Source organism: Apium graveolens, chromosome 1 (genome assembly GCF_009905375.1).
Source record: "Apium graveolens cultivar Ventura chromosome 1, ASM990537v1, whole genome shotgun sequence".
NCBI lineage: Eukaryota > Viridiplantae > Streptophyta > Magnoliopsida > Apiales > Apiaceae > Apium > Apium graveolens.
In genome coordinates this window covers 115,892,811-115,964,899 of record NC_133647.1, presented here as the reverse complement: position 1 = coordinate 115,964,899, position 72,089 = coordinate 115,892,811, and the positions used below count along the sequence as shown (strand labels likewise).

The following is a 72,089-nucleotide window of genomic DNA, read 5'->3' as shown; positions in this document are numbered from 1 at the left end:
TATATGCCTATGTTTACCATGCGATGATAGATTTAGGTGAACTTAAATCAATATAAGGCGTGCTCTAGAAAATCTAGAATAAGAATCGTTTCTTGCCTTAACAATAAATATTATGAATACGATCATGAGATTCTTGTGTTTATGAAACACGTAATTGAATATGAATTTTCAATATTGAGAGAAAGGATGATTCTGTCAACAACAGATTTCTATCTGTAAGAAAGGGTTATTAAGTGACGCCTCTTGACAATGCTCCACCCGATCTGGGAATCATCTGATTATCGATTATTGATTTGAAATATTTAATTTAAAAGGAAGAATCTCTTTATAATATGATTATTATTGTAACATAATATAATCCCTCTAAAATTAAATAATATCAAATAGTAATTGGTCAATGACACAACGGGCTTGTGTCGGTCATAGCCTTCCAATATGGTAGAAATTGGTTCTTATTTTTAAATCATTGTCGTTTCGTGCTACAGCCGAGGGCTTTGATTTCGAAATAAGAAATACTTGTCTATTACATAGAGATGTGTATATTGAATTAGAATCTAAAGGTCGGTACGTGCTACAGCCGTGGGTCGTTGGAGACTGATTCAATTGTACGAAATGTTGGGTTAGACTTGACTTAGAATATTGAGTTTGTCGTACCACAGCCGTGACTCAATAATTTAAGAGGCTAAACTTATATTAGGGAATAACATAAGATGTAATTGACAAGAGTTGTCTGCTTATTGAACATCACATGACGTTTCGTGCCACAGCCGAGGTTGTGTGATGGAATGTAGGATCCCTATTCCCACTAGCATTATGAATGCTTAATTTTTACTTAGGGGGTTGAAAAAATTAGATAAACTAGTGGGAGACACTTATGAATAAAGACCCGATTCACATAGTGTTTTGAAATGAAATTGAATATTTGCTAAGTGTTGTTATGTGTTTATCATTTACAGATTTACTATATTCGTCATGTCTTCTGCACTATCACTCTGGAGCATACTAGATGCTCACAAGTTGACTGGTCCTAATTTAGCTATTTGTTTTCACTGTAACAAGTTGGGGAACTGGAAGAGGAACTGCAAGGTTTACCTTGCAGAATTCAAAAAGAAGGGTAGTGAGACTACCGCTTCTGATTCAGGCATGTTCATGATCGAAGTTAATATATCACTAGGTCAAATTTCTACTTGGGCATTAGATACCGCATGTGGTTCTCATATTTGCAGTTCGTTGCAAGGACTAAAGGGAAGTAGGATTGTTGAAAAAGATGAGGTGATTCTATGTATGGGCAATGGGGCAAGGGTTGCGGCCATATCTGTAGGATCATTTAGTCTACATATGCCTACGGGCAAGACTATTATTTTGAATAATTGTTATTACGTTCCCTCTATTATGAGGAATATTGTTTCTATTCCTATGTTGGATTTGGATGGTTTTTCATTTATTATTAAGAATAATGAATGTTATATCCTTAGAGATAATGTTCTTTATGGACGTGGTATTTTAAATAATGGTCTGTATGTATGTGACGTAGAGCATGATTTTCTTCAGATTGAACAAACTAATAAAAGAAAACGAGATGATGAAAATCTGACCTATTTATGGCACTGTAGGCTATGTCATATTAGTGAAAATAGACTGCGGACATTGCATAAGAAAGGGTTACTTGACCCCTTTGATTTTGAATCATATCCTACATGAGAGTCTTGTCTATTGGCTAAAATGACCAAATCTCCATTTAGTGGACATGGAGAGAGGGCTGCAGATTTGCTAGGATTGGTACACATAGATGTATGTGGACCAATGTCTACGCAAGCCATGGGTGGATTTTCATACTTCATTACTTTCATAGATGATAGATCTAGATTCGGATATGTGTATTTGATGAAACACAAGTCTGAAGCCTTTGAAAAGTTCAAAGAATATAAACATGAAGTGGAGAAACAAACCAAACACAGTATTATAACTCTTCGATCAGATCGAGGTGGTGAATACTTGAATGGAGAGTTTCTAGATTATCTCAAAGAAAATGTTATAGTCTCCCAGTGGACTCCTCCATATACTCCACAGTTAAATGGGGTATATGAAAGGAGAAATCAAACTTTGTTAGACATGGTTCGGTCCATCATGAGCTATGCGAATCTTCCAATATTCCTATGGGGTTATGCATTGGAAACCTCAGCATATTTATTGAATAAGGTGCCTTCCAAATCTGTTCCTCAAACACCATATGAGGTATGGAAAGAAAGAAAACCGAGTCTTAAACACGTTAAGATTTGGGGATGTCCAGCTTATGTCAAGAAAGTTGACCCGGATAAGCTGGAATCTCGATCCGTAAAATGTAATTTTGTGGGATATCCTAAAGAGACTTTGGGGTATTACTTTTACCCCGGTCATCGGGTGTTTGTCTCCAGACATGCTACCTTCTTGGAAAAGGAGTTTATCCTTGAAGGAAACAGTGGGAGCAAAATTAAACTTGATGAAGTTCAAGAAGCACAAACTACTACGGATCAAGTGGAAACACATGTTCAGACTGAACAACCTTCTGTGGAACATCCCATTCGTAGGACAGGGAGAGTGTCTCGCCAACTTGAGAGGTATTATGGCCTTGTCATTGAGAATGACAATGAGTTGTCAATCATTGATGATGACGACCCTGTGACCTATAATGAGGCTGTTAGGTCACACACACACTGTAGAGGGGGTGAATACATTATATAGTACAATCAAATCGAACTTTAATAACTCAAGTAACAGAAAACAAACTTTATTGAAACAATAAACTCTGTTACAGTATGGAACTGTTACCTCTCAGTGATGAACAAATATCACGAGAGCTGCTAGGGTTACAATGAATAATCTTCTTGAATATGATAACACCTTTAGTGTAAACCCTATGTCTGTGTTTATATACTACACAGTTACAAGATAATCGCTAATTGATATGGAATATAATTCTGCTTCCTAAAATATATCAATCAGATATCTTTTCTTCCAAGTATTCTATTCTTCATAGAATTCCTTCTTCATGCATATCTCTTCTTATGTTTGTCTCGATCTTCTTTCCTTTAATCAGCTGTTGTCCTTATCTGAACGTCCTTCAATACTTAAGTTCTGATATCCATCTTCTGATGATTATCTCCTGATAATATAAGTACTGATATCCTTAAGTTCTGACTTCCAGCAAGTACTAATTTATCCTGTTTAAGTAAGATCTGAAAACTAAACATAAATCATATTAGCCATGACATTATCAAATATATCTAACAATCTCCCCCAACTTGTAAATTAGCATAATATACAAGTTTAACAGATATTTGATGATGTCAAAAACATTAAGTACAAATGCATGAGAACTAGACTAGATAACTACAACTTACAGTCCTTAAAGCTTTACCAGTCTTTAACTTCTGATAACAACTTCAGTTTGTATTCACATCAGAATTTAAGCAGTTGTAGATCTTGACTTGGCTTCATCTTCTGATCTCTCTGATGTCAGGAGTTGTTCTGAAATAGTTCTTCAACAAACATCTCTCAGCATATCTAAGTTCATCAATCATCCTCCTTTTAGCATCTTTAAGTTCTGCAGTATCTTCACCAATTTGAAAGTTACAGCCCTGAGATCATTAATTCTAGCTTTTCTTATATCCTGATCCAGTCTGATCAAATATGCCTTATCAGACTCAAGATTGAATTCCACAGCCCTGTAACCTAGAAAGCTAGTTATAATCTTGGCAATGTAGGGCTTCATTTCAAGTATATCACCCTTGTGATCTCTGTACTTTGGAAGATATGTGCTGTCAGACTTAACAGAATAAAGCCTTTTCTGTCTCTGAATCTGATTCTTCAAATAGTTTGTAACACTTTCTGTTATTTTGTCATTCACTTGAAGTAAGAATAATACGTGCTCCAGTTCTTCAAAATACTTCAATGTAATGGCATTTTCCCTTATATGATAAACCCTACCATCTGTCATGAAGTACAACAAGATGTGTTCTTTCAAGTAGGTATGGTAAACCATTTGTACAGATTCCAGTTGATTCAATCTCTCAGGAGTTGCTCCAATACCTGGTCCACTTAAGGAAGTTGGATCATTGGTAGTGTTCTGTATTCTTCTTTCATCAGCACTTCCCAATCCAGTTTTATCTCTTGCTTCCTTTCCAGTAACCACTCTTATTTCAAAACCACTTGCAGCAGTCTTCAAAGGTTGAGTCTGTTTTGCTTTACTGAATCCTGGTAGGAGTGTCTTTGATTTATCTTCTGATATCAAGTTAACTTGAGCTATGTCAGAGGTTACTTGCTTCTTTGAAATATCAAAACTTACTATCTCTTGACTCTGAACAACTTGAGCCATGTCAGAGGTTGTCTTAAAAACTTTTCTTGAAGTCAGAGCAAAATCATCATCTTCATCAGTAATTTCTTCATTCACAGGAGGCACATAAACCTTGATAGGTTCACCAACTTTCTCTTTGCCCTTGGACCTTGGATCTATCTGCAGTTGTGATTTAGCCATGGTTGCTTCAGGATTTATCCTTTCTTTTATCACAATGCCTTTGAGTTTTGGAAGTGTCTTTTTACCAGAAGCTTCAGATTTAGATTTGACTCTTCCTGATTTAAGTCTGGCTTCTTCTTCCATTAAACTCTCCAAGTCCATTCCTGGATTTTCTTGAAGAAATAACTGTCTTGACATTTCTTCATCAAGATCTAAAAGTTCATCAGAACTTATCCTTTTACCAGTAGCAGAAGTGATTCTTTTTCCAGTATCAGAACTTGTCATATGACTTGTGATTTCAGCTTTTCTTGATGAGAAACCTCTACCTTGACTATGACCTCTACCCATTCCAGGGTTTCCATAGTCATCTTTTTCATCATCCTTCCCCTTCAGTGTCTTATCAGTTTTGCATTTGGACTTAATTACTTTCTCCCCCTTTTTGGCATCAGCAGGTAAGAGGGGAGAGACAAGCAATTCCACTGAGGCTTGGATTTCATTAAGTTGAGATTGCTGAGAAGCTTGATTTTTCAGAATATCATCAATCTGAGCTTATTGTTTCTCTTGAGTCTTCTCAATATAAGCAACTCTGTCAAAGGTAGGTTGGAAGAATTTTTTCTTGTCAATCTTCTAAACTTATTCTTGCTTCATTAATTCTTCCTGAATCTTATGTAACTCTGCATGAGTAGTTGAATGGAGACCTTGTAGATGTTTAGTACTCAATGCAGTGACTCTAAGCTGTGTTTTGAAATCATCAGTAATTAACATCTCATCAGCTTTTGTCAAGTGCTCAGCAAGATTCTTTGCAGATGGAACACAGGTAACTGAGTTCCATTCCTTAGTCCACTCATGTCCTGCAGGAGTTTCACTCCAAGGCACTGGTGCTTCTCCGGTAACAAACTTCTTAACGAGTTCAGATTTAAGAATAGTTTGTTGAGGTGCATGTCCTGAAGGACCTGCTTCATCAGCATCTGCATTTGGAGCAGCATCACCAGTATCTCCAGCATTTGCAGCATCAGAACTTACAGAATCAGTATCTTCTGATAAAACAACAGTATGAGAAGCAATTGAGGCTTCAGCATCATCCTCTAATTGCTGATCTGGTTCCAAGTTCTGATCAACAGCCATATCCTGATGCTCACCTATATTCTGATCATCAGCATTTAGATGCAGAGAAGGTGTAGTAGATAGTTCTGGAGTTTGAGCAGCATCAGTAACAGGTGTTGTTGATGGATGAGTTGTTGTTGGAGCTTCTAAGTAAAGCACTTCAGGCACAACCAAGTTCTGGATATCAATTTCAGCACTTGTGCCTGGATCAACAGGAGATACAGTCTTGTGAACAGGAGACACAGATGGTGTGTTAGCCATTTCAGTAGCTGCTTCAGTAGTTGGAGTTAATGGAGAAGCAGGGGCTTGAGCAGATTCCTTTTCTTGTGAGATCAGAGATTCCTGTTCTCCTTCCTTAGGTGCTGCTTCCTCATCATCTGAAACTGGCCTTTTTGCTCTCTGTTTCTTGTATCTCTTTAAAGATAGGGATTCCTTGGGAGGTTCAGCAGAAGTCATTCTTCTAAGCCTTTTGAGAAGCTTAGATCCCCCAATTCCAGAATCCTTCTGAGAAGGAACTTTCTCAGCTTCTTTTACAACAGGGTCTGATGTAGAAACCTGTTCCTCACTATCAGACTCATCTCTCAAAACAATCCTCCTTCTCTTCTGAGGTGTTTGAGGAACAGTCTTTGTCCTCTTGGGCTTGGAAGATGAAGGCTTCACAGTAGGTCCTGAGGATGAAGGTTGGGCTGTCTGTGAAGTTGAGAGATATGATTTGAGATATGTTCTGAGGGTAGGTTGAGTAGTATGAGTGGTATGTTCTGATGGTTGTTGTGGTATTTGGGATGTGGTGGTAGGTTGGACATCAGAATAAACAGATCTATAGGTTTCAGGATCAACATTTACCAAGATCTGTTTTACAGACTGAGGAATCTGTAAAGGTCTAACCACCTTTTTCTTAACAACAGCATTTACCAGGTCATTAAAGGCTCGTTTTGCAATTTTGAAAGGTGGAGTTAAGGTACTGGTAGGTTGGGGTTCATCAGCACAACAGAAACTATATATAAGCTGACAGAATCTAGCAAAGTAAACTACATTCCTATCCTCTATCATCCTATCCCCAATAAAACCTATCACAGCATTTGCAAAATTAAAATGAGTTTGGTTAATGATAGCATACCCGATGTGCTGACTCATTATAGGGATGGCATCAAAGTTGGAACACTTACTACCAAAAGCTTTAGTGATGCAGTCAAAGAAGAAGCTCCATTCCTTTCTGATATGAGCCCGTTTCAACTGCCCAAGCTTATCCAAACTCTGCTCATACCCCAAACTGGCCATTAACTCTTGAAGAGCTGATTCCTCCGGGGTTAAAAAAGTGTATCCTTCTGGTAAATGTAGGGCCTTTGCGAATTGTACCACGAGTTACCACATGTGTAGAATCGTCCACTTCGAAAACAATACTGGGAGTACCATTTGTACCACCATTATCAAAGTGCCCAGTCCGCCAAAACGTCAGAATTTGTTGGCTCGAAAAGACTGAAGGCTGGGTTAATGCATACCCAATTTCACTGTGTGCAAGAAGATCTTGCACAAAATGCAACTCATACGGAGCTTCAGCATTATCAAGAATGGCAGCATAGTTATTTGGAACAAATTTGGCCCCATCGATGATCAAATCCTTAGGTGCCATGAGAATAATTGAGATTTAAGAGTGCCTGTTAGGTGTTTGATAAATTGTCTGTATGAAAAACCAAAGTCAGGAGATGAGAGAGAGTAAAAGCAAAGAAAGAGAGATAAAGTGTAAAAGTAAATAAAAGATTCTATAATCTTCTTTCTCTTTTACTTATACTTGGTAAAAAAAATATAACCGTTGGACACCTGTCAGACATGCAGCAATAATGAATAGTTAATGGGCACGAGAAAACAGTAATCATGACTTACCCACTTGCAGTTTTTCAAGGAAAAACCGTTCCACTTACCCATTAATTCCATTAATCGAGGTAAATCAGTTTTAATTCAAAATTTAAACTGTTCCCACTTATTCAATTATTTTTCACTGCAACACCAATATTCTGAAAAAAAATTCGAGTGAGAATGACCAAAATCAATCAAGTAAACAAGTACTGATATTGTAAAATCAGAACTTAATTTAAATCAAAATAGATATGGACATCAGAATATGAATATTTATCAGGATTTATCAATGCATTACAAAACATCTCAGAGACAAGAACTTGCAAAAAAAAATAGAAATTTCATTAATATATTAAGAGAATACATTCATGAAATTTAAATTACATCAGAACTTTACAAGATTGTCCTAAGCTGCTAAACCTAACATCAACAGCCTTTCTCCTAGCTCAAGAAGCAGGGCAAGGCTGACGATGAAGAAAAATAGGAAGAAGAAAATAAGTTATTTCTTCTTCCTACTCTCGACGAACAGAATAGCGAGTCTGATGATTCGCTCTTGCTGGCGGAGAGCTTCCAGCCTTTCCTCCTCCAATCGCTCCAGATGGTGATGGTAGTCCATGTAGAAGAACAGGAGGTGGGTTAGTACCTCCTGGGGAACTGAGTCCCATATCTCATCAGGAATGGCAGTGACGTGCCATTCCTGCTGCCATGCTTCACAGCTTAACTCCATGTTGAAGGTTTCATAGTTTAAAAACATAGTATAGTTAACCATGATGTTGTGTATATGAGGGAAAAGAGAGTAAGTGTTTGAGGAGAGAATTGATGTATAGGCTGATGTGAAGTGTTGGTTTATATAGGCAAGAGAATGCCAGGAGACGCAAAGACATTTAATGCTGACAAGTAGAATTAATTCTACCTCGTCTCCCTAGACTGGGAAGACGAAAAACAGTCATTGGAAGTGTAAGTAAGGGTTTAATGCACACAAGTAACAAGTAAAAAATTACTGTCCATGTACATATTTTACTAACCCTAATTAGATTGACTGTTAATATTCTACCCATACATATTCTGATTTAAAATAAAACTGTTTTTAGATTTTATCCACAAATAAGTTAAGTAAAGGATCAAAGTTTAATACCAGAACTTAGACTTATATCAGAACTTAACAGTTATCAAAACATGATTTCTTAACTCGAAAAATGAATGCCTATCTTTGTAAGTCCTCACACAAATTCTGAAGAACTTAATCATCAGAACGTTCAATCAGAACTTGTCCTCAGAAATTGTGCAATATGACACATAAACTGTTCATCTAAAATAACATAGATCACCACAATAATTTTCATCATTTATATGGAGTGTGAAGTGTGTGCATTAAGCTAAATATCAGATAAAGAGTAAAGTCTGATTCACTTCAGTACATCTTAGAAATAAGGCATAACTAAAACTTTACTAAAAACCTGTCATTATTCTGAAGCCTACTATTGAATGAGTTCATACTTGAGTCCACCTCAACTGTTTTGTGCTAATTTTGTGCATCTTTTCAAATTCCATTGTACAGTGGCTTCTCAGTGTAAGTGAGTCACGACTGTTTATCAGAATTTATGCTATTATTAGAGTATTTCTCCAGTAATCATAGAGTGTGAAAAGTCACCAATAAAATATTTTATTTTTCTGATGCATATTTACTTAATACCAGCAATGCACTTGGGTCGTCCCTTCCACATTTTTACTCTATATCTCAAAGGAGTACCTGATTTTAATCCTTGATTCTTTTTCTTTTTTTCTTTTGATAAGTAAGGTTTTATCAATACTTAGTACATTCAACAGATTTACTCGCATCAGAACTTAACAGATGAGAAGCATTATTCTAGTTTTTGACCTAGTAATAAGATAAACAAAGTAAACTTAACTAAGCTCAATATCAGAATTTGCTTGTGTCAATAGATTTCCATAATAATAATTACTTCTAACATGGGATTTCTAGTTTATTGAAGACTACTGGGTCATCATCTAGCACAGGTATCCTTAAAGGATAGAATAGTTACATAAACAGTCATATCACTATCAGAGTTTAGAAAGTCACACCAGACAACATTCAGTACTTAAGCAGTTTTCAATTAAGCACATAATACACAAAGAGAGTAATTTCTGTAAATACTGATCATAAAGTCTGATGCATCAGAACAAAACTAAGCAGATTTAAAAAAAAACCTAAAACCATTCCAAGTTCATTTACCAATCTTGTAAAAGTAGCTTCACACAGTGGTTTTGTGAAGATATCTGATAGTTGTTAATCTGTTGGAACAAAGTGCAATTCCACTGTACCTTCATCCACATGTTCCCTTATGAAGTGGTACCTAATGCTGATGTGCTTTGTCATTGAGTGTTGAACTGGATTACCTGTCATAGCAATAGCACTTTGATTATCACAGTAAATAGGGATTTTGAAATATGTTAACCCATAATCCAGTAACTGATTCTTCATCCAAAGAATCTGTACACAACAGCTTCCTGCAGAAATGTACTCTACTTCTGCAGTTGATGTGGAAATTGACTTTTATTTCTTGCTAAACCAAGAAACCAATCCGCCTCCAAGAAATTGGCAGCTTCCACTTGTGCTTTTCCTTGTCAATTTTGCAACCTGCAAAATATGCATCTGAGTAACCTATTAGTTTAAAATCTGATTCTCTGGGATACCACAATCCCAGATCAGCTGTTCCTTTAAGATACTTGAATATTATTTTCACAGCTGTTAAGTGAGGTTCTCTTGGATCTGCTTGAAATCTTGCACAAAGACAGGTCGCATACATGATATCAGGTCTACTAGCTGTTAGATAGAGTAGAGAGCCAATCATACCTCTGTAATCAGTAATATCTACTGATTTACCAGTATCCTTGTCCAGTTTTGTTGCAGTGGCCATGGGAGTGGATGCACTTGAACAATCTTGCTAACAATCTTGCATTCCAAATTTCTTCAGCAAGTTTCTGGTGTACTTAGTTTGACAAATAAAAGTGCCTTCTTCATTCTGCTTGACTTGAAGGCCCAGAAAATAGCTAAGTTCCCCCATCATACTCATCTGATACCTTGACTGCATTAGTTTGGCAAACTTCTTGCAAAGTCTGTCATTTATAGAACCAAAAATGATATCATCAACATAAATCTGGACCAGAAGTATGTCCTTTCCATGGTTGAGGTAGAACAGTGTTTTGTCTATAGTTCCTCTGTTAAATCCACTTTCCAGAAGAAACTGAGCTAAAGTCTCATACCATGCTCTTGGAGCTTGCTTAAGTCCATAAAGTGTTTTATCAAGCCTGTAGACATAATCTGGATATTTTGAATCTACAAAGCCTGGAGGTTGTTCAACATATACTTCTTCCTCCAATTCTCCTTTGAGAAAAGCACTTTTCACATACATTTGAAAGACAGTAAACTTTTTGTGAGCAGCATAAGCCAAAAATATCCTTATGGCTTCTAATCTAGTAACTGGTGCAAATGTTTCATTATAATCAATTCCCTCATGTTGAGAATATTCTTTTGCAACCAGCCTTGCCTTATTCCTTGTAATTATGCCATCACTATCAGTTTTGTTTCTGAATACCCATTTTGTACCAACAACAGATCTGTTCTTTGGGCTTGGTACTAGGGTCCAGACTTTATTTCTTTCAAATTCATTTAACTCTTCCTGCATTGCTTGCACCTAATCGGCATCTTGAAGAGCTTCTTCCACTTTCTTTGGCTCAGTCTGAGAAAGAAAAGAATTGTAAAGACATTCATTTGAAGTACCTGTTCTAGTTTTGACACCTGCATCAGGATTTCCAATTATCAAATCAGGTGTATGTGATTTAGTCCACTTCCTTGCAGATGGAAGGTTTTCTCTAGAACTGGATGCTCCCCCATGATCCATGTTGTCTTCATTTTCATTTTCTGATCCTCCCCCTGAAACTATGCTCTCTGAGTTGGATTCTTCAGAATTTAGATTTTCAGACCTATCAGAATTTGGCTTATCAGAACTTGACGAATCAGAACTTGAAGAGCCAGATGTATGTTCTGATGCTTTTTGAGATGTGGTAAGATCTTGAGTATGCTCCCCCTGCATAGGTGCATCTTCCTTTGGCGTAGTCACCACAGTTTCAATAACATCAGAGTTTAATCCATCAGAGTTTGCAGTATCAGGACTTAGATTGTCAGGATTATCACTATCAGAATTTGAGTCTTCATTTTCAAATCTCAGCTGATAATGATCAATAAAATCTTCAAGTCCAGTAATCTTCTTGTCATCAAAAGAGACATTGATAGATTCCATGACCACTCTTGTTCTCAAGTTATAGACTCTGAAGGCTTTTGTGGAAAGTGGATATCCAACAAAAATTCCTTCATCAGCTTTTAAATCAAATTTAGATAGCTGTTCAGGATGAGACTTAAGAACAAAACACTTGCATCCAAATACATGAAAATACTTCAGATTTGGCTTCTTTTTCTTCACCATCTCATATTGTGTCTTTCCTTGCTTGTTAAATAGTGTTGCATTTTAAGTAAAACAAGCAGTCTGCACAGCTTCAGCCCAGAAATAGGTTGGAAGCTTTGCTTCATCAAGCATTGTACATGCAGCTTCAATGAGAGTTCTATTCTTCCTTTCAACAACTCCATTTTGCTGTGGAGTTCCAGGAGCAGAAATTTCCTGCTTGATTCCATGGTTTTTGCAGAACTCTTCCATTATCAAATTCTTGAACTCAGTACCATTATCACTCTTTATTATCTTTACTGAGTCTTTGACCAATTTATCCAGAACATGATCAATCAAGATAGATGTAGTTTCACTTTTTGTGTGCAAGAAATACACCCATGTGTACTGGTAAACTCATCCACTATGACCAAAGCATATTTCTTCTTTGCAATAGACATGACATTTACTGGGCCAAATAGATCAACATGTAGTAGGTGATAAGGCTCAAGAATTGATGATTCAGTCTTGCTCTTGAATGAGGATTTTCTTTGTTTAGCCTTCTGACCAGAATCACAAAGGCCATCAGGAGCAAATACTAACTTTGGCATTCTTCTCACAAGATCTTTCTTGACTAGTTTATTTATATTGTTGAAATTTAAATGAGAGAGTTTCTTGTGCCAATTCCAGCTTTCTTTAATTGATGCTCTACTCATCAGACAGATTGCAGAACCATCAGTACTTTTTGAAAGCTTAGCTTCATAAATGTTACCACGCCCGTATCCTTTCAGAACAATTTTGCCTATAGATTTACTTACAACTTCATAGTGTTCTTCAAAGAAATCAACATGATAACCTCTGTCACAGATTTGACTTATACTCAGCAGATTGTGTTTAAGTCCTGAGACCAGAGCTACTTCTTTAATGATGACATTCCCAAGATTGATATTGCCATATCCCAATATTTTTCCAATGTTGCCATCTCTATAAGAAACACTTGGGCCAGCTTTCTCCACAAAGTCTGATAGCAGGGCTTTATTTCCAGTCATATGTCCTGAACATCCACTGTCCAGAACTAGGATGTTTTTCTGTTGCCCTGCAATCACAAAGACCACTAATGATTAGTTTTAAGGACCCAGACTTGCTTGGATCCTTTGGCCTTATTAAGTTTGTTAACATTTGCAGCGGATTTAGCATCAGAGTTTATGTTAACATTTTTCTTATCAGAATTTACACTATCAGACTTTGAATCAGAACTTACACTAGAAGGAACAATGGAAACTTTCTTTAAATAAGGTTTTATTTGATAATAATCATAGTACAAACTATGATATTCCTTACAAGTATAAATGGAATGCCATAAACTACCACAATGAAAACAAGGATTTTGTGGCTTATATCTAACAGACTGACTCTTAACTCCTGACCTTGAAGGTAAGGAGGTTATGTTCTTATTCTTCCTGCAAAAAGAAGCCAGATGGTTAGAACTTCCACAATTATGACACATTTTCCTAGGAGCTTCAGGAACAGGCTTATAATCATTGCTTTTATTCACACCTTCCTTTCCATTCCTATTTTTCCTAGGTGATTTTACCTTGTTTGCATTCTTAACATCTTTCAGCTTATGCTTAAGCTACTTCTTAGTCATTAAGCCTATATTTACTTCAGCTGTCTTTTCCTGTTTTAGTTTATCAGAAGTTAATTCCTTTTTAACTTCTGATTTCTCATTATCAGACTTTACAGCTACAAACTTGACAGGTTTTAACTTTGGCTTTTGTTTAACAACTACAGGCTTAATACCTTCAGTTCCTTTATCATTCTTATCCTCTCCATAACCTAAGCCCTCTTTCCAGTTTTCACTACTTAACAAATTCTGAGTTGTTCTGCCAGAGTTAGTCCAAGTCCTGATAACCTCTCTTTCCTTTTCTAACTCAGTTTTTAGAGATTCATTCATTTTTAGCACTTCATCCCTAACATAAAAAGCATCATCTCTATCTTTCTGAGTTTGATGGAACATAACTAACTCCTTTTCTAAGAAATCATTTCTTTTCTTAAAAACAAGATTTTCAGAAGTTAATCTTTCACATGTTAAAGTTTGATCTCTATAACTAACAAACATGGTTTTAAGATATCTTCTCAACTCATTTATATCATCAGTATGAATGGCATAAGTAGTTTGAGGTACCTTTGATTCAGCAGCTTCAGAACTGCTTTCAGCACTTGCCTTATCAGCATTTGCCATCAAGGCATAATTCTCCTCACTTTCAGAATCTGAGGTGTCTGTTCAACTTTTCTTCTTTGTGACAAGAGCCTTGCCTTTGTCACTCTTCACTTTCTTGCAATCAGGAGATATGTGGCATTTCTCACCATAGTTGTAGCATTTGACATTGGTATAATCTCCTCTGTCAGACTTTCCTCCTCTGCTCTCAGATCTTCTGAAATTCTTCTTATCAGAACTTGTGCCTTTCCTGGAAAACTTCTTTCCCTTCCTGAACTTCCTGTATGCAATCTTTGTGATCCCTTTCACCATAAGAGCACACAGCTTCATCATCTCCTCATCAGCATCCGTCTCAGGCAAGCTTTCAGATTCTGAGTCATCATCACTTTCAGAACTTGATGACTCAGTATCAGACTTTGTGAAAAGAGCTTTACCCTTGTCTTTCCTTGAGGTAGCTGCCTTGGGGGATTCTTCTTCAGCCTTTAGAGCAACTGTCCTTGACTTTCCACCTTTCCTCTTGCTTCTTTGTTCCATCTCAAGTTCATGAGTCTTGAGCATTCCATAAATTTCATCAAGAGTTGTTTCATCAAGATTATAGTTGTCTCTTATTGTTGTTGCCTTCAAATCCCAGCATTCAGGAAGAGCTAACAGGAATTTAAGGTTTGAATCTTCAAGATTATACTCCTTATCAACCAGTGACGGATCATTCAAGAGTTTGACAAATCTATCATATAAATCAGTCAATGACTCATTAGCCTTTGAGTCAAAGTGTTCATACTCTTGAGTGAGTATTGTCTTCATGTTCTTCTTAATCGTATCAGTTCCCTGACACCTTTTTTCCAGGGCATCCCATATCTCCTTTGCAGTCTTGCAGTTTATTAACCTGTTTGACATTACATTATCAATGGCACTATGCAGTAAGTGTCGTACCTTAGCATCCTTAGCAATTGATGCGATATCTTCAGCAGTGTAATCACTCTTCTCCTTTGGTATAGTCTTTGCTGCTTCACCTGCAACTGCAACCGCGAGCTTGGTTGATTTGTGAGCCCCTTCCTTGATTCTATCAAGATATTCTGGATTTGTTGCTTCCAGAAACATGGTCATCCTCACCTTCCATATGGGATATTCAGATGGTCTCAATATGGGAACTCTGATGGTCTCATATCGGCTTTGAATTTGTGTCTTAGGAGGTTCTTCAGTTTTGGTGGGCTTAGTTGGAGTTTCTTTTTCAGACATGATTGTGTTTGGATCTTAAACTGTTTGTGCGTTAACATATAGGCTCTGATACCACTTGTTAGGTCACACACACACTGTAGAGGGGGTGAATACAGTATATAGTACAATCATATCGAACTTTAATAACTCAAGTAACAGAAAACAAACTTTATTGAAACAATAAACTCTGTTACAGTATGGAACTGTTACCTCTCAGTGATGAACAAATATCACGAGAGCTGCTAGGGTTACAATGAATAATCTTCTTGAATATGATAACACCTTTAGTGTAAACCCTATGTCTGTGTTTATATACTACACAGTTACAAGATAATCGCTAATTGATATGGAATATAATTCTGCTTCCTAAAATATATCAATCAGATATCTTTTCTTCCAAGTATTCTATTCTTCATAGAATTCCTTCTTCATGCATATCTCTTCTTATGTTTGTCTCGATCTTCTTTCCTTTAATCAGCTGTTGTCCTTATCTGAACGTCCTTTAGTACTTAAGTTCTGATATCCATCTTCTGATGATTATCTCCTGATAATATAAGTACTGATATCCTTAAGTTCTGACTTCCAGTAAGTACTGATTTATCCTGTTTAAGTAAGATTTGAAAACTAAACATAAATCATATTAGCCATGACATTATCAAATATATCTAACAGAGGCTATGAGTAGTGTTGACTCAGAGAAATGACATAGTGCCATGAAATCCGAAATGGAATCTATGTATACCAACCAAATATGGACTCTGGTTGAGGCGCCTGATGGTGTTAAGCCTATTGGGTGCAAGTGGGTATACAAAATAAAGATTGGAGCAGATGGCCAGGTGGAGACCTATAAGGCCATGCTCGTGGCAAAAGGATTCAAACAAAGGCAAGGGATTGACTTTGATGAAACTTTTTCACCTGTAGCCCTGTTAAAATCAATTCGGATTTTGCTTGCGATTGCTGCTTACTACGACTATGAGATCTGGCAAATGGACGTGAAAATGACCTTCCTCGATGGGGAACTTGAGGAGGAAGTGTATATGACACAGCCAGAGGGTTTTCTTTCCAAGGGAAATGAACACCTAGTGTGTAAGCTGCTGCGAACCATATATGGTTTAAGGCAAGCTTCTCGTAGATGGAACATCCGTTTTGATGAGACAATCAAAGAGTTTGGTTTTATCAAAAACATTAATGAACCATGTGTCTACAAGAAGGTTAGTGGGAGCGCGGTAACATTTCTTGTATTGTATGTGGATGACATACTTCTTATAGGAAATGATATACCGATGCTACAATCAGTCAAAATATGGCTATCAAAGAACTTTACCATGAAGGACTTGGGAGAAGCATCCTAAATTCTCGGTATGAAGATCTATAGAGATAGATTTAGAAGAATGATAGGTCTTACCCAGGGTACATACATCCATAAAGTGCTTAAAAGGTTTAGCATGGAAAACTCCAAAAGAGGTCTCATACCGATGAGCCATGGAGTGTCCCTTTCCGAAAAAATGTCTCATAAGACACCTGAGGAAAGAGAGCGTATGAGTAAGATTCCTTATGCTTCAGCAATAGGATCTATCATGTACGCGATGTTGTGTACAAGGCCTGATGTTGCTTATTCAATTAGTGTGACGAGCAGATATCAGTGCAATCCAGGTGAAGACCACTGGAAAGCAGTGAAAAACATCCTTAAGTACTTGCGAAGGACTCGGGACATTTTTCTTGTTTTTGGTGGTGAATCTGAGTTGAAAATAGAGGAGATGTCAACGTCGAGAGAGTTGACACACATAACAACGTAGCGGACCCACTCATAAAGCCACTTTCTCAGATTCACTTTGTTCGTCATAAAGACAAGATGGGTATTAGATACCAGAGTGATTGGCTTTAGTACAAGTGGGAGATTGAAAGAGATATGTCCTAAGTCCAATCATGTATGAGGATTTATGAATAACTTTTATGTAATCTGTTTTGATTTAATTGATATTAATAAAAGACTTGTTTTGTTTTTATTGCAGGCTCTATCTATTTAAATGTTTAAATAAGATATACCACAGTTTAGAGTAAATCTTTTTATGGATTGTGATGACATCATAATAATGAGACCTAAAAGATGATAACTCTAAACTTAAATAGTTCCTGGTCGTAGGATTACTAACTGGTAATTAATAATCCGCAAAGATCGGTACATACTATGCTTGCTTCATTATGAAGGATGTCTGTTCTCATAGACATTTGTGTAGTGACACTATAGCTAGTATGTAGGTGCTTATTATAGAATAAGTTTACTGAACATGACTCACACAGCTGAACAACTGATGGAGTTCACTCACGTGTCAGCAGTTGTTCACATAGTGATAGTTGTACAAGTATCCTTAGACTTGAGGTCATCATAGTCATCTTGTGTACACTGAACTATGTTTTGGTTTAGTTCTTAGTCTCAAGGGATAACTATAAGGGCTCTACTGGGTATAGGAATTTGTACACGAAGATAGTGTATGATCAATAAAGGATCTACCCCTTCCAGTGAAGGAAGAGAATGTTCAATGCTGATCCACTTATGCTAGTTCAGGAATCTCTGGCCAGAGTGAATGAAATTAGAAAGGAGTTTCTAATTTACATTAAATAGAACTAAGTATAGTGAATGGGAAAGCAAGTGATTAAATAAGATAGGCTTGACACAAGTTCCATGCCTTGTATTTTATCGTGACATTGCAGGGTAGAAGGAATTGATTGTACGGTAACTACTCGTTGAATAGGTTCTTGGTATTCTAAGCAGTGAATTCGTATTATCCGGATAGTCGCGATATGATGAGAAGTATCCCTCACGATGTAGAATAAATATGATTAATTAATTAATTAATCATATTTAATGAATTAGAGAATTTATATAAATAATAATAAAATAGTTTTATTATTATTTATTTCTACTACCGGCTTAATATTGAATCTACAGGATCACACCATAAAAGAGAATGATTTAATGGTGGAGGAATTAATTAATAATGGTTGATAATTATTTATTTATGAAATAAATAATTAATTGGCAAATTTAATAATTGATTAAATGAGATTTAATTGATTATAAATTAATTAAGAAAAGGTCTTAATATTATTAATTAAGAATTTAATTTTTGGAAATTAAATCAAGTGAGAGAATTATTTCAAAAGAGTTTAGAAAAAGGATTAATAATTAAAAGGTATTTTAATTATTAGTGAGAATAATAAAAGGTTAATAATAATAATATTTTATGGGAAAATTTTCAGCTGGAAATTTTGCCTATAAATATACTATTATAGACCCTATTTTTGCCTCAACCAAAAAGATTTACAAAACCCTAATTCTCTCCATCTCCTCCTCCTTCATTACATCGTTTTCTTGGTGGATACCGGTGGAGTGCTTCACACTTGAGGAGCAGCTGCTAAGGATCTCCGTTCATCATTCTTGGATCGCTATTAAAGACCTCCATCTTTCCATTAACGTAAAGCTTCTTAAGTTAAACATACTGAACTACGAATTAAATATTATTTTTTGCATGGATCCTGCGGAGGGTTTCGATTTTTTTTAAGATTAAATTTATATTTTCAATGCGTTTATGTGCTAAAAACCCTTCAATACTTCTTATAGGAAATGATATACCGATGCTACAATCAGTCAAAGTATGGCTATCAAAGAACTTCACCATGAAGGACTTGGGAGAAGCATCCTACATTCTCGGTATAAAGATCTATAGAGATAGATCTAGAAGAATGATAAGTCTTACCCAGGGTACATACATCCAGAAAGTGCTTAAAAGGTTTAGCATGGAAAACTCCAAAAGAGGTCTCATACCGATGAGCCATGGAGTGTCCCTTCCGAAAAAATGTCTCCTAAGACACCTGAGGAAAGAGAGCGTATGAGTAAGATTCCTTATGCTTGAGCAATAGGATCTATCATGTACGCGATGTTGTGTACAAGGCCTGATGTTGCTTATTCAATTAGTGTGACGAGCAGATATCAGTCCAATCCAGGTGAAGACCACTAGAAAGCAGTGAAAAACATCCTTATGTACTTGCGAAGGACTCAGGACATTTTTCTTGTTTTTGGTGGTGAATTTGAGTTGAAAATAGAGGAGATGTCAATGTCGAGAGAGTTGACACACATAACAACGTAGCAGACCCACTCACAAAGCCACTTTCTCAGAGTCACTTTGATCGTCATAAAAACAAGATGGGTATTAGATACCAGAGTGATTGGCTTTAGTACAAGTGGGAGATTGAAAGAGATATGTCCTAAGTCCAATAATGTATGAGGATTTATGAATAACTTTTATGTAATCTGTTTTGATTTCATTAATATTAATAAAAGACTTGTTTTATTTTTTATTGCGGGCTCTATCTATTTTAAGTGTTTAAATAAGATATACCACAGTTTAGAGTAAAGCTTTTTATGGATTGTGATGAGATCATAATAATGAGACCTAAAAGATGATAACTCTAAACTTAAATAGTTCCTGGTCGTAGGATTACTAACTGATAATTAATAATCCGCAAAGTACATACTATGCTTGCTTCATTATGAAGGATGTCTGTTCACATAGACATTTGTGTAGTGACACTATAGCTAGTATGTAGGTGCTTATTATATAATAAGTTTAGTGAACATGACTCACACAGCTGAACAACTGATGGAGTTCACTCACGTGTCAGCAGTTGTTCACATAATGATAGTTGTACAAGTATCCTTAGACTTGAGGTCATCATAGTCATCTTGTATACACTGAACTATGCTTTGGTTTAGTTCTTAGTCTCCAGGGACAATTATAAGGGCTCTACTGGGTATAGGAATTTGTACACGAAGATAGTGTATGATCAATAGAGGATCTACCCCTTCCAGTGAAGGAAGAGAATGTTCAATGTTGATCCACTTATGCTAGTTCAGGAGTCTCTGGCCAGAGTGAATGAAATTAGAAAGGAGTTTCTAATTTACAGAACTAAGCATAGTGAATGGGAAAGCAAGTGATTAAATAAGATAGGCTTGACACAAGTTCCATGCCTTGTATTTAATCGTGACATTGCAGGGTAGAAGGAATTAATTATACGGTAACTATTCACTGAATAGGTTCTTGGTATTTTAAGCAGTGAATTCGTATTATCCGGATAGTCGCGATATGCTGGGAAGTATCCCTCACGATGTAGAATAAATATGATTAATTAATTAATCATATTTAATGAATTAGAGAATTTATATAAATAATGATAAAATAGTTTTATTATTATTTATTTCTACTACCGACTTAATATTGAACCTACAGGGTCACACCATAAAAGTGAATGATTTAATGGTGGAGAAATTAATTAATAATGGCTGATAATTATTTATTTATGAAATAAATAATTAATTGGAAAATTTAATAATTGATTAAATGAGATTTAATTGATTATAAATTAATTAAGAAAAAGTTCTTAATATTATTAATTAAGAATTTAATTTTTGGAAATTAAATCAAGTGAGAGAATTATTTCTAAAGTGTTTAGAAAAAAGATTAATAATTAAAAGGTGTTTTAATTATTAGTGAGAATAATAAAGGGTTAATAATAATAATATTTTATGGGAAAATTTTCAGCTGAAAATTTTGCCTATAAATATACTATTATAGACCCTATTTTTGCCTCAACCCAAAAGATTTACAAAACCCTAATTCTCTCCACCTCCTCCTCCTTCATTACATCGTTTTCTTGGTGGATACCGGTGGAGTGCTTCACACTTGAGGAGCAGCTGCTAAGGATCTCCGTTCATCATTTTTGGATCGCCATTAAAGACCTCCATCTTTCCATTAACGTAAAGTTTCTTAAGGTAAACATACTGAACTACGAATTAAATATTATTTTTTGCATGGATCCTGCGGAGGGTTTCGTTTTTTTTAAGATTTAAATTTACGTTTTCGTTGCGTTTATGTGCTAAAAACCCTTCAGAAGCTAGACTGAAAGCTGCAATTGATAAGTCACAATCTAAGTCTAAAGCTTCTGCAACAGCAAAGAAACCTCCACAGGCTAAAGGCATTGTGATTAAAGAAAGAACAAGTGATGAGGCATCTAAAGCCAAATCACAAATGGAGTATGATCCAAAGTTTAAGGGCAAAGGTAAAGTTGATGAACCTGTTAGTGTTTACATGCCAACTATGGATGAACAAATAGATGCTGATGAATATACTGATTTGATTTTGAAGAACAAGAAAGATTCTCAAACAACCTCTGACAGAGCTCAAGTTGTTCAAGGTCAGGAGTTAGTAAATTCAGATGCTACAAGGAAGCAAGCAACCTCTGACACAGCTCAAGTTAGCTTGACATCAGGAGATAAGGGAATAACCTCTGACATTGCTCATGTTAAACCTTCAACTACTCTACCAGGATTCACCCAAGCTAAACAATCTGCTCAAACTCTGAAGAGTACATCAAGAGGTTTTCAGAGTAGATTGCTTCTAGGAAAGGAGGCAAGAGATAAAACTGGTTTGGGAAATGCTGATGAAAGAAGAGTAAGCAACACAATTCTATATCCTACATCTCTGTTTGAACCAGGAATAGGCACAACTCCTGAAAGATTGGATCAATTGGAGTCTGTACAGATGGTTTACCACTCTGCACTGAATGAACAGGTTATATTATATTTCATGACAGATGGGAGGGTATTCCAGATTAGGCAGAATGCTATTAACTTGAAGTACTATGAAGAATTGGAACATGTGCTATATTTGCTTCAAGTAAAGAACAAGTCTACAGATGATGCTGCCAAATTCTTAAGGTCTAATATTGAGAGACAGAAGAAACTTTACAGGATAAAGTCTGACAGCTTATACTATCCGAAGTACAGAGCTCATGATGGAAAAATTGTTGAAATGAAGCCTAACACTGCAAAGATTGTTACTACCTTTCTGGGTTATAGGGCTGTTGAATTCAACATAGAATCAGACAAAGCCTATTATATCAGACTTAATGAGGATATAAGAAAGGAAAATATCAATGATCTCAGAGCTGCTATCTTTCAGATAAGTGAAGATACAGCTGAGCTAAAAGAAGCCAAAAGGAGGATGTTGAATGAACTTGCATATTCTGAGAGATGTCTTTTGAAGAATTATCTCAGGACAACTCCTGATATTTAAGAAATCACATAATGAAGCCAAGTCAGGGACTGCAACTGTTAAATTCTGAAGAACATACATGCTAAAGCTGATATCGAACTTTAAGGATGGTAAAAGTTACAAGTACTGTAAGTTGTAGTTTCTTAGTCAAATTCTCATGTGCATTTGTACTTAATGTTTTTGACATCATCAAATATATATTGAACTTGTATATTATGCTAATTTACAAGTTGGGGGAGATTGTTAGATATATTTGAGATGTCATGTCTAATGTGTTTCATGTTTAGTTTTCAGATCTTAACAAACAGGAAATATCAGTACTTACTGAAATCAGCACTTACTGGAAGTCAGAACTTAAGGATATCAGTACTTAAATTATCATGAGATAATTATCAGAAAATGGATATCAGAACTTAAGTGTGGGAGGACGAACAGTTAAGGAAAGGTTGATTGAAAGGAAAGAAGATCAAGACTAAATAAAGAAGAGATATGCATGGAGAAGATTTCTATGGAAAATAGAAGACTTGGAAAAGAAGATATCTAATTGATATATTTTAGGATACATAATCATATTCAAATATCAATTAGAGATTATCTTGTAACTGTGTAGTATATAAATACAGACATATGGTTTACACTATATGTGTTATCATAATCGAAGTTATTATTCATTGTAACCCTAACAGCTCTCGTGATAATTTGTTCATCACTGAGAGAGGACAGTTCCATATTGTAACAGAGTTTATTGTGTTGAATAAAATCTGTTTTCCGTTACTTGTGTTCTTATATTCGATTTGATTGTGATAAACACTGTATTCAACCCCTTCTACAGTGTGTGTGACCTAACAGTGGTCTTCCCACTTTCGATAATATTTTAACAATCAAGTAATCATCATTCAACCCGATTTAACCTTGTTATTCATTCATAATCTCCAATTTAGTATTTCATCATCAAATCACAAAAATCTCAAACTGAGTTGGACTTGACTCATTCTTAAGTCACTGAGTTTGAAAAGAATCACCTCATTTTTTGATTTTGAGAATTGAGCATTAGAAATTGTGAAAAAATGATGTTAATCGAAAGATAATAAAGAGGATATTTTAAATGTATGTTCGAATTTGGAAATAGTGGAAACATCGATTTGAAGGGTAGGGTATCGGTGGATAACGTTTAAGCAACGTTCGACTGGACAGAAGTGCACAACTTGAACCAAGCCAATACTATAGTGGTTATGGTTGGAAGACCAAAATTTTTAATGGTACCATTTGGAAAAATCAAAAGTACAATGGTATCATTTGAGTTTATCCCAAAATAATAAATACTATTCATACTTCAGTCTTCATACACTGATCTTGCTTCTTTTTTTTCCCGAACAAAATCAATGATTTTAATTTATCAACTCAAAATAATAAAGTTTCAAAGCAAAGTGTAAATGTACTCGTATCAAAAATTTATTATGTTCTTATTAAATCATACTAGCTCCTAAACCCGCGTAAGGTACAAACATGTTATATTATAATTATTTTTAAAGTATTATTGGCAATATGAATTATATTTGTAAAATTTTATATTACCGGATATGTATAAATTTATATAAAAAAATAAGTATACGAACATACTACTGTTCACAACGTATAATTTTATGATCATTTTGTGCATTATTTCAAGAGGATTCATTGTTTCTTTATTGTTCGTGCCCTTACCTATATCAATATTCCCGTGTTATCCTTTTGTTGTTTTCCAGTATCGATTACAGTGACTTTTTTGAGTCTTTAATCAATTAATATTATGTAAATATTAAAAATGTATTAAATTAAATACATGATGAACTATAGCACACATATGCGTGTATATATAAGTTAGTATATCAAAATGGTATAATTATCCGAGTCATGAATCATCTTTTTAATATGGATATCAAAACAAATATAAAATTAAATATATGAGCCACTTATGAATATATCTACCGACAATCTATTTAACTCGGACTCTCTCTCAAATGATTTAAATTAAGAATTTTAACCACATGTCATAAGCATGAGAATAGCTATCAAGTTAATATATTATAATGGGCGAAATATTTAAATCTCGAATCAATTTTTTCTTATGAGCATATTACAAAAAATATCAAATTTAAAAAATATTCAAGGTATCGTGTATCAAATATCAAATTTAAAAAGTATCATAAATGTACCATGTATAAATAAGTTAGAATATCAAAATAGGTTAATTATTTAAGTCTCAAGACATTTTTCTTAAATGAATATTAAATTAAATATAAATTGAGCTGATGTTACTGAAATGTAACCAAATGAATCTCTAACTCAATTGGTTGATGCTATTTATTGGAAAATAAGTGTCATGATTTTAATGTTAAATGGTAAATTTGAATTAAATATGTTTACATAAAAGAATTAAGTCGAGCTCTAGCTCAATTTAATATTATTGAAATATAATGAAATGAAGCTCGTACTCACTTGGCTGATTCTATATATCTAAATACATGTGTTATGAGTTCAAATTTCAACGGCAACAATAGTTTTTCATAACATTTCATGATTACGAAGATATAATAGTAAAATGGTAAATTTGAATTAAATGTTTTTTCAAAAAATAATTAACTAGCTACCTTTTTTTTGACAAATGCAGAAAATTTTCATTAAATTGAATATAATACAGCCGGGACAAACCCCCAACTGTCGATACAACCAGGTGATTAAACAAATAACATACTAAAATCAATTAGATGATTTGTTTCCTGATCGTTTAACACATAGAATTTAAAAATTCTTGAAGCTAAAAACGAAATCAAAAACATCTCAAGCGATCCAAATTGCACCAGCATATCTGAAGATAGCAACATCGTAATTGACCATATCACGTAAAAACTATGGTTAGCCCAATGTTCAGAAACAACAATCGCATACAATGAGATTGGAGAAGCAGCAGCCCAGCTATCTACATGCCGGATACCAGCTATAGACATGCCGAAGGCACCCCAGCTATCTACATGCCGGATACCAGCTATAGACATGCCGAAAGTGTAAACCCATAAAACATGAACAATCTTTGGTTGTGAAAGGTGAGCTCTTGCAATAATCATCACCGTCCCAGATTCGATACAAGTTTTGCAGATCACCAAAAATATCAGCAATTTCGTCCTCAACAGAAACAATACCAGATTAACCCAAGTATGACTAAACAAAAAGATAACAAACACTCCAAAAGGAGAGACAAACACACACTCCAAGAGGAGAGACACACAAATATCCAAAAAAATTGTGTTTTATTGAAAAGAAATCAACCAGAATAAAAGAAAATGAAGGGATCGGGGCTTTCCACCGGAGAAAACCAGTGGAAGCCCCTCGATTTACTTGAAAATGGACAAACCCTAGGACAGGGGAGAGATGAGGGAGACGGCGGCTCAACTTTTTTTTTCTCTCTTGTAATTAATTAACTAGCTAACTTAATATTTAATGTTATTGAAATATAAAAAAATGGGTCTCTAGCTCAATTGATAAATACTATTTATCTGAATATATGTGTTATGGGTATAAATCTACGTGACAACAATAATTTTTTATAATTATCAAAATACGGGGTAAAAATGGTAATTTTGAATAAAATATTTCCCTAAAAAGATCATGTTTCTAATAAATAGTATTAATAATTATGATCCAAGAAGTAAACATCATGTTCTGCTTATTATACAAGATCTCATACAGTTAATAATGTATTATGATAATGGTCATTACTTAGTAAAAAATCCTGTTATATAAAAAATCATTATAATGGCCGTTACTCAATAAAGAACTCTTTTATATGAAGAATTATGGTAATCCTTAATTTTATTCTGAAATTTTATCACAAATTATAAAATTTATATTTAATTATAAAATTGATTAAATAAAGTTTAATATTTTTATCAAAAAAATTATTAAGTTAAAACTGTAATTTTATTAAATTGACATCATTCAGACTTTTATAAAATTTATTTATGAAACATTACTTATTCTGAATTCAGGTATCTTTATCTTTTTCATTCAGAATTGCCGAATCAGCCTGAAACTACATAGAGTCAGCCCAGTTAATTCTGAACAAGGCCCAAACTCTTCTCTGAACTGTTGTAACTTGTAAGCATCTCCATACGTATACATACAAAAACTCTGTACGTATAACACACTCAAAAATGGCACCGAAGAAGAAACAACAGCAGAAACACAAGTCATCATCACAATCTACAAAATCATCTAATTCTTCTTCTTCTTCAGGTCCCAAACTTCAAATCTCCTCCGAGAACGAGACTCGTCTCCGGCGTCTGCTCCTCAATTCCGGCCGCTCCACTCCTTCTCAGGCTGACGATTCTCTCTCTAAAGCTCAGAAAGCGAAGAAGCTTCGAACAATTTACGAGAAGTTGTCGTGCGAAGGTTTCACTGATCACCAGATTGAACAAGCTCTCTCTGCTCTTAAGGTCACTTTTTACTCATTCTTTGTATGTGTAATTGTTTGTTGTGGATTGATTAAATGAAATGTTATTTAGGTTTCGAGTTTATTAATTTGTCCGAATTGTATTCACTATTTAGTTTGTGTTATAAGTTGTTGTCGTTTTCCGAATGAAGCAGTTCGATGAGCAATTTATGTGTTAAGTTAATTACAGAGCAACTTAAAGAATAAAAATTATTGTAGCTATATTCTATCAAGCTCGAGGTATTACCAGTATTGAACTGTTATTTAAGTAATTACTGGGCAACGAGAGGGACTTTACTAATTTGATTTAGAGAATGGCATATTACTAGGTTTGATAGGAACGTTAAAGGAATAAACTGGAAATGCTATCGATTTTCTTCTGGGATGTTATTTTTCCAAATTTTTGTTTGTTTACAGTAATGTAGTATTCGAAAATATAACCTGTATTAAGTTTTTAATTGTTTGTGTTGAGAAGGAAAACACTACGTTCGAGGCTGCTTTAGATTGGTTATGCTTGAATTTGGATGGCAGTGAGCTTCCTTCCAAATTTTCCAGTGGCACTTCTTTACACGCGAATGAAGGTATTTTTTTTATTGTATGTGCTGGACATTTGAGTATTTAGATGGAATTTTTCCTTTTAAGTAGAAGTTAGATATCTATATAATGTTGTATCCAATTAAAAATGCAGGTTCTGTTGGCATACTATCGATTGCACAGGAAGACTGGAAACCTTCCGTGGACTCATCACTTGATACTAAAGATGAAATGTCAAAGGTTTCTATCCAAGTTAAGGCCAATCGGGAGACTGACGCTTTAGATACATTACAACCGTCTCAAGCAGATTGGATCCGTCAATATGTTCAGCAACAAGAGGAGGTTCTGTAAAAAAATTAAAATGTCTTATTTCTAAACTCAAAAAGTTGATTTTCCTAGTTGTTAATTGTTTATAAAACTCTCATCCCTAAAGTCTATATTTGTAATGCATCTAAACTAATATTCTTCTTCAAAGATACCTACAGTCATCTTTAGATGCTAAAAAAGTATCTATAGGCCTAGTTACTGTGTACCGTAGATGGAAGGTTATAATGATATCAAGTCTGCTAAAGGCAGGATATTATGACCATTTTTATAAAGAGCAGAGAAACCAAGCCTTGATTTTTTTTAGATCTTATTGATTAAACACATTAACACATCATTATGCATATAACATAGATGTTTAGTTGTGTTATTAGACGGAAAAGTGGATGTATTTTAAAGTTTTTGGTTAAATTAATTAATTCCCCGCCTCAACCTGTCATTGTATGTGTATTCTAGGCAACCATGATGTCTATTTTGCAGTTAAATTTTAGTAGCTTGTTGAAGTAATAAATCATAATTTGGTTTAGGTGCTGTTCAGAGTTCTTATTTTACCAACTGCAGGATGAATATGAAACCTGGGAAGCTGGGGAGATTGACAAGGTTTCCACGGATCAGGTACTGACTGATGTTCACTTTTTGGTAAATTTTTCATCCCAGAACACCTTCCGACACAGTGACATCACTTTGTGCACATGTTTGCCGCTGTCCCGAATTAGTGATATCACCTACAATTTCATCACTTTGTGCACATGTAAGTGACTTCACTTCATGGTTGTCATGTCGGTCGACTAGTCGGTCAACTAGTCGCGACTAGTCGACTAAGCGGTGATTGGATGTCGACTGGCTGAATGTCGATATTTCGGTCACCTGGTCGACTAAACATATGCGTGTGTGTGTATATATATATATTGTATTTTTAATTTATAAAATATTATTTTTTTGTCGACTAATCTACGACTAGTCAACAACTAGTCGACTAGTGGGAGGTCCGTCGACTCGCCTCGACTCATTGACATGACAACCATGCTTCACTTACAATTTCATCCTTTTACATTCCAGTGATTTCCGACCAAATTTAGTGATAAAATATATCCTCATAAGCAAGGCTGTTGAACTTGAATAACTTGAATCATTCCTCTTTTTTATTTTTCACTATAGCTCTCATTTTTGTTTAATGTATGATGAGTCTATAAATGCCATTTTCTTCTTCGGTCTTAGTATGTTTTGCATATCTATGCTGACAGGTTTCAAAATCAAGGTCTGATCCTGATTCTATTGTCAAAGAATATCACAATGCACGGTTAGAGGCTCTATACGCCAAACAAAGAGGAGACAAAAAAGGCCAGGAAGAAGCAGGCCAAATTATTCGCAAGCTCAAGCAAGAAATATCTGCTTTAGGTAAAAACTAGGTTAAATTGCATGCATTTCTATTCTTGTACTTTGCTGATTCATAACACTAACATATTGAGTATATTGCAATGAGCAGGACTATCTGATGATCTCTTGTCCTCTGTGTATGAAACTACTTACCACCAGGAGTCTGAACACACTAGCGATTTACCGACTTACGAGCATCTTCATGATAACAATCCATGCAACGCAGAAGATGTAGCGGAGTCAAGTGCTGTTCAGAGTGTTGATAAGAGCAATATATCAAAAGTGTTTTCTGAAGACAGTCTTAGTCATGGTAAAGGTGCTTTGGAAGATGAATCAGGAGATGTAGAGCTAGGTAATTTTCTCTTTGAAGATGCCTCATCAAACGATGTGATTCCTTCAGAAGTAGTGAAACTCCAAAAAAAAGAAAAGTTGAAAGAACTATCCTCTGGGAAGAATTTGGAGAAATTAGAGGGCATCTGGAAAAAGGTTGGATTTGTTTGCAATGTGTTTTTCTGATGGTACTTGCATTATTAAAGTTTTGGGGTTGTAGACTCTTAATCGGAGCTTACATGCTGGTTGTCTTCTAGCATTATCATTCTTGATTCCATTTTATTTCATCCATTTTTTAATGGACAATCTTATGCTGGCTGGATGTAAGAGTTATAATTGATCCGATTTGGTCAGGTTTTTAATGGAGTTGGCTAATCCAATTGAAATCTGGGGTCTTGCATGGTCATATCTTACTCGACGTAGCCTTATTTCATTTTTACCATTCTCGCGCTCTTGGGTCTTATTAAGCATTAATCAATGATATATAATGTTCTGTTACTTTGTAGAGTCTTTTGCTTCATTTAACCATATAAGCTATATTCAGTTTTACTGATTTTCGTCAACTTGCTGGTGTGGTCTATCTGTGCAGGGAGACCCACAAAAGATTCCCAAGGCTATTCTGCAACAATTTTGTCAAAAATTAGGGTGGGAAGCACCCAAATACAACAAATTGCTTGGTAAAGGCCATGGACCTAAATACACTGTCAATGTACTGCGCAAAGCTAGTGGCAGAGGTAAGAGCAGAAAGGCTGGAGGACTAGTTACCTATCAGCTACCTACTCAGATGGAAACTTTTGAAACTGCTGAGGTATGACTTGTTTGCTATGTTTCAGTTGACATATACTGAATATTGTCCTATTGCTACTCATAACTCACTGGTGTTATTTTACGTATTGAAGGATGCACAGAATGCAGTTGCAGCGTTTGCTCTTTTTCGCCTGTTTCCTGACCTCCCTATTCACCTAACAATTACGGATCCATATGCTTCATTTGTTTTACAGTGGATTGAAGGTGTGCTATCTCAAAATTTTGACGTTAGGAATTAATTAATGGACATAAAATGAAACTATGTATTCTGACACACTCTATCATTGTTACTTCAGCTACAAAACTATTGCATAATAAGATGTCTGTCTTTATATTTCACTTGTAAATTACTAATATCGAATCTGTTTGCTTAATACTCGTGTTATTCTTCATACCTTCTTAGGGGAATCCTCAGAAATTGTAGATGACAAAGAAGCAGACCGAAGGGCTGGGTTTGTAGATTCATTGTTGAATGTCGACATAACTGATGCCGTTCCAGCTTCTGAACATGTAAATATCCCTCTTGAGGAAATGTGCCAGAAACCTGAGAGAGAAAATGGAAATCCAGTTTCTGTTACTGCTGATCCAAAGGCTAGAAGTACGTTCATTGACCTTTCGACCTTCACTTCAATGATAGAAGAGTGTCTTCTTATATGTTGCATTGGAAGTCGGATTATAAATTTATTCTGAAGGAATTTAATTGACGAGAGGGCTACCAGTACCTTAATATATAATTATCGTTAAGGTATCTCGGTGTCGAGACGAAATTGTCATTTTCTTTGATGCTGATTGTACATAATATTCTTGCATGCTGTTTGGGGAAATTTAAAATTGATACCATGTAGTTACAGTTGTTTACTTTTCGTATCTCTTTTTGTTTTGGGAATGGCGTGGAAGTGTTCTTGCCTAATGAATCTATATTGATGTGTATTTTGCAGGATTCAAACAAATAGAGGCAGAGAGTTCATATCTTACACAGAAACAAGAGAACAAAAAGAAAACAGAAAGATACAAGGTTGGTTTCTTTGTTATCCGGATCCATTTATTAATCAATTTGTCTAGAGGGAAAATACCTGCGTTAGATAGTGGCTTTAACTTCCACCTCTCTTCTTATTGTCAATATCCTATTGAATTTCAGAAATCTTCTCAAGCTATAGAAAATATTGCAGTTATACCTCGTTTCCAGCAGCATAAAATTTCTGGTATAAGTTGTAATAAAAAAAAAAGGGACACCTGTTGTAGAGAAGTAATGTGTTCATATCCATATTTGGACTCTTCCTAAATTTCATGCTAAATTTATCTTGCAAGTACCAAAAATATTTGGACGGTTAATAATTGATGTTTGAATATCTTGGATTTCTTTGGTGAAAGCATACTAGTACTTGTTTGCCCCGACTTCTCCCAGGCTAGTATGTTTTAAAAATTCAATTTTACTACCTAGTCATTTATTTTGCTAAGTAATAATACTTTATATTTTATATATTTGTATTAGTCAAATATTATATTATGATATTTTTAATTTTACTTTTGAAATATCCTTGTTGTCGAGGTAAATATTTTTGGTTGCAAGTAGAAAACATTATTGATTATAAATTAACTGTCATTAATATCGATAAATATGTAGACTAAATAATATATATACTCGACTAGAAAGTTGTTTTCGAATAATATTTTTTTAAATTGTATCTAAATACGTTTTTAAGTAATAATAATTTGGGTATAAAATCTAGCACTTGGAACATTGATCTTTAAAAATATTTTTTTAATGATATTGGATTTGGTTACATGTAAATGGGATTTTAAAATTTTAATTTGTACTACAACCCTAAGACTAATGAAAATGTAATACTTTTAATTTATTACATTTTTTTTTATTTTGCATTAAAGTTAGCAGGTTTAATTGAAAGTTTTAAGGTTTTGGGTGTTAGTAGGTAAACTTTACAAAACACAAAGTTAAAACCTTATGGCAGGAAAATTAATTGTTGAAGGTTCAGTTTTAGAAAAAAACATTTAGTTAATAATAATTGTTGGAAGAAAGTGTTGTATCTCCAACTAAAAAAATGTATAATTCCTATTTGAAAACTATAACTTTTTGTTGAAATATGTTATTTATTCTGATCAGCGTAGATGATGTTGAAAAACTGATGAAAAGTAAAAAAAAATACTTTACTTTGAATTTTATTACAAATATATTTCCTTTGTTCAGTTTTCTATGCACAGTAGTTATTACTTCCAATAAATGTGTCCACAAATTTTTTGGAAATAATGATTATTAAAAGTTTAAATTTTACACAAGATTAAGACGTTCAATATTAGACTTTCCAAAATATAAAGATGTAATAGTTATCAAGTTTAGGTGGACTTTTTAAAATACAAATTTATAATTTCGCAATTTAAGTATGTTGGTAAAACTAAAATGATATAGTAGTGATTGTACAATTATTCATTTATAAAATTTAAAAGGTGCCTGAGCTTACAAATAATTTGTTTTGCATTTCTAACTAAAAAAGGTGTATTATTTTATACAAAATCTTAGTGTGCTAATAAGTTTTGTGTGGAAGTTTAGAGTTACATTCTAAAAACATAATGTCTATGCCATCTGAACTCTTCAATTTTGCCCTCATACCCGTGTGGGTGTGAGTATGGGATCTGAGTCGCTTCATACAGAAATTGGACACTTTGACTTCAAGAAATCTAGTTCAAAATGATTTCCAAAACCTCGCAAAAACTTAATTCGTGAAAAGAATATCGATAGATCACTATTTTCATGTTATCCTTTTGCTATAAATATGACACAAACAATTATGTATATGTTTTCTTTATTTATGCACGTGTATGCGTGTTAGGTTTAAAACTTTATGAAAAAGTGTTTAGTTTAGAGGTAGAAGGTGTCAAGTAGTTTATAGCATGTAGTGTATGTCAGCTTGTGTCTGCAAGTTTGTAGGTATTTAGGTATTTAGGTATAGGTGTGTCCGTTTATAAGAAAGTGTGTGTTAGGTTAAAAGTGTGTTATTGTAAGTGTGTCTGGTTGAATAGTTATCATGTCATAATTAGGCTTCAGAATTAAATATACTAATGATTTGAGATAAAATTTACTTTTTAAGTGGATTCTTCTATTTTTTTCATAGACTCACTATTTGTATGCCCCATTCCATGAATGAATGTGTTTTTTTACATATAGGCCATGTTAGAATCCAGATCTAAACTTCCTATTGCTGAGCTGAAGGATGATATACTGCATCTGTTGAAGGAGAACAATGTTCTTGTTGTTTGCGGGGAGACGGGTTGTGGAAAAACTACACAGGTTAAAACAATCATTCACATTTAATATATGTACTCTGTACTTTATTCTTGTAACTCTTTTCTCTAATTGTTCTATTGCGTCAGTTGACTGAGTTCCATTATTGAAGGACAATATTATTTGCGATTTTGAATGTTATTAAACTGTTAAATCTGAGTTACTCTTATATGCAGGTTCCACAATATATCTTAGATGACATGATTGAAGCTGGACGGGGTGGAATTTGTAACATTATATGCACTCAGCCAAGAAGAATAGCGGTCAGGACAACTATTTATTCTTTATTATGCACACACATAATTAAGCTGTTAGAATACGAAAAAAGACATAGCTATTTGTGTGTTGGTTGCTGATATATGGCTATCAATCTGTTTAGTATCATCAGATCTTCTTGTATGTTTTGTCTGAATTTTTATTTGATCTGCTACAAGTAACCATTTTTTGTGATGAGTGAAGTTTTCTTGGCATGATGCGCATGTATGTACTCACATTTTTTTAATAACTAATGAAGGTGTAGTCCAAATTGATTGTTTGTATTGGCAGTGCAGCTGAAATAAGGTTAAGTTTCTTAAAACACAGTGATGTAAATATAAGTGATCTTTCTACTGACGTGATTTTCTTAGGCTCTTGTTTGGCTAAGCAATTTGAACTCCAGTTGACATCTGTCTGATGAAGAGGCACTTGAAATGTTTTCAGCACCAGACCTCCATTAGTATTCTCCAAGGCCTGAAAGTATCTGGTTGATATGCGTTGCTATTCCTTGAAGAACACATAGTAATTAGTTGCATCAATATTACTCCTTTGCCACTTATCCTTCTGTTACAACTTCATATCATAATGTGTCACATGTTATTGGGATATGATTTGTTATTTCGCCCAATGTCGAGTTAAGTGCAACTACTCTTATGTTTTAAAGACTATGTGACAATTGTTTTTTCGGTCTTGCATGGTTTTTTAAGATAATGATAGTCTTCCTTCTCGTGATTCACTTTTTTCATGACAAGTATATGTTTCCGCTTATTTTCTTGCATTGGATTCTTGTGTTGTAGTTTGAGATAACTTGTAATTGAAACCATAAATTTATGGACTGGATGAGAGGCTATAGAGCTCTTTTCATGCTCTCAGTTTGCAAGCCTGTTTACAAGTGCGTAAGTTGATAGCTATGTTGTGTAGCTAATACGAAATGCTATATTGTTTTGAAGGCTATATCTGTTGCTGAAAGAGTTGCTGATGAGCGATGCGAATCATCTCCTGGTTCTAGTGATTCTTTAGTTGGCTACCAAGTTCGTTTGGATAGTGCTAGGTGGTCACTTACTTTATTTACTGATTAAAGTGATTACTTTAATGAGCATTCATGCACTATGTAAAACTCCCTGTGGCAAGTTCACACTGTTCTCTGTCTAGATGGACTCACTGAATGATTAAAAAATTGCTCATAATTTAATATTTGCTGTGTATGTAGATATTATAAAACTTATGGTTGCTGTTTTATAATAATCTATACTAGGCATCAATCATTAGACTGCCAGGACTTGCAATATTCCAAGGGCATGTTGTCGGGACATACCTTTGATTCAAAAACTGGCAAATGAGGTTTTGGGAAGTTCCTTCAGCAAAAAAATTAGATATATTACTAGGTTATCACTGAATACTGTTGTTGATACAATATTTTTCTTAAACCCAAATCAAAGAAGCTGGATAGCGTTGCTGTTAGATCTAAAAGGTAGTGTTAGTAAGTACACCTAATAATGCACATACTAGGGTTTGCAGTATAATTGGCTAGATTTTGAAATTGATTCAGTGCGGACTTTAGAAAGGCATCAATCTATCTTATTCTCATTATCCTGGTAAGCACTTTGGCAGTTGCCGATGTTTTCTGCCAAAGAATTTAGCGTCATCTAGAGCCTGTATGGTTGAGCTTATAAGCTGGTGGCCAGACAAGCTTATAAGCTAAAAGCTTAGCATAGATAACGTCAATGTTGCAAGTCCACTCCCCTGATTCCCTGGTGATCTAAATAACAGCCATAAGGAATAACATCAATGTTGCATGCTCTATATTTCATACTCTGGGCTCAGTTATTGTAATAAAATATTAGTATTAGTCTTCGTAAATATGTACATATGTTACTACCTGAATGAAATTTAAATTGTCTTATATGTGATTTACTAGTTGCCATTAAAGTTGTCTCTCTCCTGCATTAAGATGGTTCTGGAGTTTTTGTAAGTTTTCCTGTATCCACAATACAAGAGATATGGAAAATATAGGATGCAGGACCAGAAATCAACTTCAACTATTTCTCTATCTTGAATCTATCTATAGTCTATTTTAAGTCTCATTGGGAGTGACTACACTAAGTAATTTAAGCAGTTGAACTGAAAATTGTTCTATCTTTGCTTTAATGCTCAGCCGGTGTATGCTTTCCAGTGGTACTGTTCACAAATGAATTTTTTGAATTAAGGCTGTGAAATAAGAAGCCTATATTGCAAAGTAATCATCTGCCAAGATTCAGTACCACTTAATTTTATTTTAAATTTCTATATACTCTCTTATTCATCATCTAGATATTTATAACATCATTGATTCAGTATATCGTGAATAATTTTATTAGACTTGCATTTAATTTTCTTAATTGTTGTCAGGAATGAGAGGACAAAGCTTCTTTTCTGTACAACTGGCATTCTTCTGAGAAAGTTCGCTGTAGGTTTGATCTGAATTTTATGTTTTTCTTTTATACATATTGCGTAACCTTTAGCAATGGGAATAAATGGAAGTAGAATGTTAGTATATAAGATTTGACCTAGAAAAGAACTTGCATAACCTTTGAACTGTGATTGCTGATATACAGCTATATTTAATTTGCTTATGATTTGAACGTTTTTTTGGGCTAATTATGAATGGACATTTTGTTTATAGAGGAATAAATTTGGACCCTGACTGTTTTTTTGGACTCCATGACTCTGACTTTTTAAGATAAAAGAAACAAGTTTTTTAATCTCGGATGAATACATGCGCCGGGTAGGACCTATGATCAAATTGAGTGAGTAATATAATTTTCTCATACATGATCGTTCGTATCACCAATTGTCTGAATAAAGAGTAAATTGCACATTGTGTACCCATAGTTTGGGAATGGTGCACTTTGTGTACTTATAATTTGGAAACTAGCAGAAAGCATGCTGAAGTTACAGAAACCGTGCAAAGTGTGTACTTCCGTCTATTTGTCTTAACTCTGTCAGGGGCATATTTGTCAAATCAAAAATATGTAGAGTAATTTGCATATTGTGTAACTGAAGTTTTAAAATGATGCACTTTGTGTACCCGAAGTTTTTGAAATTTTACTATCTTATATATGAAGTTGTCTTAGTTTTTTTTTTTTATTATATTTTCTTATAAATAAAAATATGATATTCAAATTTTTATATAAAAAAATTTAAAAACTAAATTATGAAAATATATTTTATAATAATGTTAAAATATGTGGCATGAGAAAAAACTGTAAAGAAATGGGTAATACGGAGATCGAAGAGTGTATAAAATTTGAAAGTATAATGCTAGGGTAATTGCTTTAATGGTCACGTTACTATTTCAGTAAAAAATGTCCAAATTGTCACTTTTCAGAATTATGACCCAAAATGTCACTTTATAACGGGGTATCGTGTAACGTTTTGAAAAATGGCAAAACGGTACACGAAGTACCGTTTTGCTACTTTTTTTAACATTTTAATGGTAAAACGTTAGACGAACTAACGTATATTTTTTTTCTTTTTTTTGAGCTGTTTTTGTTGTATTATTTAGGGGTCCGGAAACATCACCTAATGTTATTTTTTTCAATATTTCTTTTTTATTTAATATTTTTAAAATTTAAGATTATACCAAAATTTAACAATTTTTAACATTTGAGGTTCACCAATCCCCTTTTGGGTTTTAGAAATATTAAAAAAAAATTAATAAATATTATACCGATTTAGGGTTTAGGGCCTAACCCAAAAATGTAAATTTTAAATTTAAAAGTGTAACTTAATTTTAATAATTTTTAAAATTAAGGGGTTGACCAATCCCCTTTTGGGTTTTAGAAACAATTTAAATAATTTTTTTAGTATTTTAGGAATTAATAATTTTTATTTAAGGTTAAAAATAATTTTTATTAAAAAATTATATGTGTAAAATGTTAGATAAAGTGGTGTTTTAGGGTCAAAACGCTACATGATGTAGTGTTTTGGGTGCCAAAACACAACACCATCTCACGTCTAGCTTTTTTAAAAAAAGGAATAGACTTAATGGTGTTTAGTGTACCGTTTTACTTGCTAAAAGTAAAAAAAATGTCAAAAAAAAGCAAAAACGTTATGAAGTAACATTTTGGGCCATTATTTTCAGAAGTGATAACCATTTTTAACCCCAAAATGACATTTAGGGCCACCACCCAGGATTTGACCCATGATCAAGGCAGAAACATGATCAAGGCAGAAACATGATCAAATCCTGATGGCAAGGTCAAATCCTGATGATATCATTAAAATTTAACCCATAATCAAGGCAAAAACATGATAAGGCAGAAACATGATCAAATCCTGATGCCAAGGTCAAATCCTGATGATTGGTCAAATCCTGATGATATCATCAGGATTTGATCCATCATCAAGGCAGAAACATGATCAAATCCTGATGACAAGGTTAAATCCTGATGATTGGTCTAATCCTGATGATATCATGCATCATCAAGGTAGAAACATGATCAAGGCATAAACATGATCAAATCCTGATGACAAGGTCAAATCCTGATGATTGTTTTATGTTATATATAGCTTATAATTTAGAGTTTTTTTGAAAAATATCCAAGATCAAAAATATTCTTGCAAAAATACTATCATTTTTTAAAAAATTGCAAAAAAATGCATCATTTTTTGCATTTAAATGCAACATCAAATGCAACCAAAATGCCCCTTACGGAGTTAAGACAAATAGACGGAAGTACACACTTTGCACGGTTTCTGTAACTTCAACATGCTTTCTGCTAGTTTCCAAACTATAGGTACACAAAGTGCACCATTCCCAAACAATGAGTACACAATGTGCAATTTACTCCTGAATAAATATTGATAACTAATTTGTAGTTCTTTGATTATAATCCAATAAAATGGAGCTTTACTCATTCTCTAGATGCACTAAAAGGGCTTTTGTTTTGATTTCATACTAAAGATCTGAACTTTGTTCTTCTTTTTCCCCTTAAACAAACTTCCTTGAACTGATTGGTCATCTTTTTAGACTAAAAGCTTCAGTTAGAAGAAAGATTTATTATCTTTTCCCTATCTTCAGGATGGAAGAGCTATTCCTTATTTGTTTTTTCTCTCCTTCAAATTTTTAGATGTAATTGTTATTGAAGTCGAATTCATTGTCATAACGTGCTTGTATTCTCTCCAAGTCGACAATTGATCATAAATTTCCTGCAAATATAGTACAGATAAAGATTAAAACATCATAACTATATCCGCTGTCCATCAATTTGATGTTTTGGAACTTCAAGTAATCTATATTTAAAGTAGGCATTTTATTAGTGTCTAATCTACTCAGATACGTTTTACAGGGGGACAAAGACATGGGTGATCTTACTCATGTCATAGTTGATGAAGTGCACGAACGATCTCTATTGGTGAGTAATATTTTGATTCAATATTATGTTCGCAAACCTTTCGAGCCTGATTGCAGCCGTGTCATTGGAATGGACATCAACACTAAGAGTAGTAATGTTTTAACATTTTAACCTCAATATACCCGTGAAAAAGAACATTACATGCTTTTCAGTTTTTGTGGCATTTAATCTCCTTATGCATAGTAAAAGATCTGGACTTTGATATCACCATTAAGAAATTAAATGTATTCATGTTATTGACTTTCTTGAGAATGAATGTAATGTTTGCTAAATCAGCAGAAAGTTGTTTCTCATAAATTATTTATCGACCTTTTGCGTCTTATAAGAGTAGAAATTAAGGTTATGTGGGTTTGTGATTGTCAGCATGATGATCCTTGACCTAGCGATCATGCACATGAAACTTTTCCCAATGCAAATTATTTTGAATCTTCTATGAGTCTTGGGCTTCGATTACGCCTGGACTTTAATTCTGTGACTATTTTACTCATTGACCAAGATGGAAACCCAAAAGAAACTCAAGTTTTTAATACAATTGCCCGGAAAATGAGAGATTAGTAGGGTGGGGTTGAACATAATTCTTAACCACCTCAGATGTGAGGAATAATAATATTTTTGTGGGTGGGAAACATTCAGGAGGTATTAGCATTCATTTATAAAGTAGATATTTAATGGTAAAACTAGGAATGCTAAGCCTTTTCTATCTTCAGAAATAGAGACGGAGATCTGTCAGGGATCTTGGTAGTTGATTTATAAACCTCCTTGTCTTGCGAGATCAAACTGCCATTTAGGCAAGTCTCTTACATCTTGCGAGGTGTCCATCTGTCTCCATTGATGTTTTGCCAGAATTAGTGTAGGAGATCTGTCCAAGTTTTTGGTAATTGTTGATGTATAAACCTCCTTTTGCATCGAATATATTTGTCTCGTCGTTACTTATGCAATTATTTTTGTATCAAAATTACTCCCTCCATTTCAAATTAATAGTCCAGTTTGTCTTTCTCGTGGTGTAATCGACCAAATTTGGACTAAAATATACATTTATTATGTAATTGATAAACATTTAAGAGCTATATCCTCAAATATTAAATGTTATCTACTTTTGAAATATATTTTTAGTTTCTGAGTCATAAAAGTATAATTTTAATATTTAAAAAAAAAATTTGTGAATCTGATCACAAAATAGTCAAACTGGATTACTAATTTGAAACGGAGGGAGTACATATGTTTTGGGTATTGGAGTACAATTGTTATAATAGATCACGTACTGAAGTTGACTTGTTATTTTCTGTGCAACAGGGTGACTTTCTACTGATTGTTTTAAAGAAGCTAATTGAGAAGCAATCAAAGGATAGCATAAAAAAATTGAAAGTAATTCTTATGTATGGTTGCAACATGGATACGTCGGGATATTTCCTGACTTTAATAATTGTTATCTATTATTTATAATATACTTGTGATATATTTTACAAATATGTTTTGTTCACTGTAGGTCTGCAACAGTTGATTCACAGATGTTCTCACGATATTTTGGTAACTGTCCAGTTATCACTGCCGAAGGTCGGACACATCCCGTGTCTGCTTGCTTTTTAGAGGATATCCATGAAAGTCTAGGCTACCGTCTTGCTTCTGATTCTCCAGCCTCCATAAGAAATGACACATCCAAACAGAAGGTGCATATTATTGGTTCAACGGGTTTTAAACTTTTTACTTGCTTTCTTCTCCTTTTTTTAACCTCCGTGCTCAACCCAAATGGCCAAATGTGAAGAATTGAGAGGGACGGAGGGGGTAATATTTACGGGTGGTAGTTCTTTTGAAAGAGCGCCTGTCCTCTAAAAAATTTCTGTCACCATGGGAGTAGTTCAATAGTAAATGAATGAAAGAATTTCTTCAATATAATCTAATTTTGCCATAGTTGCACTGCTCCAAACTGTTGGCACCGTCTAACGTAGACCTCAGGACACTATTGAGAATTTCTCATGGTTTGTGGATTGCACACTAGCCTAGTTATACAATTAATCTCCACTATGGCAAGGATTTATAGATGAACAGGGTCTCGTGGAAAGGGGGCGATGTTACTATGCCAGACAACGTTAATGTCACCATCACAACCTCTAAGCCATATACTAGTAAACTTAAGTGAACCAAAGGAACACAACCTTAGCTATCAAAACTGCAAAGACAAGACCAACATCGTTTGTGGCTATAAACCTCACAAAGATTGAAGAAGACTTTTGCGGTTTTGCCTAAGGATTTCAATATCTGTGTCCTTAACCAATTTCTTCATAGTGGTTATTGCAACTTGCTTATGTTTTCTAGTGTTAAAATATAGTCACATTTGGATAAAATAAGAAGTGAGGGTCCTATGAGTTAACCTGTTATTCCTTCTTATGAAATGGCTATTAAATGACTGCATTGATTTGGTAGTAGCAAGATATTGTTCAATGTACAAGTTGTAGGTATCCATCACTCACTTAACACCACTGTTTGGAGGGTATCGATTATACTAAGCCTCTCATTGATGAAATTATAGTTGGCAGTTCTAGCCAAACCATGTAAGCATGAGCTGTTGTGTTGGTCTTCAGTTGGAGGATTAAAAAAAACCTTCAGTACTTATATGTTGCTACAGCCATACATCTTTTGGTACTTCATAAGAAGTTTGAGAATTAAGAAGGGACTTTACTTTTTTATGGACCGGATTTTAGGGACTTGTTATCCCTTATTCTGCTAAAAAATGACTTCTTTTCGCATCAACTGCAGGGTGCTCCTGTTACTAACCACAGAGGGAAAAAGAACTTGGTATTATCTGGATGGGGTGATGAAGCTTTGCTTTATGAGGATTCTTCAAATCCATATTACGAACCAACACTTTACGGGACATACAGTGAGCAAACTCGGCAGAATTTGGTACATACTTCAGTCTTCTATTTGAATGAAAATATGGTGAATCCATGAACTGATGGAGTTTTTACTTCTCGTGACATCCTTAACAGAAAAGATTAAATGAAGATGTCATTGATTATGATCTTCTTGAAGATATGGTATGTCACATCGATGAAACTTCTCCTGAAGGAGCCATACTCGTGTTTTTACCGGTAAGAAGATTCATTAATGGTTTGTATGTGTGAGCAAGGATAACTGTATTGTTTTAACTAATCTATATATAATTGCTACTGCATCTCCTCTACAGGGAGTTTCAGAAATCAACTTGTTACATGATAAGCTGGCTGTTTCTTACCGCTTCCGTGGACCGGCTGCAGAGTGGATCCTTCCTTTGCATTCGTCTATAGCATCTGAAGACCAAAGAAAGGTGTTTTCACGACCTCCGAATAACATCCGTAAGGTATAGCTCTCTGTCTTGCCCTTGCTTTTGGGAATTTTTTGCGTCAACAGAATTAATAATGTACATGTTAGATTTTAGATATTTGTTTACATCTTGCATTATCTTGAATAACAAAATAATTTTCTATGTTTTTGTTTTACGCTTATTTCCCAATCTTGTTGAATTTTACTGGATGGTGTGTGGAAACTTTACTTGTATTGTGGAAATATCTTATTAGTTTGACCTTTTTTTTTCCTCTTCAAAGAAGAACTATAGAGGTTTTTTTTTGTGTACGTTAGAGTATAATTGTACTTATCTAAATGGTCAACTTGGATTATTTGATTTTCATAATTTTTGAAGCTTACTTGTAGAGAATAATCGTTTTTTCTTTCAATGTTTACACTCCCAGGTTATTATTGCAACAAATATTGCAGAGACTAGTATAACAATTGATGATGTGGTATATGTGGTTGACTGTGGCAAGCACAAGGAGAATCGTTATAATCCACAGAAGGTTGGTTTTAGTTTCTTTTAAAGATTGCAATTAAGCACAAGAATAATCGGTATAATTGATGACGATGTTGTAATGTGTTTCTCCACTCATATGGGTAGATGAACTCTTCCAGTCAATCATGTCAATAAGTTCTTACAAATATAATTCTGTCCTTGGATCTTCGTGTTTTTATTGGTTTTACTAGAAATTGACTAGCATGGTCGAGGATTGGATATCTCAAGCAAATGCAAGACAACGAAGAGGAAGAGCTGGACGTGTGAAACCTGGAAGCTGCTATTGCCTGTATACACGTCACAGATTTGATCATCTTATGCGCCCGTTTCAGGTATTTGTTTTGTTCGGAGAAAATTATTGTAGAGTGTCCAATGTATTTTAGTCGACAGTTTGAACTAATAATTCTTTCCATATGATTATTGTTTGAATTTTTTTCAAGCAACCCGAGATGCTACGAATGCCTTTGGTAGAATTGTGTTTACAGATTAAATTGCTCTCTCTCGGTAACATAAGGTTGTTTTTGTCAGAGGTAATTTAAATTTTCCTGGTGTGGATCTCTGAATTAGAACTTCCTTTTACTTGCATCTTTTCCTGGTCAGTATAACATCTTTCCTGTTCTCTGTAATTTACTTAGGCTTTGGAACCTCCAAAAGAAGAGGCTATTACCTCGGCTATTTCTTTGTTGTATGAGGTACTTTTATTTTAACTTTCTTATATCAAGAAAGCAATACCTCTTCACCATTCATACTGCGGTTTTTAGATTATGTATTGTATAATTTCAGTTTTTTTTTTTAAATTGTTTGTACTTATATACCTTTTCATATATGTATGATTTCTCATATGTCGATGTGTACTTTTCTTGCGCAATGGAGTATATCCCATTCAGTTAAATTACGTGGATAAGTGCACCCTTAGTTTCCTGGGTGCTATGGAAAAGGATTACAGTCTCCAGATAAATCTAATTGATGAGAATTACTTTGGTTGATGTATGCATATTAAACAAAGATGAAAATAAAGGAGCTCCATGTTGTTATGCTCAAAACTTATCCATATGCTGGTTTTACCTATATTTATTATCATATAGTGGTATCCTTTTAAGTCATTCGAATCTTGGTGGATTAGGATACACCGTGATATTTCCCAAGCCATGTAGCAAGCAAAACTTATTTTGAGGCCCTTGTTGTCCTCCCATTCTTCATAGCAGCTCAGAGAGTTACATATTACTGATAACTTGTATGACCCTTTATAGTTCAAAGGTGATATACTCTTCCTTTCTATGCTATAACACATTTCGGTGTTTAAAATTAGAATGCAATGAAGTTTATACTTAAACTAATGAAATGTAGTTGTACGACAATTTTTAAACTCATCTGTTATACACAGTTAGTCCTTGTTTCATTTGATAACACATGGATGTTGCATTCCTTTGATTTTTCTTTAATTTTCTTTAATTTTTTCTTTTAGAATATTTCTATAAAATTATATATAAAGTCTTCTATTTCCATGCGGAATCCAAATCAAATATAGATATTATATTTCATCAGAACTTATCCACTGATTAATGTCTATTACTTGCAGTAAAATATATCTGCATCAATTTTTTGAATTCACCTTTGACAATTCTTTTTTCCTTTTAATCTAATTTAGACATAGATATGAACTGTGCAATCGATTGCTAACTACGATTGAGTTGAATAAATAATGAATTAACAATTTAAGCATGCATATCTTGGCAATCAGGGTTCTTCTAATCTTTGTTATATCTTAATACTCGTTTCCTTAATATAATTTTATGTTATGATTCAGTTGGTTTGATAATGATTAGGTTGGTGCCATTGAAGGAGATGAAGAATTAACACCTCTTGGGCATCATTTGGCTAAACTCCCGGTGGATGTATTGATCGGAAAGGTGTGAATCCTATCATCATAAGTGACAAGTTTGAGTAGTAGGATATTAATGTTTGGTGGAGTTTTTTGGAATGTAAACAGTTTAGAAATATTCATTCCTGAAATTTGTTGACCGCAGTGTTATATGTAGATAGGGCTGACTGGCTGTAAACGAACCGAGCTGTTCGTGAACAGTTTGAGTTCGGCTCGTTAAGGACTTGAACTCGAAATATATTTTTTCATAATACTCAAAATACTTCAAGTTTTTGAAATTAAAATTTCAATCCAGATTTCCAAGTCAAAACCAACAATCTTCGTAACACTTGGTCAAAAACATACGGATGAAAAAAGTACTTAAAAAGTTAAAAGACTTAATGCTTTCACAAATATTACATCTTAAAGCCTTCACATAATGTAGAATTAATTACCTCAGTGAAACATCCCTCAATCAAAGTGAAAGATGCAGGTCATAGTCATACTGAATTATTAGTAGTATATCTATTCTATTCTTGATCATTCTTTGGTATTTTTTCATCAATTATATACTAAGCTCAGTTAATATTCACACTCCCCACTTCTTTTGTACTCTATCCTTGTGCTTTATTCAATATCTTCCGAGTGTTCTCTTTATTTCTAAGCTTACTTAGTTTGGTAATTTTATATTGGTCCTTACTATTTCCCCGTGTTAATGAGGTCTTTCCAACGTTTGCTTGATTACTTGATTTCCCTTCCCAGTTTGTATTTTGCAGTAATTTCTACTTTCTCAAATTGTTCCAGGCATTTGAATATTTTTAAATATTGACATCCGCTTGCAGGTGCTGAATGTTTTAAGGCTGTTTATGGAACCCGATTTTTTTTATATATTATTAGCAGATGTAACATTAAAAACTTCATTTGGCCATTTCACTTTATTGACTTGAGGGATGGTGTTATCTCTCTTGGTATATGTACCATTAACAGGTTAATTAGGTCTCCAACTTGTGGACCTGGACACCGGTTTTTCACAAGCCAGATGTACTTCTAAAATCCCTAATGGCAGAGATACTGAAATATCATATGTAATTCCTAATAGGATTTTAGTATAAATTCCTATAACTTGATATGTTAACATATAAATTCAGTATATCAGATGTTGAAAAGACCTTTTATATACAAGCAGACTCGTACATGCGCACACATGCCCCCACATATATAAAGCCTTACACGTTGCATAAACATAGTTTCTTAAGCTACGTGTGTTACCCGCCGCAAGGTATATGTATGTGAGTGTACTGTGCGTGCTTGCTTTTACACAGTGTTTCTGAATTAAGTGTTATAACTTTCTAGTGCTGTTTGCTTATGGTCTAATACTACAATAAAACTGCAGATGATGTTATATGGAGGGATATTTGGTTGCCTATCGCCAATTCTTTCCATTTCAGCATTTTTGAGCTATAAATCGCCGTTTGTATATCCAAAAGACGAGGTTCCTTTCTTTAGGCTTATGTTTTGCTTTATTTATCTCCTGGAATTACATAGTTAGTCTAACCATATCATTCTATATACTTTCCAGAGACAAACTGTTGAGAGAGCAAAGTTGGCTCTTTTGACCGATAAAGTAGGTGTTGTAAGTGATTCAGATAATAACAACAAGCAATCTGACCATTTGGTGATGATGGTTGCGTATAGAAAGTGGGAAAAGATTCTGCGAGAGGTTAGTTGCTTCTTATTTGCATTTTACATCTTTTTCATTGGTTCAAAATCATGACAAGTATATCAATCAAACCTTTGTCTCAGTAGGGAAAAATCAAAGTACAGTGATTTGACAAGGTTTAATTTATATTTTTCGCAACTAGTTTGGTCATAAAAATGTGAATCTAAATTCTATTATAACATAGGTGTTTATTTAAGGCCTCACAGTATATATACTTTTTTGGATAGAATATAATTAAGAATCTATACATTTTGCTATTTTGTTATTCTTTTTACTCATGTTTTTCTGTTACCATTCCTTTTTATATTGTATTGGCAATAATTTAAAATAAATAATTATTTAGTGGTGATGTACTTGTTATAAAATGTTTATACGTCTTTAAATGACGATGTAAAAGCCACAAAGCTTAAAAATAAAATCTGTAGTTATGCTTACAAGCAAAACTGAATATTAGGATTTACTCAGCTTGTGAAAGATGATACATATAGTCTCTTCCCTTATTTTAATCTAGGGACCAAATTAATATATATTCTACAATTTGAGCAAGAAATCCAGTTTGATATAACAAAAAGATTGATATGCACTGGAGTAACTTATATGCTGATGATGAAAGACTACTTGAAATTATGGATGGGTACTTTCATCAGCTGAGTAACAGTTTAGTTGCATTTTTTCTAGTATGTAGGTTTACAAAATTTCATTTGTGAGCTGCAAGTAGGTTGTCACCCCAATCAGGAGGGTGATATAGAAGAGACCTTGGGGAATATGAGGTTTTGTTTTAATCTTGATTTCTGATTAGAAAGGCTTTAGCATATAGTTAAGGTTGGAATCATACGTTCTTGCAATCAATGGCGTGAAATTTATTGACTACAACAAACAATTTTCTTTGACAGATTCCTCTTTCTCTGGCTTAGCCAGTTACTGTCTACATGTAAGAACTTTTGTAGTTCACTTTAACCTGTTGGGATTGCTTGGGCAGTAGAAAAGACTTAACTACACCTAAGAAGTATCTTGAACTTGGTGGATTATATTTAAATTCATTTTTTAAAAGGATATCGTGCTGTGACAAGGTGCTGCAAAAGTTAATATCTTCTGGCACTAATTTTCCTTTTCCTTGCAGAGTGGAGGAAAAGCTGCACAAAGGTTTTGTAGTTCATACTTCTTAAGCAGTTCAGTTATGTACATGATAAGGTTTGCTTCTTTTCATAGAAACCTTTTTGTTTTATTTACCTGATGAGTGAGTTTTTATCTGATTGTTGACTTGTTATGAAATTTCAAAATCTCTAGTTTGGAATTATCTTTGGCTTGTAAGTTGTGCTATCTTGAGTTAGTAAGCTCACACTGTCAGTGAATCATTCTGTTTATTTTGCATTAAATTTAGGTACTTAGGATTAGGATGAAAATGAGAGTTTCTACGTACTAATGCGGATTTTAGAGATTGAAAAAAGCTGTAGTAAAAGATCTGCCGTGGGAAAACTACTTATATGTATATATATAACTAATAGCTTATATATATAAATATAATATAATTATATATACACACACAGGTGTCTTTATTATCATAAGCGTCTTAAAATATTCTTATTGGGACCTGTGCATTTTCAGGGACATGCGGATTCAGTTTGGAACCTTGCTCGCGGATATTGGTCTTATCAGTCTTCCGAAAACTTATCAGGTTCTTCTTATATAACTTTTGTCTTTATTGCTGTTATCTTGATTCTTGCATAGTTTGCTAGAGTATCTGTTACCTCTGAAATTTTAACAAAATGTCTATGTACAAAGTAAGATTTTCAAGATTCACCTGTACCACAAATTTTATAGTCTTAATATCAATATATAAAGTTTCATAGTAGTTTATAAACAATTTTTTTATACATAACTATGTCATGCAAGCAATAGTTGGACATAAAATAATCAAAGCCTATAACTATAAGATACTTGTGCTTCTTAGCAGAAAAATAGATGAGTTGATTAGTATTTGGAGAGCAAAATTTAATAATAGGTTATTAGCTATTGACATCAGAGTTAGTATTTGCGATCTTCCTAGGAGTTATTATTGCTATCCCTGTGCTTGGATAGTCGGATTAATATTGCGATTATTTTAATATTATTTTTTGCTAAATAAGCAGTATGATTCTCTGACTTTGCTAAGTGGGTGCTCTTATTGACCGAGGACCGCAATTTTAAGAAATCTCACATTATTTTTTCAACCATGAACCTGTCATCCATGATCCCACTTCTTCATATATACAATTCAAGGTCTTTATCTTTCTAAGTGCGAGTCTGTCTTATCTTATCTCCATTTTCTTTTAACAGTTTTGAGTAATGCCTTTCTTTTTCTTTCCTTTATCAGATGAATGGGACGAGGAAAGATGTACTTGACAGTTGGTTTTCTGATATGTCGGAATCCTTTAATATGAATTCTAATCATTTTTCAGTTGTGAGGGTAAGTATCCATTGACGTTTGAAGCTAAAATCTTTAAATGCAATTGCTTTAACTTCTTGAGTACTTTCAACTAAAATTGAGCATACTTCTATCGTAATATTTTCTTGATTATCTAGTTGGCTTGTATATCGAACTTAAATTATTAATGCATTCTTGAACGTAGTCTGTCAGTCTGTTCTGTTAAATCTCTTTTCCCAGATTTTTTCCTTAGCATTTTGTTCTGCTGGTTTAGGTTTCCTGGCTAATTTTAATAACAAATAAAACTGTGCTCAAGATAGTGAGGATTCATGATTTCTTTTATTCTTTCCTCTGATATTTATTTTCAGGTGTTATCCTTCTTTATTTTTATTGTAGTTCTTCCTTGGTTTCCTTGCTTTATAAAAGATTCAACCTATTGTTTCTCCATATGTACTAATTTAAATTGGGCCCGATTTTTCGTTGGTTGATACATAAAATTGGGAACGTCTATGACACGTATTTATTGTAATTAGGTTAAAAGCCTCGTCTAAGAATTAATAATGTTCGGATGGTACAGGCAATACTGTGTGCAGGTTTATATCCCAATGTCGCTGCCATGGAAGAAGGCATTGCTGTGACAGCTCTAGGGAATCTTAAACACTCTGTTGGTTCATCCTCACATGGTAGACCTGTCTGGTACGATGGGAAGAGAGAAGTGCATATACACCCTTCTTCTATCAATGGTAACTCAAGGGGTTTCCAGTACCCCTTCCTTGTCTTCCTTGAAAAGGTTTGCACTTTGTCAATAAATCAAGTACTACTGATTCTATAAAACCAAACTTTGTTTTAGGCATATTGGGCCTCTTGTTGGTTGTTAATGTTCAAATTTTTTGATGGGCAACGGCTTGATTACTATCAAGCTGTGAGGTTTGTTGTACATTTTTTGTTATTTAGTCCATTTATCCTTTCTAAAAAAGTTAAATCATTTAAACACTATAGAGAGGTAAATTCCAAATTCCATATATACAAGGAAATTATTTCTTTGGTCAGAAGGAGGTGCAATTGCAACCTCTCGTGTCCTTGCTCAGTTCTGGGGTTAAACTTCATTATCTTTCTTGTACTTGACATAGAGCTAGTGCAAATCATAAGTTCTTTTTGCTGCATTTTTGTGTTGAAAACTGTTGGGGATCAGAGCTTAGGTCCATGATCTTCATTGTTGGCAGACCAAGTAATTTCATGCATAGATCTTGATTCTTGGCAGATCATCTGATTTCATGCATAGCTTGTTGACTGTCTTTAGAATCACGTGGGTGGGTAGAGAGGTGTAGGTCACATTTTAATTTAAGTTGTGTAGCATCTTGGTATATATTTTAAAACTGTGTCGCATATGCAGTTATTTCTATGGTGTTTTAACGTTTTTCTATTTCTCCCCCATTCATTTGTCAGGTTGAAACTAATAGGGTTTTTTTGCGAGATACTACCATCATCTCTCCTTACTCTATCCTGCTATTTGGTGGTTCTATAAATGTACAACACCAGGTAAATCTTTGCAGCCACACTGCTCAGGTGCTAGTGTAGGTTTAATTATCGCATGTTTGATTACTATTTATTATGAGCATATTATTATAATTGATATGGTTCCATGGTTGTCAAGTCGATAAGTCGAGTCGAGTCGATGGGGGTCCAGCTTGTCGACTAGTCGAATAGTCGTACTAATTAATAATAATTAATTAAATAATATATATCTTATATATGTGGTTTCCCACAACAAATTTCCAACATTCTCGTACTCCTATGTATATCAATCAACAAAATAGATATGATAAATACAAACATATCTTTTTTCCCTTCTATATACTCGCATAGATAAGCTGACTATAAAAACATATAAACAGATTATACATGTATATTCAGTTTTAATCAATTTATACATACATAAACACACTCATATAAAGATATATAAGCTGAAATTAACACATTGATTGTTGCTGATGTTTAGTAGGTTTTTAATTTTTTTTTTTTAATTTTTTCTCATTTTAAATTTTGATTGGATTTTGCACTAGTCGACCGGTTGACAATTCGCAAGTCGAGCTCTCCAGTCGAATTTCTCAAACCGACTAGTCGACGACTAGTCGCGACTAGTCGAGCGCTGTGACAACAAATAATGGTTCTCAAGTAGTCTCATTCTTTCTGATCACCTACAATTAATTGCTCACACTCAGGTATAGAGTGTCTAATACCTTACATATCTAAGTATTGGACATGGATTTTCTGAAATTTAGGGACACATGGGCACTGTCCTTTTTTGGAAATGGGGACTGGAACACAACATAAAATGTTAAGAAATAAGTATATTATGTAAGATACTGATTACTGAATCAACAATTAAAACTTGATTATTTAAATATTGTCAGATTCATGTAATTTTTCCTTATACCTACTGTATGGATTTGGGTGTGGAAGATAAGTCTTCCAGGGACCTTAATATATTAACAACTTATAAAATGCCTTGTGTGCATTTCGCGTCATAGATTCTTCTCATATGAGGTATTTCACTTGGTTGAAGTGTACAAAAAATTGTAAAAGTTCTGATTTCTGAATATGTAAAGTGGAATTTTGCTAACTTCTCTTAGCTAGGTTAATGATGACAAAAATGTTTGGCAAGATTGAATAATAAGGATGTCCTTGAAATTTAACATATCGATATTATGGTTTAAGATTTATGAAGTACAAATTTTTTCGGGGAATATTGTTGTGTGGGTGCATTATGGGTGAGACCGACTTAAAAAACAATTTACTTTTAGGACAGCGTTTCACTATTTCATGCCGTTTTGACACTTACAAATAAATTGCAATAACAATCCTGTTTTTTCTCTCTTATGTCACTTCCCACTTGTAAGTAAATACTATATTGATCATCTTGAATAGAGAATTTATTTTGTTGTCATCAGGACTGTTTCGCAATTCCAGTGTTTCAGTAGACCTCTGTTTCTATCATGTCTAATTTTCTATCGACAATTGTGTTCTGTGTGTACATAAATGCGCTTTTCTAGGATTACTAGTAGTTTTTGATTGCATGAACTGATTTCTGACTTTTGATGGGTATTTGCTAAATTTGACACTTCTCCGGTGCAGAGAGAGTTAACGATTCTTTTTTTTTTTTCCTTTGCAGACTGGATTGGTCACTATAGATGGATGGCTAAAATTGAAGGCACCAGCACAAACTGCTGTTCTCTTCAAAGAACTCCGTGCAACACTTCATTCCATTTTGAAAGAGCTAATTGGAAAACCACAGGTAGGCTAGTTACATATTCATTTGATCAAGGAAAAAACTACGCGGTGCAATCTCGCATTCACAAAATATACGATTAGAAGAAAAGAACATTTGTGAATATTAATTAATATGCAAGTGACATGCATTACACATGAGGAAGGATGCATAGATAAAACGGAAAGCATTCTAGAAAAGGTTTTATATGATTGGACGAGGGGTAAGTTATAGGTCATCCCAGTTCAGGCAATGGGTCTAAAAAGTTGCTTGGTCACAAGCCTAATGCCTGCCTGGTAATATGCAATGCAAGGAAGATCAGATCTATAGAAATCTTTAATATACTTCTGAAAATATTTAGAGCTGCCAACTAAATTCCCAGTAGCACTGTAGCAGCATCTAGATATTACAGGTTCTAAACTACCATAAGCATTAGAAAAGAAAAGAGTTAAAGATATTTGTGTAGAATTTTAGCACTACGGTCATGCCTATATATTAGACCATCAATGTGTAAGATGATCGTGGTTCATCTACATGTTAATTATTGTAAAATTCACAATATGCTTATAAGTTCTTTTACTATCAAATAGTCCCTCAGGATCTCGTTTTCAGTAAGGAAAGAGAAGTCGGGTTTATATATATATTATAAAGTTTTATGGAGTCCATATAACTTAAAATCTCTCTCTCTCTCTCTCTCTATATATATATATAAATATATATATATAATTTGCTCTCTCATGTTATTACATGCTAAATTGTCTAGTTTTCTGTCATCATCCAGTTAGCTACCTCTTCTATTTTTGTGCCCATATATAATTATTATTTAAAAATTTGTGAAAATTCCGGACCTGAATTTCGGATTAAACTTAAATGTTAGAACACGTGCTTACCGCAAGTAAAATTACTGATTGAAACTGGTTGAGTTATCAATTCTCTTTTTAACTTCGAGTTGTCTTTTAAATAAAATAGCTTTTGAAGTCGAGTATGAAAAAGTAAAGATCTTTTTGCAAGTCGAAACATAGATATGTTAGAGGTCACTTTTTACTGGCAGAAAACCGTTAATACCTTTTAGGGAAGATTATGATACTGGTTGGATGCCACTACCAGTACAAATAATTATCCTCTAATGATTAATAGTAATATTTGTTATCTTTAGTTGGGGAAGAGCCCTTCATATGCTTTTACTGTACTATCTACTTGTACTTTTTTTTTTTTGGTTTAGAAGGCATTAAGTTTTTTTTTTGAATATCACTTTCCCCATTGCAATCTTCCTGACATGTTTGAACGTGCAAGTGTCTAACATATCTATTGTTTGTTCTGTTTTGCAGACTAGAACACTTGCTGATAATGAGGTTATGAGGTCTATAATTCATCTTTTATTGGAAGAAGACAAACTTGTAAACTGATTGTCAATGGGTAGTTAAGGAAACTGTGTTCCTTATGACGAGAGCTCGCGAAGATAACATGCAACTCAGATGAAGTTGTCTCTCCGTTACAGAAATACGAAATTGACTGAACACTGTGCTACTCCGTAGAGGCCACTTAGAGGGAAGATGAAGTCACTCAAAGCCTTGGCATCTTTACGTGCATTACCATCTCAGTTAAGAATCATCTCTAAAGGAGTGTTGTTGGTTTATAAAGCAAGATTAAGCAAGCCTGTCTACGGTATTGCTATGTATATTGATATAGACCAAAAGAAAAGACAGAACTTCTGGACCAAAGGATTGATTTGTTGGCAGGAAAAAGATGCAGCACACATTAGTCATTGAAATTTTCACTTATCTTTAATTAGCAAGAAACTGCAACCTCAACTACTACATTTGTAACCTCACCCCCCATAGCTTTAGTTTTATTAAGTTTTACCAACAAAATATCACATGGTGACTTGTAACAGAACCGTGTTGAGCGATAGTGGTGTTCTTTTTTGGATTTGTTGTGCTCTTGTGGTTTTATTTGGTGCACAAGCGGGCAAATAATATTCAGCTAAAATTTCTGGTAATCCTGCTGGAGGCATATGAAAATTGTGTATCGATACAATCAAGAATGTCTTGTATGATTTTGAACTGCCAACTTTATTTAGAAATTGACAAATAATAGAACTGAGCCACCACTTGGTCTAAAAAAAAAAGAAAAGAACGTTTCTGGTTTTAATATTCTCATGGACATTCCAAGCAATTACTCGTATTTTTGCTCTCTTCTAACGAGAACGTCACCAAAACGACCTCCAAGAAGAAAAAGATAAGTAGACATTGTAGTCTCACAAATATAATAGTTTCGTCACTCGTATATATTCAACAGCTCACTTTATAATATAAATAAAAGGGATTGATAAGCCAGATGAATTCAGAAGAGTTGCACGAGGTTATTAGTATAACATAGGAGGAGTATTTTTGTGAATGCGGGGGTTATGTTTATATTTATAAATTTGCCAATAAAATTTTATATTGAGAAGGGGATCAACTTAAGGAGAACATCTCAGGCCAGTTTTCAGTAATTAAAATGCTTATATCTATATAATTTAATTGTAAATAGATAATCCAAAGTTTATACAAGTGTCAATTTAGCTACCTCACTCTCATTAGTCATTACTTCTGTTTATACATTTAGAAAAAACACCAGCTAAATCACAAAAGATCAAGCAACAGCAATAACAAAGACATTGTAATTCACTATTGCAGCTGTCTTTCATACACAACAGGGCTTGAAGAGTAGAAAACAATTTCCTTTGCCTACTATAAATAAAGACATTACCAGGTTCCATGCAACTCGGATAAGTAACAAGAAACATAAATATTAATATTGCATTATAGCCTGTGATCATCAAAATGGCAATACCAAAATCATTCCTATATCTGGTTCTGTTATTAGTAGCTACATTTGCCAGTATCAAGATCGCGCTAGCCGGTGATCCAGATATCCTCACAGACTTCATTGTTCCATCAAACCTGACCTCAGGTAATGGGAACCCCACAATTGATGGCAACTTCTTCACCTTCACTGGCATGAGAGTACTTGTTAACGGTGAAACGCCACCAGCTTTTAAGGTTTTAAAGGCAGGCATGACCGAGTTCCCAGCTCTCAACGGTCAAAGTGTTTCGTATGCTGCACTGCAGTTCCCTGCAGGCTCTACAAACCCTCCTCACACTCATCCACGTGCATCCGAGCTTCTTTTCGTTGTTGATGGAAGCCTAGATGTTGGTTTCATTGACACTACTAACAAACTTTACACTCAAACTTTACAAACTGGTGACATGTTTGTGTTTCCTAAAGGACTAGTTCACTTTCAGTTCAATGCTGATGCACAAAAGTCTACTCTGGCAATCTCTGGGTTCGGTAGCAGTAATGCAGGAACTGCTTCGATTCCAAGCACTGTGTTCGCCACTGGAATTGATGATAACGTATTGGCTCTGTCGTTCAAAACTGATGTTGCAACTATTCAGAAAATCAAGGCTGGTCTTGCCCCCAAGGCTTAAACAATTATCATCTCCTGATCATTTATTTTTAATCAAATAATGATTCTTTCATTATGTAATTTCCCTAGAGAATGTGTACTGTATTCTTTACCTTGAATGAATAAAAAGTGTTGGTGGCTGGGATGGTTTTTCATATCTAAGCTATTACGTAAATCATATATTAGAACAGAGGGTAACCGGAGATAAATAACAACTGATATATAAGATATATTATTTGTTTAGCGCATTTACTGTTGGAAACGTAAATGGGATTTTGCTCCAATATTTTTAACACAAATATAATATATAATATATATTGTGTAAGAAGATTTTGGAAATAAAAGAGACATACAATGATAACTCCAGTGAGCGGGGCGGCTCCTTCCGACACCGTGCCTGGACCTCCTGTGTATGAATGAGGTGTAGTTGCTGTTGGGAGCCTACAAAACAACACCGGAGGGGGGTTTTGTTCCCGCGGCGCCTCCGATGTGAGAATAAGAAGCTGGTTGGGGGAAGATAAAGATAGAGAGGACTAAGGTGGCTGTGTGTGTAGGCTGAGTATATGAGAGTGTGTGTAATGAAAGTGTTTTTCTAACCCCTAAACCCTTCATCTTTGGGGGTATATATAGCCCAAAGGTAGGGTTTAGGGGTTGGTACCTCTAGATCAGGGTCATTGGTTATTGGAGGCGGAGGACGCCTGACTTGGGTGGATTGCATACACGTGTCCAGGGGAGGACCACCTTTAGGGTGTCCTAATGGTACTCTGACGCGCGCCGTGTTTGTCTGATATATTGGTTGTTGATAGCTGTCATTGTCACGTGCCCACGTACCCGTCCTTGGCGGGTTGCGGAATGTGTATGTGCTTGCTGGGACCCCCCTTAGGGTGATTCTGGTTCTGGGCTGGATCCAGGTAGGCATGTGATCCAGGTCATGGGCTGGATCCAGGTTAGGAGAAGATCCAGGTCATGGGCTGGATCCTGGTTAGAAGATGATCCAGGTCCTAGGTTGGCCCAGGGCCGGGGTCTCTCTACTTGATTGTGCTGGGAGATGGGGGGTCTTGGTCCATCAATTGAGCCTGATACCCTTTAGATCCAGGTTGGGCCCTAGCCAAGTTGCCTATATCCTATCATTTGCCCCCAATCCCTTATGCAGATTCTCTAGATGAGGGAGTAGAGTGGTGTCACGTAGCTGTTGTTTTAGGAGAAAAATTGCTGCTCCTTGTTGCCCCCCAATCCGGGTCTGGTGTTGAAGGGATAGATCCGGATTAAGGTGGGTGGACTTTTGTTGCCTTTAGAAAAAATTCTGCTATTTATTGCCCCCCAATCCGGATCTGGTGTACTAGATACCAATCCGGATTAAGGTAGAGGAACTTAGCTGCTTTTGAAAAAATTTCTGCTCCCTGGTTGCCCCCCAATCCGGATCTGGTGTTGTAGATGCCAGTCTAGATTAAGGTAGAAGGGTTTTGCTTCTTTAGAAAAATTTCTGCTCCCTGTTTGCCCCCCAATCCGGATCTGGTATTGCAGATGCCAATCCGGATTGAGGTAGAAGAACTTAGCGGCTTTTGAGAAAATTTCTGCTCCCTGGTTGCCCCCCAATCTGGATCTGGTGTTGTAGATGCCAATCTGGATTAAGGTAGAAGGGTTTTGCTTCTTTAGAAATTTTCTGCTCTTTGGTTGCCCCCCAATCCGGATCTGGTGTTGCAGATGCCAATCCGGATTGAGTAGAAGAACTTAGCTGCTTTTGAGAAAATTTCTGCTCCCTGGTTGCCCCCAATCCATATATGGTGTTGTAGATGCCAATCCGGATTAAGGTAGAAGGGGTTTGCTTCTTTAGAAAATTTCTGCCCGGTTGCCCCCAATCCGGATCTGGTATTGCAGATGCCAATCCGGATTGAGGTAGAAGAACTTAGCTGCTTTTGAGAAAATTTCTGCTCTCTGGTTACCCCCCAATCCGGGTCTGGTGTTGCGGATGCCAATCCGGATTGAGGGATAAGAGTTTTGCTGCTTTAGGAAAATTCTGCTCCAATCCGGATTAGGTATGTAGGAGACCAATGATCCGAAACCTGTACCTGTTTTACAATGATCCGGGTGGGTGACCTTGATCCGGGTAGTGGGCTATGAATTCTGAAAAAAGGGGGAATTTGTAACGTTTTTTGCTCAGTTCCCCCCATGAATTTGAATTTTTGCAGTTACTTCCTAGAAAATCGCCCTCATAATGATTATGGGACTTCAATGCGGTTTTATGTGTGTATATAAATGCATATATTTATTTTGTAACTGCTATGCTAGCCAACCACACCCTGCGACATGGTAGGGGCTGTTCTTTTTCTGTAGCCTATAAAAGGCTGCTCCCCCCTTCTATTCTTTTTATCTTTCACAAACAGAAAATCAACAGTCACTCTCTCTTTTTCTTTTCAAAAATTTCTAGAAGGGCCACGTTTGTTGTTGGATTCCACCGCTGTTGTGTCGCCGTGTCTCTCCGCCTTTTCGTGATTTGTAAGTTCTTCATTCCCGTTTCTCCTTCTTTCTTTGTTTTTTCAATAATTTTTTCGAGTTTCTGCACTTTGCCCCAATATTTTGTATGCTTGATTTTGTTGTAGATTCTCCATTTTTTGGCTTGTTTCTGTAGTGTATTTGTTCGTTTCTTGCTTACATCTGTTTAGATCTGCAATTTTTTTGTGTTTTTTTGGCTCGATTTTTGTTATTTTTTGTGTCAATTTTCTGGGTTTTGTGAGGCTGTTCTTCGTGTTCTTGAAAGAAAAGAATTGTGTGTATATGTAAAAGTTTGATGTTTTGCTTTTCGATTCTTGGTATAGTTGTTTGTGGTTAAGGGTTTGAATTCGATCCGGGTAGGGGGTGAATGACCCGGATCTAGATTTGTTTTGTTGGGTAGATTTTCATGATTTCGGGTATTTTAAGCTTTATACTGTTTATTTAGATCCGGATCTGCTCTCGATCCGGGTCCTACTTTGCTCTCTGTTACCCGGGTTGGTTCTGGTTCTGGGATGGTGGGTTTTTAAGGGTTTGCTTTTGTTTTTGGAATATGTGATCCAAATCATTGATGTTTTTCCGGGTTGGACTTGCATTAGTGGTCCGGATCATTAGGGTTATGTAAAACTAACATAAAGCCCTTGATCCGGACCACTTAGCAAAATAAATAAAATCTGTAGGGCCCAGGCTAACTGACCTTCATTTTAATAGGTATATGGTCCGGACCAAGAAGTGGGCTAGGAGAGTCTTTAACTGCTACCCAAACTTTTCCGGAGACGAGAGCGAACCGAATTCATCTGGAAGAGCACATACCCGGGTTGACATGGTGAAGAAAAGCTCCGGGTCCGCTGAAATAATTACCAGTTTCCGGTTCAAGAGGCTTCCGGAAAACTCGGTTCTCTTTACCCCCGAAGGCCGCTAGACCAATATAAAATATCACTTTGTCAGAAAACCGGCCGAGTTTGAGAATAACAATTACTATGCCCGGGTTAGATATGAGAAGCATGAGGATGGTAACCCAGGGGTGTATGACCAGGGGGCCTTAGAGGAAGCTTTTTCCACATTCCCAGTTAGCCGGGACCACTACCAGCTGAAGGACTTATATGCGGAGGCCGACCCGGCCGACATGGATATAGCAATCCGGGCTACATTCCAGCTAACTCCTGATATTGCTTGGAGGTGGCCGGAACCTCATGAGAGGATTTACCACCGGCCATCGGATGGCTTCATCCCGGTATGGCTATAGCATTTGAGATCCGGGTGGAGTCCTCGTTGTCACATGTTTGTTAAACACCTCTGTAAATACGTTTACAAGATCTCCCCGATGCAAATCACCCCGAACAGTATTAAGTTTATGACCTGGTTTATAGCCTGCTGTAATAAGTCCGGAATCCTGCCCACCTTCAGACTTTTCCACCAAATTTTCTATCTTTCCAAGTCAAGCCAGAAACCTTTCTACGAGCTTAGGTTCCGGGCCTTAGAGTGTGGTTATGACCCGGGGGTGGCCAAACCAGTTATGCACCAGACCTCCTTGAAGCATTGGAACGGGGAGTTCATAATGTTGAAAGGGTTTGATTTGGCCTTCTTGCCTTACTTTACCCTGGGAGATGTTCAAACGAAGTTTAATCCTGCGATCTTAAAGGGGGAGGCTGTGACCCAGATTAAGAAATTATGTGGTTTTCTCGGGTTCCAGCCAACCCGGGACACTTTCATGAATCACAAGCTGCTGTTCCAACTTGGTTGTAAGTTTCATGTCGACCCAGATTCCTTCCCTTCTTTTACTTTCATTTAGGCTAGAGGATTCAGATTAGTCGATTTGGTTTGGTTCGGATTGCCCACCATACTTGGTGATCCGGATTAGCCCTTCTTTTACTTAGATTGTTTGCTGTTCATCCTGGTCCGGGTTGCTCAACCTTTTTAGTAACGCTGACAGGATCGTATACTTATTTTTGCATTCTTATACCTGCTACCTGATTTGAATTTTCGGTTGAATTAGGGGATCCGGGTCCCTTTAATTTTCAATTTTGGTTGCATGGTCTGGATCACTTGATAACTTGATTTTCACTTGGCTCTTTTTTCTTCTCCTGCAGGTTTGCCGCATTACAATCCTTCTTTTGAGGCGATAATATCTTCTTCTGCCTATGCCTCTACTTTTAACTCCTTGGGCTTGGCTTACAAGACATCCAAGGGGGCTCCCGGGCCTGGATCCGGTTCTGCGGATGCTGAGGGGGGTGCCGAGTCTTCTGCCCCCTAGAACGTGGTTGATCCGGCCAATGTGCCTTTTCCTGATGATCCGGATGTCTAGGAGATTTTTGGGGATGAGGCCCCTCCTTCTAAGAAGAGGAAGTCGGCCCCGGGCAAGCCTCCCCGGGGTAAAGCTGCTATCTCCAACCGGGTTATCTGTGATTCGGAAGGAAAGGGTCCGGGTGGGGACCCGGTGAAGATTGGGACCAAGTCTCTGGTAGACCTGGCCTGATTCATGTCAAGCATCCCCTCAGAGGAAGATTGGGACGAAGTGGAGGGTTCCAGTATGGACGCAGCTTTTAAGAAGGTGACCGGGCAATGGGGTCAGGTGAGCTTCAGGTTATTTTTATCATTTTACGTCCAGATTGTGTCCCTCCACTTGGTTTATTATATTCTTCTTTGTCTTCTTCCAGGTTGGGAGTGCCATATCCATCTGCTCGGATATAGCCTTCATAGAGGTCCGGGAGGCTGATAACAGGATAAGAGCTGAAAGGATCCGGGCCGATAACTTTAAAGACGAACTGGACGAGGCCCGGGAAGACTTCCAGACCGTGGAGTCCGGGATGAAGAACCAGCTCGAGGAAGTGAAGGCCCGGGCTGATGGCCTTGCTGAAGAAGTAGAGAAGCTGAAGGTCGACCTGGCTGCTAAGGAGGATTTACACAAGGAAGCTATAATTGCTGAGTTCAAACCAGTGATGACTATGACTTCGAGATCGCCCAAGCCGGGGTGCCCGAGGTTCGCAGGCCCTGCATTGTTGCTGAAAGGCATATTAAAACCGATCCCCTGGCTTTCTGGGAGAGCTTCATCCAAGAGTTCCTGGCAGCCAAGGCAGCTGTTGAACAGGGCAAGGGGGAACCGGAGCCCTACAATGGTCCTAGCCCCAATTTCCTTTAGATTTGCTCCAGATTTATTAGGCTTCTCGGGCCCTGCCCATGTAATTTCCATTTTCTAGGATTTCTTATTCTCGTACTTTGATTTGAACTATTTGTAATATTTGGACCTATCCGGATTGGTGGTAATCCGGATCTTGCTTTTAATTAGACTGGTGCTTTGTTAATTTTCTTGTTTAGAAGATATCGTATTTGTTTAAGCTCTTGATCCGAGTTAGACGTCCTACCCAGGTGAGTTCGCTTTGCTGCTTGATCCGGTTCCTGGCTTGGATTCTAACCGGAGTTGTTGATGGCACTTAAATTTTTTTGTTGCTTGATCCGGTTCCTTGCTTGGATTTCAACCGAAGTTGTTGCTAGCACTTAAAAAATATTTAGTTTACAAATGATTTTAATCCGGGCTGTGGCTATGTCCCCCAACCCGGATTGGGTTTATAGTCGGGTGGTTCCGGGTATGAAGCCTTATCAGGGTTAATTTTTGCTTTTCATATTGCCTTTCAATCCGGGTATGATACCATATCCGAATTGATGGTTGCTTTTACTTCTTTGTGTACTTAGAGAATAATCCAAGTACATAATGGTTGTTTTTGACCCGGATTTGGATGCTTATCCGGGGTTGTTTTGCTTTTTATATTGGCTTTCAATCCGGGTATGATATCATATCCGGATTGATGGCTGCTTTTGCTTATTTGTGTACTTAGAGAATAATCCAAGTACACAATGGTTGTTTTTGACCCGGATTTGGATGCTTATCCGGGTTTGTTTTGCTTTTTATATTGGCTTTCAATCCGGGTATGATACCATATCCGTATTGTTGTTTGCTTTTGCTGCTTAATATACTTAGAGAATAATCTGAGTACATGATAACTATTTTCAACCCGGATTTGGATGCTTATCCGGGTTGATTTTTGCTTTAAATATTTGCTTTCAATCCGGGTATGACGCCATATCCGGATTGATGATTGCTTTTGTTTTTAATATTTGCTTTCAATCCGGGTATGCTACAAAACCGGATTGATGATTGCTTTTGATATTTTGCTCATGTACTTAGAAAATTTCTAAGTAAATAGTGGTTGCTGTTAAACCAGATTTAAATTTCTATCCGGGTTTTCTGCTTTTGTTTTTTGCTTCCAATCCGGGTATGAGACCATATCCGGATTGTTTTATTTTTGCTTTACTGCTAAGGTAAAAGAAATAACAATTTTTTGAGAAAGGAAAACTCTTTTCATTGATTTGGAATTTTCATACAATGGTTGCTTGCCATAGGCTACAAATTTTTGTTTGCTTTTGGTTGCTTTTTCTACTGATAGAATTTTCTGAGCCTGAGTCCATGCCAAGTGTTCAGGATCTCAGATTCGTCCATGTTCATGAGATTGTATGTGCCTGGCCTTAGAACTTCCTTGATTTTATAAGGGCCTTCCCACCTTGGCATTAGCTTCCCAGTGTTGGTTGGATCTGAGGCTTCTGTGTCTCGAAGTACCAGGTCTCCAACTTGAAAGTTTTTGACCCGGGACTTCTTGCTGAAGTGCTCTTTAGTTTTTTCCTTGTACTTTTCTATTCTCTCAACAGCCTGGTCTCGGACTTCATCGATTAGCTCAATATTTGATCTTAGCCCCTCCTCATTTGCTATTTCATCAAAGTTGATAGCTCGATGGGAGGGGGATCCTACTTCAATTGGTAGCATTGCTTTGGTTCCATAAGCCAGTTTGAAGGGTGTTTCTCCCGTGCTTGTTCGGGGGCTGGTCCTGTAGGCCCATAGGACATTAAGCAATTCTTTTGGCCATTTTGTTTTGCTTTCCCTAAGCCTCTTCTCGATTCCCCGGAGAAGGATCCGGTTGGTTACTTCTACTTGGCCATTCCCTTGAGGGTAGGCTACGAATGATTTCTTGTTCCGGATACCCTGCTCTTGAAGGTATGATTCAAATTCTGATCCAACAAACTGTGGCCCATTATCCGAGACCAGTACTCTCGGGATCCCGAACCTCATCAAGATGTTGTCCATGAACTTGATGCAATCTTGATGGTTTATTGTTCTCATGGCATTTGCCTCTACCCATTTGGTCATATAATTAATTGAGACTAGCAAGTACCTGAGGTCTCCTTTGGCCTGGGGAAGGGTCCCATGATATCAATACCCCATACAGCAAAGGGGATTGGTGACAATACTGAGGAGGGTAGGATTGGCCTCATCCGGGACACGTTGCTGAAGAGTCGGCATTCCTTGTATTTTTTCACGAACTCTATTGCATCCTGGTGAATAGTTGGCCAGTAGTACCCTTGTCTTATGATCTTATGAGATAGGGCCTTTGCGGATATGTGATCCCCGCATATCCCTTCGTGAACTTCCATCAGACAATACAGTGCCTCCCCTGGGCCGACGCACTTCAGGATCGGGGATGAGAAAGTTCGTCGATAGAGTATCCCTTCTTTAATGAAGAATTTTGCTGCTTTGGATTTTAATCTTTGGGCTTTCCCTCTGTCTTGAGGGAGCTCTCCTTTTTCCAAGTAGTTGATAAATGGAGTCATCCAATTCAGGCTGCTGTCTATTTTCATGACCTCTTCGGATTCTATGCTAGGTCTCTGTAACTCTTCGAAATAGACGGAGCAATCCAGGTCTGATGAGTTTTGAACTAGTTTAGATCGTGTATCAGCCTCTGTATTCTCCTCTATGCAGATTTGAAGGACTTGTGTTTTTGGTATTAGGCAAGGTATCTTTGGACCAGAGCCTGGTACGTGGCTAGAGCTGGATCCTTTGCTATGTACTCGCCATTTGTTTGCTTTACTACGATCTGAGAGTCGCTGTAAATTTTGAGATCCAGGATCCTGATGCCTTGTTTGGATTGAGGGTTGAGGAGGGAGGGGTTGGGTTGGGCTAGGCTGGGCTAGGCTAGGTTAGGTTGGGTTAGGCTAGGTTGAACCCTTACCTCATTTGGATGTAAGTGGGGAGGTAGTAGGGGTTATATATTGAAAAACTAGTGAATGTTATTAAATTTATCTAAAAAATTTAACCAAATTTAAAAATATTTTTAAAAAAATTAAAAAAAAATTAAAAAGAAAAAAATGAAAGAACTTTAATAGAGAGAGAGAATGAAAGAGAGAGGATGAATAAAAAAAGTAAGCTGCCAACACCCCAAATTGGCACCCCAAATTGGGGTGTTGGAAAAGTTCAATTTTTGTATTGCAAATTAACCTCTTTCAACCCTTGATGAACCCTCACAAAATCCAACCCTTACTTTGTCAAATTTTCCCAAACATGGTTCTTTTGAGCCCATCCCAACCCAGCCCAACCCACTCCCTCCCAACCCCAATCCAAATACAGCCTGAGGGTTTTTGCTAGCTTCGATCCTACTATCAGCGCTTCATTCTCTGCCTGGTTGTTGGTTGCTGCGAATTCAAAAAAGATGGCAGTTTGAATTATCAAGCCTTTTGGGCTCTTTAGAATGAGCCCTACTCCCGACCTTTCATTTGTTGAGGATCCATCAACTTTGAGAGCCCAGGCTCCCGGGTTATTGTCATTGTTGCTCTCTGGGTCAATGCTCATGGGCCTAGGCTCGTCTTTCGGGAAGTTGCATTCTATTATGAAATCGGACAACGCCTGGGCCTTGATTGCTGTTCTTGGGATGAACTCAAGTTGAATTGGCTTAGCTCAACTGCCCAATTTACCAACCTTCCTGAGACATCTGGCTTGTGTATTATCTTCCTCAAGGGTTGGTTAGTTACAACCTGGATCTCCCTTTCCTGGAAGTAGTGTCTGAGCTTCCTGGATGCTGTGACCAAGGCAAAAGCAAACTTTTCTAGCCTTGGGTATCGGGTCTCCGCGTCTTTTAGTACTTGACTCATATAGTAAACTGGTTGCTGTTTGCGATTCTCTTCCCTGATCAGGGCTGCTCCAATTGCCAGGGCCCCTGCTAATAGGTACAGAGATAGGGGCTCCCCGGGTTGGGCTTTTGTTAACACAGGAGGTTGAGAAAGATACCCTTTAATTTCTTCAAATGCGCTTTGACATTCCGGTCTCCAATTAACTTCTCTCTTGTTGGTTGCCCCTTTCAATAGATCAAAGAAGGGTAGGCATCTCTCAGCTAGCTTTGAGATGAATCTTCTAAGTGCTGCCAGTGACCCTGCTAGCTTCTGCACATCCTTCTGTGATCTGGGAGGCTTCATCTCCTGGATTACTTTTATCTTTTCTGGGTTGGATTCAATTCCCCGGTTGCTTATCATGAATCCAAGAAATTTTCCTACCCCTACTCCGAATGTGCACTTTTCTGGATTGAGCCTGAGTGAGTATTTTCTCAAGTTGTCAAAGCATTCTCTTAGGTCTCCTATGTGACCGGGGATGCTTGTGGACTTTGTAATCATATCGTCAACATAGGATTCCAGGTTCCTTCCAATATGGTCTTTGAAGATTTTATTCATTGCTCTCTGGTAGGTTGTTCCCGCATTGGTCAATCCGAAAGGCAGCATTACATAGGCATAGACCGCCCTATGGGTGATGAAGGCTGTCTTCAAGATATCTTTCAGATTCATTTTAATCTGGCTGTACCCCGAGTAGGCGTCCATAAAACTCAGAATTACATGCCCGGATGTGGCGTCGATCAATTGATCAATATTTGGCAAGGGATAAGGATCTTTGGGGCATGCATTATTCAAGTCGGTGTAGTCGACACACATTCTCCATTTCCCGTTTGTTTTTTTTTTACCATAACAACATTTCTAACCATTCCGGGTACTTGACCTCGCATATGATCTTAGCTTTCAGTAGTTTCTCAACTTCTTCATCTATTGCTTTCTTCCTCTCCGGCGCAAAATTTCTTCTCTTCTGCTTAACTGGTTTCCTCTCGGGGTTGACGTCCAAGCTATGCATTGCTATGGATTCATCCAACCCGGGCATGTCTCTTGGGCTCCAAGCAAATATATCAGAGTACCCTCGGAGTAATGATACCAGGTCTTCTCTGAAGGTAGCCTCGAGTCCGGATCCTATCTTTACCTTCTTAGAAGGATCGCTTGCATTGATCAGAATTGTTTCCGTTTCTACATCAGCTTCGATCTTGGCATGATCCATGCTTGATACCAACTGCTGGATCCGGGCATCTGTATTCTTCTTCATTTAGACCTGACCCTGGGCTGTAATTTCTTTTTGGTTGCTTTCCCCTACTTCACTTGTTTCAGGGTTGGTTGCTTGCACAGTAGGATCGCCTTGGCCGAGGCCTGGGCTCAATTCAATCTCTGTTGTGACTTGGTTGCTTTTTTGCTCTTTCGAGCTTGGCTTGGTTGCTTTTGGATTCAGGATGGACTTTATAATCTGGACTTCTTTTCTCGCATCATCCTTTAAGTGAGGGCGATGTTTTTTAATGCTTTGCTATTTGCGAAGGACTACGGCCTTCCTCTTGTTGTCTTGGTGAGTTTCAGCCATGATCAGGGCTTGGCTATAGCATCTTTCAGCGACCTCATAATCTCCCTTGACTTCTCCTACCCCCGTTGGAGTTGGGAATTTGATTTTCAAGTGTGATATGGAGGTGATTGCTTGGATCCTGGTTAAAGCTGATTGGTCAATTATGCCGTTATAGGATGAGGGAGTGTTTATGTTAGGTCACACACACTGTAGAAGGGGTTGAATACAGTGTTTATCACAATCAAATAGAACTAAAGAACTCAAGTAACAGAAAACAAACTTTATTCAATATAATAAACTCTGTTATAATATGGAACTGTCCTCTCTCAGTGATGAACAAATATCACGAGAGCTGCTAGGGTTACAATGAATAATATTCTCGATAATGATAACACTTCTAGTGTAAACCCTATGTCTGTGTTTATATATTATACAGTTACAAGATAATCGCTAATTGATATGGAATATAATTCTGCTTCCTAAAATATATCAATAAGATATCTTTTCTTCCAAGTATTTCATTCTTCACAGAATTCCTTCTTCATGCATATCTCTTCTTACGTTTGTCTTGATCTTCTTTCCTTTCAATCAACCGCCTTCCTTATCTGAAAGTTTTCTTTAAGTCCTGATATTATCTCCTGATAAATATCTCCTAAATCTTAAGTACTGATAACTTAAGTTCTGACTTCAGTATAAGTGCTGATTTCAGTTAAGTAGTGATTTGTCCTGTTCAAGTAAGATCTGAAAACTAAACATAAATCATATTAGACATGACATTATCAAATATATCTAACAATCTCCCCCGACTTGTAAATTAGCATAATATACAAGTTTAACAGATATTTGATGATGTCAAAAACATTAAGTACAAATGCATGAGAATTTGACTAGATAACTACAACTTACAGTCCTTAAAGTTTTACCAACTTTAACTTCTGATAACAACTTCAGTCTGTATACATATCAGAATTTGAGCAGTTGTAGATCTTGACTTGGCTTCACTTTCTGATCTCTTTGATTTCAGGAGTTGTTCTGAGATAGTTCTTTAACAAACATCTCTCAGCATTTCTGAGTTCATCAATCATCCTCCTTTTAGCATCTTTGAGTTATGCAGTATCTTCACCAGTTTGGAAGATAGCAGCCCTGAGATCATTTATTCTGGCTTTCCTTATGTCCTGATCCAGTCCGATCAAATATGCCTTGTCAGACTCAAGATTGAATTCTACAGCCTTATAACCCAGAAAGGTAGTTATAATCTTAGCAAAGTTAGGTTTCATCTCAACAACATCACCCTGGTGATCTGTGTACTTGGGACAGTATGTGCTGTCAGACTTTACAGAATAAAGCCTTTTTGTCTCTGAATTTGTGTCTTTAAATAATTTGCAGCACTTTCTGTTATTCTGTCATTCACTTGAAGTAAGAATAAAACATGTTCTAGTTCCTCAAAATACTTCAGTGGTATAAATTTTCCCTTATATGGTAAACCCTTCCATATGTCATGAAATATAACAAGATGTGTTCTTTCAAGAAGGTATGGTAGACCATCTGTACAGATTCTAGTTGATTCAATCTTTCAGGAGTTGCTCCAATACCTGGTTCACTTAAGGAAGTTGGATCATTGGTTGTGTTCTGCACTCTTCTTTCATCAGCACTACCCAATCCAGATTTATCTCTTGCTTCCTTTCCAGTAACCATTCTTGCTTCAAAACCACTTGCTGCAGTCTTCAAAGGTTGAGTCTGTTTGGCTTTAGTGAATCCTAGTAGGAGTAACATTAAGGATTTAACATGAGCAATGTCAGAGGTTTCCTTTGACTTATCTTCTGATATCAAGCCAACTTGAGCTATGTCAGAGGTTGCTTGCTTCATTGTTATATCAGAACTAACTATATCTTGACTCTGAACAACTTCAGCCATGTCAGAGGTTGTCTTAGAAATCTTCCTTGAAGTCAGAGTAAGATCAGCATCTTCAACAAAAATTTCTTCATCCATAGGAGGCACATAAACCTTTATAGGTTCACCAACTTTTTTTTTGCCCTTGGACCTTGGATCTATCTGCAATTGTGATTTGGCCTTGGTTGCCACAGGATTTATCCTTTCTTTTATCAGAATACCTTTAGCCGTAGGAAGTTTCTTTTTAACAACAGAAGCTTCAGATTTGAAGTTGACCTTTTCTAACTTAAGCCTAGCTTCTTCTTCCATTAGACTCTCAAAGTCCATTCCTTGATTTTCTTTCAGAAATAACTGTCTTGAAATTTCTTCATCAAGATCCAAAAGTTCATCATAACTTATCCTTTTACCAGTATCAGAAGTTATTCTTTTCCCAGTATCAGAACTTGTTCTATGACTTATAGTTCCAGCTCTACTTGATGAGAGACCTTCACCTTGACCACGACCTCCACCCATTCCAGAGTTTCCTGGGTCATTACCATCATCCTTTTTCTTCAGTATCTTATCAGGTTTGCATTTGGACTTAATTACTTTCTCCCCCTTTTTGGCATCAGCAGGTAAAAGAAGAGAGACAAGCAATTCCACTGAGGATTGAATCTCATTGAGTTGAGATTGCTGAGAAGCTTGATTTTTCAAAATTTCATCAATCTGAGACTGTTGCTTCTCTTGGGTTTTCTCAATGTTGGTAATTTGGTCAAAAGAAGGTTTGAAAACCTTTTCTTGTCCAGCTTGACAAGTGTATCTTGCTGCATTAAGGATTCTTGAATCTTGTCCACTTTGGCCTGAGTTACAGACTGTTGACCTTGAAGGTGCCTTGTAGTAAGTGCAGTAACTCTTAGCTGTGTCTTGAAATCTTCATTGACTAACAACTCATCAGCTTTTGCCAAATGATCAGCAAGAATCTTTTCAGAAGGAACAAAGGTAACTGAGTTCCACTCCTGTCCTCTAGGAGTTTCACTCCAAGGTACTGGTGCTTCCCCTGTAATAAACTTTTTGACTATCTCAGCTTTATAAATAGTTTGTTGAGGTACATGTCCTGATGGACCAGCTGCATCAGCATCTACATTTGTAGCAGCATTACCAGTAGCATCAACATTTGCAGCATCAGAACTTACAGAGTTAGCAGCTTCAGCATCTTCTGATACAAGAACAGTATGAGAAGCTATGGATGCTTCAACATCATCCTCTAAGGACTGATCTGTTTCCAATTTCTGATCAACAGCCATATTCTGATACTCACCTATAGTCTGATCTTCAATGTCTAGATTCAGAGAAGGTGTTGTAGGCAATATTGGATTAAAATCAGCATCAGGAATCGGTGTTGTTGATGGAGTGACTTGAGTTGTTAGAGCTTCCAGATGCAAAACTTGAGGCACCTTCAAGTTATGAATGTCAATTTCATCACTTAGACCCTGGGTATCAGCATTTACTGGAGATACTAGAGGTGTAGGTATATGAGTGAATTCTGGCTCATGTAGTGGTGAGTGATGAGTAGCATGAGGGTCTGAATCAATACTAGGAGAATTGTGAGCTTCAACTGGGTCTTGTGAGACCAGAGATTCCTGATCCCCTTCCTTAGCTGCTGCTTCCATTCCTTTACCAGAATCTTCAGGCCTTTTTGCCAATGTTTTGAATCTTTTAGCTTTTAAGGTGACTATGAGAGCTTTATTATCAGTATTATGCTTTCTAAGCCTTTTTAGAGGCCTAGAACTCCCAATAGCATCATCCTTCTAAGAAGAGACCTTCTCAGCTTCTTTAACAACAAGTTCTGTTGCTGGAACCTGTTCCTCAGCATCTGATTCATCTCGCAGAATGAATCTCCTTCTCTTCTGTAGTGTCTGAGGTATTTTCTTAGTCCTCTTATGTTTGGAAGATGAAGGCTGCACTATAGGTTCTGTGGTCGAGGTTGAGAAGTTTGTGGTGGTTGAGTAGAGGTGGTAGGTGCTGATGAGGTTCAGATGGTTGAACATCAAGATATAATGCAGTGTACTTAACAGGATCATAGGTTATTAAGGCTTGTTTGACAGATAAAGGAATTAAGAGGGGTCTTAACATAGCCTTCTTATTATTAGTAGATAATAAGTCAGTAAAAGCTCTTTTAGCTATTCTGAATGATGAAATTAAGTCACCATAATTTTGGGGCTTATTTTCACAACAGAAACTATAAATAAGCTGACGGGATCTAGCAAAATAAATAGTAGATCTATCTTCATTCATTCTGTCCCCAATAAAACCTAAAACAACACGTGCATAGTCAAAATCAGTGCGATTTATAAGAGCATACCCGATTTGTTGGCTGAATATGGGAATTGCATCAAAATTAGAACATTTATTTGTAAAGGCTTTAGTTATGTAATCAAAGAAGAAACTGCATTCCCTCCTAATGAAAGATCTCTTCAACTGGCCCAGCTTTGCCAATATTCTTTCATATCCCAGACTGGCCATCATGTTTTGAAGAACTGGCTTATCAACAGTAGAATAGATACAGTTCTCAGGTAGCTGCAGTGCTTGTCGAACCATAGACAAAGTCACAATATACTCATCCTCCCCAGATGAAAAGATGATACTTGGGGACCCTTGAGCACCACCATCATCATACACACCGCTTATCCAGAACTCCAGTACTTGAGTACCAGAAACTGCTTCGGGTTCAGTCATAGCATACCCAATATCAGAACTAGCGAGAAAGTTCTGAATGAAATGAAGTTCAGAAGGTGTTTCTGACTTGCTAAGAATAGTAGAGAAGTTATTAGGAACAAACGTTGCTCCATCGAAGATTATGTCCTTTGGTGCCATGTGAATTCGTGAGAAAGAAGATTGCCTGTAAGGTGTTTGAGAAAATGTCTGTATGAAAAATCGTCAGTTGATGAGAGAGAATAGAAGTAAAGAGAGAGAGATAAAAGGTGAAAGTAAATAAAAGATTTTACAATCTTTTCTCTCTTTTACTTACACACAGTAGAAAAAGTAACCGTTGGGACACTTATCAGACATGCAGCAGTAACAGATAATTAATGGGCACATATATTCAGTAATCATTAATTATCACATGCAGTTTTTCAAGGAACAACCGTTCCACTTACCAAGTAATCCCATTAATCAAGATAGTTCAGTTTTATTTTTTAAAATTTAAAACTGTTCCCACTTAATAAATTTTTATCACTGCGTGACTAATATTCTGTAAAAATATGACAAATGAGAGAATAACAAAAAATAAATCAAGTATATAAATGCTGCCACGTCAGAATCAGAACTTGATTTGTATCAGAGCTAGAAAGGTCATCAGAATATAATTAGTATCAGGATTTAACATGTTATCAGAATATCAAACGACTCAGAGACAAAATCTTGCATAAATATAAAATTTCATTAATATATTTA

At 35.9% G+C, this 72,089-nt stretch overlaps 2 protein-coding genes across 4 annotated transcripts; both read left to right on the top strand.

Annotated features, from left to right (window-relative positions):
* The first annotated feature begins 26,495 nt into the window (after nt 1-26,495).
* Nucleotides 26,496-54,239, top strand: LOC141666141 (DExH-box ATP-dependent RNA helicase DExH7, chloroplastic). Of its 3 annotated transcripts, XM_074472139.1 has the most exons (34): nt 26,497-26,909; nt 27,381-27,486; nt 27,594-27,781; nt 28,325-28,378; nt 29,008-29,161; nt 29,250-29,626; nt 30,060-30,278; nt 30,370-30,481; nt 30,681-30,875; nt 31,216-31,292; nt 33,459-33,581; nt 33,752-33,838; nt 34,781-34,881; nt 36,219-36,276; nt 39,161-39,226; nt 40,520-40,602; nt 40,713-40,893; nt 41,981-42,127; nt 42,214-42,315; nt 42,411-42,563; nt 42,952-43,056; nt 43,241-43,381; nt 43,490-43,579; nt 43,685-43,741; nt 44,876-44,959; nt 46,304-46,402; nt 46,490-46,630; nt 47,751-47,821; nt 48,236-48,305; nt 48,984-49,076; nt 49,612-49,824; nt 50,481-50,573; nt 52,207-52,329; nt 53,631-54,239. In XM_074472139.1, exons 1-34 carry the CDS (start codon nt 26,628-26,630, stop codon nt 53,706-53,708), a joined length of 4,323 nt encoding a protein of 1,440 aa, XP_074328240.1. In that variant the 5' UTR covers nt 26,497-26,627; the 3' UTR covers nt 53,709-54,239. The 3 variants fall into 3 exon arrangements, with proteins under 3 accessions (XP_074328247.1, XP_074328240.1, XP_074328241.1); XM_074472140.1 differs by lacking the exons at nt 26,497-26,909; nt 27,381-27,486 and having other exon boundaries at nt 27,614-27,781; nt 28,291-28,378; XM_074472146.1 differs by lacking the exons at nt 48,984-49,076; nt 49,612-49,824; nt 50,481-50,573; nt 52,207-52,329; nt 53,631-54,239 and adding an exon at nt 48,760-48,871 and having other exon boundaries at nt 26,496-26,909.
* Nucleotides 54,240-55,127: 888 nt separating this feature from the next.
* LOC141666152 (putative germin-like protein 9-2) lies at nt 55,128-55,775 on the top strand. Its single transcript, XM_074472150.1, has one exon. It carries the CDS (start codon nt 55,128-55,130, stop codon nt 55,773-55,775), a length of 648 nt encoding a protein of 215 aa, XP_074328251.1.
* The last annotated feature ends 16,314 nt before the right edge of the window (nt 55,776-72,089 follow it).

Coding starts and splice junctions, on each gene's coding strand:
- LOC141666141 (XM_074472139.1), top strand. CDS start 26,628: ATGGCACCGAAGAAGAAACAACAGCAGAAACACAAGTCATCATCACAA. Junction 43,742..44,875: donor CTATTTCTTTGTTGTATGAG/GTACTTTTATTT, acceptor GATAATGATTAG/GTTGGTGCCATTGAAGGAGA. Junction 49,825..50,480: donor TCCTTGTCTTCCTTGAAAAG/GTTTGCACTTTG, acceptor TTCATTTGTCAG/GTTGAAACTAATAGGGTTTT.
- LOC141666152 (XM_074472150.1), top strand. CDS start 55,128: ATGGCAATACCAAAATCATTCCTATATCTGGTTCTGTTATTAGTAGCT.